The sequence below is a fragment of the Anopheles cruzii genome, chromosome 3, assembly GCF_943734635.1.
Source record: "Anopheles cruzii chromosome 3, idAnoCruzAS_RS32_06, whole genome shotgun sequence".
In the NCBI taxonomy this organism is placed as follows: Eukaryota; Metazoa; Arthropoda; class Insecta; order Diptera; family Culicidae; genus Anopheles; species Anopheles cruzii.
The window spans coordinates 87,300,376-87,372,464 of record NC_069145.1 but is presented as its reverse complement, the minus strand read 5'-3'; the positions used below and the strand labels follow the sequence as shown (position 1 = coordinate 87,372,464).

Sequence of the window (72,089 nt, the reverse complement as noted above, 5' to 3'; positions counted from 1 at the left end):
CAAGAGCATTACACAGGTACACGCATCAAAGCAAAAGTCAACTTGCCGCGTGCAAGCCATACGCGTGCACCTTGGATAGCTATTAACTGAGTAAACCTACGGGACGATAGTTGGACAAACCTCCTCGTTGTGGCCATACTGGATTTTGCTGTTCCAAATAGAAACGATATCAAACCATCATGCAAAAACAGTCAAAACTCGCAGCACCCTTGACCCAAATTGGAGCATATTTCCACAACGTATCAGCAATGAACGATTACGTCGGACAGGACAAACACATAGCCTACGTAAACATAAAATCAATTACTTATTAACGCCAGATAATTATTAACCAAAACCTTCAAAGACTGATGACCGAAAGTTTCTTTTGCTCGGCGACAGTACCTCTCATGATGCTACATTATGATTGCCACTCCAACTGCTGCCAATTTTTGCTGACACCTGCATGCCCGGGATGAAAATGGTTTTCGGAAAAAAAAATTCACGATGGGATCGTAATCATCCTCTGGATCCTCGTTTCGTGTCGTTTTGTGCATGCGAATCGTGACCAAATCGTAATGGACCCAGGATCGCTCACCGGGAGTTTGTCGGGCTAGGTCTGCTCGAATCCTTGTCCGAGATCCTTTGTTTTATTGAAAATGAAATTTTTACTACCATCCTGGCCTTCTCCAGCATGGGACAGTAACGACGGCCGAGGCGCAAATCCCAACCCTCAATAAACCGAAACGAATGACATCGAGCTTTCCCTTCAATAATGCTTATTTTGTCCATTACTGCTGTAACGCAAACAGACCCTTCAGGGCCCTTCCAGTTCCTGCGATGGGTATATGTCCGGGTGGAGGTACATCGAGGACATCAAAGTGGCACAGAATGTGCGGATGGCGGATTGCTGCTGCCACTGACTGGCGATGATGAAGCACTCGACAGCACGATGATGACAGCCGGTTCATGGCGGTCAAATATCGATGTGTCATCTGCGTGGCGACCACAGCTCGACTCGGGTCGTGTCGAAAGAACCCGTGGAGAGACAGTCAGCACTTCGCATATGACGACGAACGACGGAATAAATAAAATTTCATTTACCTCGGCGGAGTCGTTTCGGAGCGTGGTGTGGCCAGCGCGCGCCATGATTAGAGAGAAGAGCGTGTGAGCATCGTAAAGTGGAAACATAATTATGCGTCACCCCAACACCCACCACCTAACTGCGCTCGGTCTTGATGCGATCATTATTTCCCCCTTTTTTCCTCATCATCATCACCATCGTTCGGCACTGGGCGGGAAAATTCCCACCCTGCAGGTCAGTGGTCAGAAATGTTGCGCTCAATTTGAATAAATTGGAAGATTTATGTTATTATTTCGTTTCGGGTTTTATTTTGTATATGGCTCTCTCGTTAAGGATGGGCTCTCAGCGAAGGGTTAAGCCTGCTACGGGTTTAATGTAACGCCACGTGACCCCATGAAGTTCATCGGATAAATTCTGTCTCTTGTCAGCAACCAACAAATGCACCGATTTTTATTCTCTTTTCGATGGACCTTTACTAAGTTATTAGCTTTAACTGTTATTAGCTCAATCTTTAACCATTACTTACGGCTCCTGACACAACTTTTCCCCGCTCGTTGTTGGTTCTTAGCATCAATAATGTGCCAGAACCTGAGAGAGACAGATACATAGAGAGCGCCAAAATCATTAGTCCGAAGTGCCCCCATATCAAACTAGTGATCAAAGTTTACGCGATTCTTTTTCACGGATGTCGGATCTGTAGACGATGGACCACACACTGGAATTGTTCACTTCAAAGATTGTCATTTAAAGGATCGCAAGCAAACACTCTTTTCGGTTGCCTTGAAAGAGGTGTGTTGTTGTGCAAAATTAGATAATTACAACGGAGATAATTACAGAGCAATGGAGACTACTATCACTTCTGATGCTTTCACCTTTAAAGTATCCTTTTTTTTCTATAGTCCTTAAATCGGAACTCATTAAAATTCTTACTCGAACAGCTTGTTTCCCGCCAGTCTACTGTCGGCATCATGCCCCGGGCATGATTTGCGCCTTCTGGTTCAGGTTGGGTCCTTTCGAGGTCCCTCGAAATTTATAAAGTTCATTAGGCTAATCGAGTTGTTGTCGTTGAGTAACGACGTTGGAGTTTTTGTTTTTACTATTCGTACTTTTTACGCGTCGGCTCCAAACTCCTATCCAACTCTTAACGCCTCCGATCGATGGCCGGAACCCCTCCCCCGAGGGTCTGTTACGATGCAAAGTTCTGCTTCGAACGTGTCGCCGCGTGAAAAGCATGGGAAATAAAATCGAATCAGACTAAGCTTTCATTAAAGAGACTGGGTCGGACCCCGGACGGACACTCCCCAGACAGCCCCGGAAATGTAAACGGAACCGAAGCCCCTATTTTGCGAGACATTTTCTTCCCATCGTTGACCCGCCCTGGAATCGGCTTAAGTCGTCATCACCGCTGGGCGACCGAGTGTGGGAAAGGGAGAAGTGAGCAATCCGCTTGGAAGTGACAAAGACAAAGCGGCTTCAATCTGAATCCTCTCGTGGATTCAAAGGCTCCAACAACCCTTCCGTGTCGGCAGATCAAACGACAAAGATTACATGAATAATTTAAAACATGATTAAGTATGAAAAATGATAGTCGGTAAAATAGTTTGCCAGCTCGTCGGCACTGCAGTGTCCCCGCCGGTTCGCTGGACGAACCCGGGACAGTTGAAGCTCCCCTCTCATTCGCTATCAATCAGTCCTCGAGGTTCTTTGTTACTCTGCCGCCAGCCGAAGCCAAAGACATCCACAGAAATGTTACAGCTTCGGGTAGTGCGGGAGGATGTCGACGAACAATGGCTGGAAATATGTCGGAGACAAACGGAAAGCATAAAAGTGCTTATCTGGAGGCTTCACTCCTCCTGACAGTGGCATACGCTCTCATAAAGCAAGAAAATGAACGCCGACAGCTGAGTCCGATGTGCTGAATCTTTCGACTGCCCCGGGTGAAAGGACTGACCACTTTTCTGAGGGCCAAATCAGCAGGCCTGTAGTAACTTGGGGAGTATACCGTTTCTGCTACATCGGAGCAGCAGTGACCATTGACTAAGCTTCTGTTTATTCTTCCGGACCGGGCACGGTTAGTGAGGAATGGATAACATCAGATTTCGGAGCGCAATTTGGATTGCAACATGTTGTAGAAGTTACGAGAATGCCGCTGTACGTACGACATTTTCTATGCAGTTCATGAAATTAATTTTTCTCCTCAGTGATGTTTGCTATCGTCACGATTATAACTAAAATAACAAACCTTATTCTCAATAGGAAAGAACTTTGTTCATACCCCAGCAATGTAGTGCAGCTGTACGTATTTACTTCACCAACTAAACAATACTTTTCCGAAATCATAGAACAAGGCTATCGGAAACATTCGCCAGTCGTAACGATGGCTATCTTACTGCAATGACCCCGAGCGTCTGGTCAACCATTCCTATCGTCTCTTGTTGGCGACGAAAATAAACCAAGGACTGCTTTTTTGTCACCCAAATTTACTCTGTAACCCGATGGTATGGAAAACTTCCAATACCAACGCTGCGGCTAGTTAGTTGTAAGCTCCACCGGAAAAGGAACCCGCAGGCAGGCCAAAAGAGGAACTCCATTTTCTCGAGATGGCGTGATCGTTCCGTAATCGGTGAGAAATTATACGAGTGGCAAACGGACGATAACGCAGATTTTCTGTTGCGGGCGATCCAACTCAGATGTCCACAACAAGCTGTCGGTTAGCCCAAGGGAAAATGTTTGAAGTTTAGTTTCGCTATTCCTGTTCACCAGGGACGGGGAAACACGAGCAACTAATTGTGTGAACACCCTGAAGTGTAAAAAGCAGAACTTTTGAGAAAGAGTATCCTGAAGCTATTCTAGAATTGTATTGCATTATGAGTTTGTTAGCCAACATCGGATAAGCCAGTTTTCGAGCAACACCGTGTTTGCCAAACACAGTGCCAGTTCAGTTCCGGTGAAAGTTAAAAAAACCGAATAATTTTTCTTCGATTTTCATGGAAAATAAGTTTAACTTTGATAGCTATTTTAGCCAATCAATTCGTGGCATGAACCAGTGCAAGTAAAAGCGGCTATTGGCCCAAAGGGACCAAAACAAAAAGGATATGCGGGTAGGAAAATATTTCATGAAATGGTTCGTATCGAAGGTATAAAGAATTGCATGCCTCTTTTTTAGTACAATCGCCAGCTAGGCCATCTAAATCACCAGATCTAAAATTCGTGCCATCTACAATATGTTACAAATTCATCTAAAAGCTCCGCCAACGAAAGCTCGTCTTGCGCAGACATGCTTTCCCGCCGAGTATTGTGGCCACTACCAACTTCGAAGTTTGTTATGCTTTCGTTTGAATTAGCGCTTCAATTATTAGCCTTTGCTTTAAGCTGCTTTTGCTACAAAACCACTTATTTTCCATCGAATTAAATTATGGCTTCGTTTTACAATGGCAAGACTTATGTTTATGGCTCCAGCGAGTGTAAGAAACCTTAAACCTTCGGAAAATGGGAATCAACCCCATTTGGGAAATTTCTTCACAGCCTAAGTTGCAATCGGTCAATACATGCACGGTCATCGAGGCATCTAATGCTATAACATACGTTCAAAACACATGTTGTGGCTCTCATACGAGTTCTTGTTGTGGAAGAAGCTCAATGCAGGATTACATTCAGTACTACCCCGGTATTAGCGTCTCAGAATTTGACTTTCAACCGTCGGTTAACGTGCTGAATCCATTCTCCAATGCAGTTGCTCTTTCACTCTTTCTCTCTCTCTCTCTCTCTCTCTCTTTCTCTCTCTCTCTCTCCTTCTCTCTTTCACTTTGATATTTTCAGACTTTTGCGGGCCATTGACCTTTGTGTCCCGTGCTCGAGAGACAACACCGAATGGTGAAGGAATGCAAGAATGTACGGATGAAGTATCTTTGCGATTCGGCGTCGCAGTCGGCAGACGGCGTCGCGTCCTTGGCTTATTGTTTATTAAATTCCCAAGCGACATTTTTGGCCTCTGGCTTACAAGACGATTACGACTCGCCACGAGGGTCCCATAATGTTCCGGAAGGACGCCGGCGTCGGAGTGGAACTTTACTGAGATCGATTCCTAAGCCGGGTTTCAATGCCAGCGGCACAATTTTCTCCACGTTCCAGAAGGCGGAGCACAATGCACGGCGCACTCGGTCGACCCAATGCGAAAGACAGGACCGGTTTGATCGATTGATAAATAAATCTTGCCGACGTCTTGTGTCAAATAATTTAATTGAGTTTTCCTACGCCTTTGCCAGCCTGCCATAAGGACCAAATACGCTGGACTGAAGCGACGCTGGAACGACGTTGCTTGAAGACTCGTCCTGTAGAAGCTGCAACGCCTATCTAGAGCAGCAGCACGGATCTACGAATATCGCTACACTATCCTGTTCCTCGGCCTGTTCGAGCCCAGAATCTTGGAGTATCGGGAGAACGCTTCCCAGGTCTGCCAGCTCTTTTTGAATGCTCCGTTGCCAGTGTCGTTTGCTCCTGCAACGCTCCATTCAATGTACCATCAGAAGGATTTCCTACTTTCTTCTCTGCCTTTAGTTGGCAAAGCGCTCGTCATCTAAGACGTCCGTCCTTTGGCCGGGTGCCTCAAAAAAGTGGTTCAGATCCGCTTCCGTTTCCGCCTCGGTCGTTTACTATGACCCACACACTCTCACACACATGCATGCCGTCGTTCCACAAGCAGCATTCCGTATCGTTCCAGGACATTCGTCGTTATATTAAAATCTCCTGCTCGTAATGCAGCTTTCCGTTTCCGCACATGTCCGCTAGGGACAACGTCACTGCATCCGTGCGCTTTCGTGTCTCCATGCGGGGCTCCCGGCCTGGTTATGAAAAGGTTTATCCTTCACACTCCGCATCGAGCCCGCTCAAGATACGGTGGCGTGACGCGAGCTCCGGTTTCGGTGTGCGTTTCCGGTGTGAAACTATTTCCGGTGTCACAGCCACGTCATTCAATTACGGAACCGATTCCGCCTCTTTGAAGAGCCGTTTCCGATGAATATGGCAGGACTTTAACGAAGCCATCCTGTCACCAACAATTTGCCCTAAGTTCAAACTAGCCTAATGCCAGATTAATCAAACAACAATCATGCGATGAAGTTTACGAAACGGTTATGGCTTAATGCAAATTGTTCTCTCAACCCGTGAACCGATCGGAAGGAATGGAAACTCCAAAGTGGCTAAGAACACCTGCCCAACGCTACTCGCCCATAGGGAAAGAAAGGAAAACAACCCTCAAACGCAAATTGCTCGATGATTGGCCGATTTCGGTCGGCATGCCCAAAGATTTCACGTGGCTCTATCTTTGTTACGCGCCATTGACTCGCCGACGATATGACGATTCGCTTTCGTGATGTGGAACTGGTGGGGGGTTGAAGGAAAGTTTTCCGAAAGTTCGCCAAAAGTTACTCCCAGAGGATCACTTGCAACGGATCACAGGCGTAGGTGGCCGCAGCCGAAGCGGAACCGAAATCCAAAAGTGTTGCCCACTGTGATGCGTTGCTACAAACCTAGCTCCGAAGCCACGAGGCCGCTTCACACGCAATAACTGGCCTCGAGAGCGACTTGGGAACTTCTCGAGAGCCAATCCTGCTTATGGACTGGCCGAATAGTTGTTAGTGGCAACATTCCACCACAACCAGCCCCGGAGAGTGTCCCGGTAATATCCGGTGGAGGATGTCGATTCCACCTGACACACGGAGACTGCGGGAAACTTTAGTCATCACCATTTATCCGACTCGTCGGCCGCTGAGAGTTGTCCGTTGGCCACGCTCGACTTGTGGCCATTCTGTGGGTAGCCTCTATATGTGCCTGTGTTATTATTATGCCAGTCAGCACTCTCGTTGCAAGTCCTCTTAAACATCCTGTTTTTTATACTCTTTTCTCGCTTTCTTCCTCTCTCTCTTTCATTCCTTCATTTTTATTATCTCTCACTCTCTCTCTCTCTTTCTTTCTCTCTCTCTCTCTCTTTGTCTCTCTATCTCTCTTTCATCTCGATCTTCATTAACTGTCTCTCGAAAAAGAAAAACCGATTCCCAGCGTGGAAAACTTGTTCACTTGTCCTCCTCTCGGACCGTCGTGTTCGGAACAAAGTCAGCATAACCAGTCTGGGCACGTACTGGCGGGAACGAGTATAATGAAAAAATCGACTCCCGAAAAATCCGCCAAAAACGCTCGTCCGTGCAGTGGTGGGGATCTGACGCACCTTGGCTGGCGTCCATTACAACAACTTTGCCATTTCATCTGGACGTTCGCGATCGGTTAAGCGTGTAGAAACTTTTACGACCAGTTGCCAATTTCTCACCGCAAAGATGGGCAAACTGACCGCCGGCAAGCATGCGAATCGGTTCTGGTCGCGGAAGCCAAACAATAACCCGAAATCGACGAAATCTATCCGTAATTTGCTAGTTATTCAGTGGGTTCGAAAACAACGATTTGCTACCGGGTTCCAACTGGCCGACTGTTAACAAGTTTATAGCGACTGAAATTAAACCCATTTCGGTGAAAAGGTTAGTGTTTGCGATAGCATTTGTAAATCTCTTCGGGCAATCGTGTGAAAAAGCACGAGCATCGATTGAGTAAACGAAGAGAAGATTGAATGAAATCTCGATTCTCATCGTTCCAGACACGGGGCACCATTCTTCCGTAGCCGAGGAGCTTTGTGGTTTTTCCTGCTGAGCAGTTGTCACAAAATTTTATTGTCACTAATATTTTTTACGGCCACCCCTACGCCCTTAACTCCGATTGTCCGAGGCAAATTTTTTCGCCAAAATCTCTCCATCTCCTTCATTGGCCATTAAACTTAGAAGAGGCGATGGACGCATACTGTTAGAAGCGGGAGTAAAATCTCAAAGATGATCCAAGCGGGTTGGCAAACGGAATGAAACCAAATCAAAATGAAACGACCAAACACGGGTAGTTTGGGTTCCGGGTTTGAACTATTAACCCTGGGTGGTGATCGTACAACGGAACCACATAGATCACAAAATTGCTTTCGTGAAATCCCGTCCCGATTTGTGGCTATAAAACATAATGACCCTTTACTAAGAGGCTTCAATATTTACACTGTTTATCTTATTTCAGTGAAAACCCATTATTGCCTGTTTAGGAGTTTGAGCCAATTTTTCATTTACGCCACAGAAAGGAGGAGCTTTAGTTTCCAACTGAAAACAAAACTAAGATTCTGTATAAAGAAAAAGGAATGTTCAATTATGTTCTTTAAAAGCTTTTACTTTTGTAAACGGTAGATGACAAAAAGACCTATTTTCTTTACCCGACCGTTAAGCACCACTTCCAGACGCCTCCCCCTTATTTGGTTAACATTCCATTCCGTGCCCTCGTGGAAGGTGGCTGATAAGAACATTCTTCAAGATCAAATATTACCTCAGCACTGTCGATCCCAGCTGAGCAGATTCCCTTGTTCGTAGATCCGCTAGGTGAGGTTTTCTTTCTTAGCCCAACCGTTCCCGAGCGTCGAATCTACTTCCGGTCAAACTGAAGTTTTCCGGCGCTTGTTCCGTAACACGACATCGTCCATCCGACACCAGCTTCCTGCTCCGTCTTCCGGTTTTGCTGGAGCGTAATATAAATGTATGTGAACTGACAGATCATATATCACGTATTGATTGGCTGTCGAGGAGTAAAAATCCTTTCGTCGCTATCGGCGTGCGCTGCGTGCAAGCAGGCGACGACTTTCTAAGGCGCTCAAGCCGTTCCTGCCGTTTTTTGCTCAGTTGAGGTTGGCTCAGAATGAAATGGATGCTCGTCGTTGTCGTGGAGCAACATGGCACGATCCATCCATCGAGGTGTCCCCGTTTGGTGTGTTCTTTTCTTCGGTATATTTCAATATCCCGAACCGAAAGCACCACGCTGTATGCACGCGTCCGATCACATGTGTCGCGATTTCGGGCGTGAAAGAAAATTGTTCCGCTGCACGCCACGTAAATTGAACTTCACGCAGAGTTGAGGCACTATTTTTGTCTTAAATCACTGCCGAGATTCCCATATGAAAATTCACTAAAAAGCACACAGAGGGACACAGAGGCAATTTTACTAAGTAAGAATTATTCTCTGGGGAATAACTTGTCATAGACAAAAATTCCAAAATTTTCACTTTTTAAGCTCGGGACGAAACAACGTTACTCTTCAACGTCAACTTTAATATAGTTGAAATTCTTTCATTCAAGCATTTTATTAAGATGTTATTTTGTACTCGGTAGTTTGTTCATTTGTGTGACTACTCTGCACGACAGCTGTCGCTAAATCTATTGAACTATGAGCTTTTAAAACCTAATGAAAAGAATGATGGACTAGGCTATCGACAACAATTAATGCGTTTGAAGCAGGCTTTTGCCATAAAACGATCAGAATGGGATGAAAGAGATGATAAAATGATTTTTCAACATGACAACGCTCGACCACACATCGCAAAACCGGTCAGAACCCATCTCGAAAATGTCTGATGGGAACTGTTATTCCTGCCACCTTATTAAGCAGATATTGCTCTTTTGGACTACTACTTGTTCCGATGCATGAGTAACCACAGCGTATAAGTATAAGTTGTTATTTTGAATATTGTTTTGAAACTTAGTGCATCTAAAAAACTAAAACCTGTTCCTTGAAAATGATCCTCAGTTATTCCCGACTGCTTGAAAAACCTTTTCTATGTCGCTATAAACACAGCATGAGAATACGAGACAGACTGACGAAAGCGAGCGAGAACAATGTCGTTACAATCACAGTCGCTACTAACGCACCTGCACCACCATTAAGTGAAACTAGCATCGTTAGCATCCGTTAAGCTTCAAGCCACAGGGAAAATAATCGCCACTAATTACCGTCAAGCGTGGAGCTGGACGAACCGGTTGTACACCGGTTGGTTCGATGAGTTAGGATTAAGTTATATGATCACATTTTGCCACCGGCTAATAAATGTTTTAGTTTTGGCGTAAATCCCATTGAAAAGTGCTGCACTGTTCTCTACTTCGCACGAGCATAAATGGCCGCTAATATCGACAACGATGCAACTGGTGTAAGCATTCTGCGAGGCGAAAATCAGCAAATCTACTTTGCTAATTCATTGCCAGAACTTTATGTATGGTGGATTGTGTTACAACAACATACGCCAGCGCCAAATCCTATTAATGGACAATCGTAGAATGGACCAGCAGATTTTGGTGTTTAGAATCACCCGTGCAGAACTGGATAGGTCTAGAACGCCGCATAGTGCACCGTGCACTTAACGACAACTCGTAACTGACGCTCTATGTTTCACTCCCGTAGGCTTCTATTACATTTCATCGAACGACAGTTGTATCCAGGCTCTGAATTTACTAAAGATTTTTTCTCGTAATTTGCTCGAAAATTGAAAATAATGTCATCGACGACCACTGTATTTAACAAATCGAGTCCAGGGTGAATTAGTGTCGCTCGTTTCAATCACGCAAACCAATCACGATCATGACGAATCGGCAACTCATCCGTCCATTTCGATGACTGGATAATTTGTTCTTATTAAACTTATCAAACTACTAAAGTCGGTAAGGGTGTGTAGCAATCCTCAAAGAAGTTGCGAGGGACAATTCCGCCACAAATGGCCGAAACAGAGTCAAATGACTGAGTTACCTCCTCTTTCAACACCCGGTTTCCAAGGATTAAATCATGATAGGAAATTGTTCAGAGCTTCTCGAACTCAATAAATGCTCTCACATCAGTGCCATTTACTGCTATTAACGGACGTTAATAGAGGATGATGTTGTTATGCAATCTCTAATGGCGGTCACTTCGCAAGGATGACTTTATTGGTCGTTTGTGGGTACTTTAAGCCGGCATCAAACCCAGATACGGGAACAGAGAACCGTGATGGTTTCGATTGCATTCGACAACAAGCACGTTACATGCAGTGACTATGGTTTTCATCATCGTACCGAAGCAACCCCGATTTGACAATCACAGTCGATAAGCGTACAACCATCCGACTGACAGCTATTACCAAAACCTGGCGTTAGCCGACGGTTGTTTTTAACGGTTTTTCGTCAAAGGAAAAAGAAAAAAAAATCAAGCACATAAATTGAGTTGAACAAGTTGACGCAATTTTTTACCACCTTCAATTTTTCCCCCAATTGTAAATCATTCATCCTTTCACTTTCCTTCGGCATCCATTTTATACAGAGCTACAAAACGATCGATGGAAATCTTTCTTCTCTCTCTCTCGCTCTCTCTCTCTTTCTCTCTCTCTCTCTCTCTCTCTCTCTCGCGGTCTCTCTCTTTTTATATCGTTTCTTGCATCGAACCCGTGAAATCCTGACCAACGAATTTGATGTCGCTAATCTTGTCCTTCCTATGCGCCAGGAAAAATTTGCACAACGACGTTGAAGCGAACATAATAAAATAAAAGAATTTTTGACGCCAATACCTCGAAAAGAGACAGCTTCCGTACAAATCTATCCAGCACGAATCGGCCTCGGTCACGTTACGGTTGAGTACGGGAATCCGGAAAAAGTGAAATACGAAAATCGTGTTTGATTTTCTCATGTCGATTCTTCATCAAAAATGTAAAAATGCATCGGCAAACGCTAAACTATTCAAACACACAAATTTTTATTTGCACTCGTTTGAAATGCCAGTTCGTCGTGGGCCTGGTTGTGCCGGGCTTGGTTCGCGTTCATTTTGATTCGGGCATTCCGATGTCGCTTGCTCCTGCAGTTGTGGAGCAAGGGTTCCGGGTAACAGCACTCCTTCCTTTTTTGCTTGTTTCACTTTTAAATCCAAATTTGTCATCCACCGTTCGGGAGCATCCAGTCGCGCCCTGTGTTGGTCCTAATTCTGTCATTCCAAATTGACATTCAACGAACAGGGCTTTTGGTAAACCGCTCATTATATATTTCGTTCACGGCATTACACAAAAAAATTATGTAATGGTAGATAAAGCTTCCTAGTGAATAATGGGTTATAAATGTAAAAATATTTTTCAAATAAAATGATTGCTACTTTAATCCGTTAGCAGGCCAAATAAAACATTATCGGCAAAAGATCGACAGGAAATTAATTAAACTAATTAGAGATTAATATTGCGCAACATTCATCCAATTCAACTTCTGAAAAATCCAAACATGCGAACCCGTTATCCCCTGTCATTGATTGTTGCATGTTTTTGCGTTTTTAGTTTTGATACGACAATAAAGGAAGCACATCCTTACATATTTTATGATGTTATGTACATAAAACTTGCCGCTACATTAAACCCTTTTGCATACATCCCTGGGGCTCAGTTTCCGACGGTGTATTGGTATTTCAAAATCATATCATACGAATAGTTTAGGAATCGCACCTCAACCGCATCCGTGTAATACTCCAGGTGTCCGCTCTTTCTTTCTGTCTCTCTCTCTCTCTCTCTTTTTCTGTTGCTTTTCTGTCTCGCTTTTTGTCCCTCCGTCTCTCTGTATTTCGAGTTCTGTGGGGTTTACGGGTACAATTCGATTGATTCTGCCGTTGGAAACGAACCGAGAACTTCCGTTGAAACGTTGGAGGAAAGAGTATACCCGTGCACAGGATGTAACCGGTTTAACGTAAATCTTCCCAATTTCTATGCAAATCATGCAAGACCCGTTTCCGCGCTTTGCTCAACCTTTTCAACGACTCCCTGTTTGTTGGGGCCCTCTCTGCGTGCTGTTGCTGTATCGTATGTTTCACTTCCGAAATTATGTTACAACATTCGTACGAGGTACGAAAAAAGCCACAAAAAGTTCTCTCGTTCCGTGGTCGGTGGCACACATCCAATGACAAAATTGATGGAGCGGCTAAACCATGCCACGCGAAAAAACTACTCACGGACACGGAAAATCGTACAGGAATGCTATCGCGCTTGTGGTGGTGCTAAGTGCACCGTATGGCATGTGGAGGACATTCCCGTTTCGAAGTGGAAAACTGTTTGAAAACCCCTTCGGAATAAATGGTGGGCGCGACGAATGCAATGATTTCTATTGAAAAATTGTTCCTCGACTATCTGAAGACGATCGTAAAATATTTTATTCTTGAATTTGGTTAAAACTTATTGCGTAAGCGGTGAAGAAATAAACAGCCGCGTGTTTGTGCCATCTTTCAATTCCCAACCACTACACCACTATTACGGACGAGATTCCTTTTGCTCTTTATTTGTTCCATTTGGCACGTCCACGTTGCGATTTTGAACCACAGAATCAGCGAATGTTCCGTAACGCTTCCGGCTCAAAGCCGTGAACGCCGATGACAGTTTTCAAGTCGGCTTTCTGTCTTTTTCCTCACCGTTAGAGACCATCACAGCTAGTACAAAGGTACAAACAAAACAAAAAGGGATACGGGAGTACAAAAAGGGTTGCGGCTTGGAAGTGCATAAACTCCAGAACTCGGGCAGTTGGGAGAATAATAGTACGACAAAAGCAACGTCGAACCGACGACCGACAACTATTTTAAGTTATCACCTTAGTCCTCGGGACTCACCTTAGAAAGTTGTTATTTTTGACCTGCGTTCAGGAACTACGGTCAACCCACCTAAGGATAGTATCAATAAACATGAGCTATATACACCGCGTCACTTTGGCAAAATAATAAGCAAGTCGGTAAAATAAATATTTAAAATTAATTCCCCTCGAACGTCAATAAATAAATTTGCATGCATCCGCCACCATATGCTGGCGATGCGACGCCGACGGCGGCGGTGCAAAACTAGGACCTAGTAGAGTTATGATTCGTTCGTTTTGCAGTTTTATGATTTCTTTCCGATCCAGCGCTTCACCCTTAGACCCTTAGAAGAGGGAGGAGTTCCACGTGCTCGATTGAGCGAACGGAAAATGCATTATTCCAAGCCCCTGGCGTACTTCAGGCCTCGATCACGCCAGGTGGAAACGGACGATGTTCCGGAGGACGAAATTGTAGCATAAAAAACTGGACCGAACGACTAGAAACCGACCAGAGCGACTGCATCATAATTTTGCCATAAAATGTACGGACGGTCTGCATAAGCTTGCGATGCTGCCCAGGCTTTTTTCCAATAACCATCCGTCCTTGACGGCTATTATGATGCAACATTCCACGTTTTCAAATCCTGAGCAGCGTGGTAGCATTTGGTTTGAAGAATTTGATTTGCTGCCTCTTGAAGAGGTAACTAAAACGTTTTTAACCGTTCATTTTAAGGGAAGCTTCAAAAGCAGCTTTGCAGTCGTCTTTTAGAGCTTTTGGACAGGATATATACCACGAAAACTCTGATTTATACTAATTTAGGTACAAATAATTATGTTTTGTATTTTGCAGGCTATTTTGGACCTCAGGACTATAAAACTTCTAGTTACCAAAACAGGATCTTTATTAATGTTTGCATTTCAATGCTGAATAAGTAACAAAGCAAGTCTGCCATCACTATCTTAATCCAAGCATTGTAAGTAGGAATTTACGATACGTATTTTAACAAAGTTATAACACAACCGTTTGCTTTTAGTACACCATAGAATACTAACGCAACATATCACTCAATGATTAAAGCTTCGGGTATCAAAAACATATAACATAATAGGAATAACAACTTTGTTGTGTCTAAAACTGATAATCTACCAGCGAGCCGATTCATTTCGTAAATTTAGCTCACGCAATCCGTGAGCCGTGATTAAAAGCAATATCACATCCGTAGCAATCGGACAAAGAATGACGTTTCCCTTTGAGCATGAAAATGGCGATAAATCCTCAAAGTCCCAAGTCTTACGGACGGACAGTCATAACCTAGACCGAGAGATTGTTTTATCTGCGAAATTGGTGGCGGTATTGGTGGCGCTGTAAAAACTTCCAGCCTCAACTAAACACAACCCAATTTAGCGATTTATTCAAGAGCGAGCTAGCTTGGATTATGTTGAACGGACGCCTTCCTCTTGAGGAATGAGAGGGAGTTCACTGTAACGAGGGTTAACCCTGCGCCAAGCGAACCATGGCCAGCCGTGGCTTTACACGCGGTGGCCATTTTGACACGGTGTATCCGGTGCTTCGCAATATTTCACTCATTAAACGGCGAATCTCATTTGAAATTTGCATACGAAGCGACTACTGAGCGGACTGCCTGGACTGCCGTTGGGCGGTCGGCGGTCGTTCAAACGCTTCATAAGCTTCATAGCCTGATGGAAGCTGACTGCGAAATTGTTCATGCATTTAATTCATTCGCGGACCCCCGCCGCACAGGCAATATTCTACGCCCCAGCATAGAACGGCAGACACAACAGATCGTGCCAGGATGTGATACAATAAATTATCCATAAATGGAATCATTGTGAAATGTATTGTAAAATTGTTTCTTCCACCATTGCGACCCCGTGTGTTGAGCAGTGGTTGTGCAGCAGGTCAGCAGCTCGAAATGGTGGAAATGGCCCCCGTACGCTCGTAGCCAATGGCTCTCCTCGTGGCGCGTTGGTCGAGAAATCTCCACCAGCAATCGGATGGAATCGGGTGGTCCAACACCGATAGCGCCCTTCTGTGGAGTGTGGAGTGGAGTAAAATAAAAGCAGAGTCCCTTCATTCGACTCTAACAAAGACGACCCATTTGCCAAAGATCAGACTTCGCCCACATTTGCATTTGGCCACCATTTGCAGACTGTTGGGCTGGCCCGCGTACTTAATGAACTCTGCTTCATCAGATGCTGCTGTTTCGTGGAGCTTTGCAAGTTAAACCAGTTTAAAACCACTTCTTAAACACGCAGAAAACCAAATGTGTTAGTCCGTCTTCGCTCAGCATAGCAAAAGCCAAGCTCGCAAATTAGAATCAGCCCTGGATTTGAGGAGGGAATCCTATCTGCAGATGCAGTTTGCTTGAGTGCGCTCAAAATCCGCATATCCTAGAGATAATTTGTCTCTCGAACACATAACCTCCGTCGTCTTAAGAGCACCTCGACGTAGCGCTTTTGAGAAGTGATTAGTAAAATATTGATAACTGGCAAGTAATTCCATGGAATTTCGCCAAAACCTCATAACTAGCGTTGATTTCTTTTGTCACTATAATTCAAAACCAGTATGAGCAAAGAAGCGAGATTCTGAAACGGAAAAAAACCTTTAATATGCAGCTCAAATACTTCGTCAAAAATAATAGATACATTCCACGCAAGACCCTAGTTTTGCTTCTTCAGTCAAACAGCTATTTCGCAGCATAACTCGAGCACTTTCCGTACAATTTCACGATAATAATCGGAATTTGTTGATGTAATCACAGTCATACCGACCGGCCCAACACAATAAGTCGATCCGATTACAAAATACAAATAGCATAGTGTTCCGCAAACCTAACGAGCATGATTTTACATCATCATGGCGCGTTCTGTGATTATGATTTCAACCTGCTACGAGGGATAACAGAACCCAGCCACCGGCCGAAACCGAGTAAAATAACGGAAAGAGCAAAATAAATATGAAACACTACTAATCCTGGGGCCCGCAATCCCACTTACCCCGGACTTGAAATCGGGGAGCTTGGTTTTAAAACACGAGCCGCCATTGAGCCGGTCCGCTCGCTCCTTTATCCGGTCCGATTTTGGAGCACCCTCGGCGGCAGTATCTTCAAATACGTGAAAAACTTGCTGTTGATTTTCCGTTCCTTTCCGTTTCCCAACGACGAGATTCTTTCCGGGGTGCGAATCAGCGAAAACCCAAAGCAAGACACCAGATTAGACTCGAGCAGATTTTCATTGGAAAGCTTGGGGCGCTATTTTCCCGGCTGGTCCATTTGTCCTCCTCCTCCTTCTCCTCCGGTGTTTAAAAGGGGTTTGCCCACCACTCTGGAAAACGAGAGAGCGACCCAGCGGTGACGATTTTCAATTAACGCTGGATACATTTTCTGCTGATCTGTTGCATTAATTTCTTGTTTATGCCAACGATTAAATGCAAAGTCCTGTTACTTTGCCATGCTAACCCAGCCATGGATGCTAGGTGCGGTAGCTCTGGCTGTGGCAGCCGCTTTTGCGCACAATTTGGCATAATCCTTGTTTTTCTTTCGTACTTCGTGCAATAGGTCCGCTGTCCTGAACAGAAGCGAGCAAGCTAAAGGCGAGCTGCTTCTTTTTATTGTGTCCATGATTGTGGTATTTAGCGATAAGAGCGAATCCCTTCAGTTAGCGCCAGGGCTTCGTACTTCCCAGTCGAATCGAAAGAGCCCAATGAATAAGGCCAACAAGAAAGCCAAGTGCGCCTCTAGGGTCTTGGAGTGAAATGGACTGCACAAAGCAGTGAATTGAGAAGGATTCTTTTCTGCCCCCCAAAGCGTTAGATATCAAACCGACGGATTAGGGCACCGCAAGAACCAGTTTACTACCAGCTGCGAGGTCTACCGACTGAAACCCTCGCCGGTTGGTAAAATTACGCTCGCTCGATTTACCGTTTTCCACATACGAGACAGTCGAAGGCTGTGTAGAAGCATTTCTGGCAAATTAGCAAGTAAGCGTGTTAAGTACCTTTCCTTCTCCGTCATTCCTTAGCCGAGAAGTTCGAAGTGGAGACAACATTTCCGTGAACCGCTCCTGAAGGAATGCTTATTTATTCGTAAAACCATAAACCATCCGAAGTGGTCAAAGCGAAAACGATCCACTTTAAGCAAGAAGAACACAAATCTTCGTTTCACGTTAGAGGCATCCCCAAAACCGATACAAAACGGCCGTGTTTATAAATTGCACCACTTACTTCTAATGGAAGAGAAAATTTTCGTTTTCCGTTCCTCGCACTTATTTATCATCCTAGCAGGACACTTCCGGCGGCGTACAATAGAACTGGTCTCCATCCGGTGGCTGACGCGTAAGAGACCGGAAGTGGAAAAAAGGACGACTGTCATCGGACTTCCAACAAAGCGCCTTCACCACCGACCGTCACGCTGAGGAGCTGAGTCAGCGCTCTAGCCTCACATTTTTAGGGCATCCCCGGCCGTCTCGAACTCTACAAGTAGAAGAAAGAAGGAAACCTCCATTTGAGCTTTTCGATTTCGATAACTGCAGCAAAATTATTTATCTTCTTTCAGACACATAAATTTCCATTAGCCAGAAATAATCATTTATCTTCAGAAACTTTCATCCTGAATCCACAACACTTACTCACCGCACACAGGCATACTACGATGGTTCTGAACACAAATTCATCACCAGACACGGGGACTTCGGTACGCGGCTTACTTGGAAGCAGGAGAGAAAACGCAAACCATGTATGGGTGTCACGTTTATACCAGTGTTCGTTGCCTGCTGAGCCCTTTTGCAGGTCTTGCCGTTAAGTGAGGGATTTCAATGGTATTTACTCTTTTATGATCACAACGTTACCTTGAAGTTGTATGTGGTTTTCAAGGGATCGGTGCCGTTTGATGTGCATAATTCGGAATCACTAAGCCGATAGACAAATCTGATCGCGTTAAAATGTCTCGAGAAATGTTACCAGAAACTAGAACAGGAGTCGCAAACATTCTTGTCGCTCGCGTCAGTACGGTCTCTCGGGCATCACAATTAGCATCCGTTTCCTAAAACACATTGGTGGCAGAGTCATAAACTGTCGCTCACCAGCATTATGTTCAAGGTTTTCATTGATTCGTGAAGCCTTCGTATGCTTTCCGAATAGTTGCATCATCATCGGTACAGGCAACGATACAATACTGCACCACGTGCATTTTGGTTTGTGCGTAGAACGGACCTCTTTATAGGCAGTAAGCTTGCTCGGAATGAGCTGCTACACTGGAATGGCTGCTGCTACGAACAGCAGCAGCAGATTTGGAAAGTAATAATTATACATTCCACTGGAGTGGAAAATCGCTTGTCATATCTTTCAAAACAGCTTAATTGCTTTGAATATTCATTAATCCGACCGGTGGATGGGTCAGTCAGAGCGGTAGAGAAGCACCAGTTGTAATTTTGTCACAAACGATGGCAAAACCGAACGCAAATCGCCCATCGGAGCGGCAACAATGTTCCGGAGGCGTCTACAGCCATAGGTTCTGGCACCTTTCACGAAGAGGTAAATTCAATTTAGTGCAATGTTTTAAAAGAGACGAAATTCATCCACGACACCGAGTGGTAATCCTTTTGCGAAGCACCACGCAGCATAAGGGAGGCTTCCAACCCCGGAGGCCTCCAAAAGTACGGGTTCATAATCTTGACAGGAGCAGAATTTACGGACGACGATGACGACAACGGCATGGCAAAGACCGTAACTGTTCCCATAATCTTAAATCATCTGCTTCGGTTGCTTCTGGTCCGATCCGTGGACTTCCGGTTGGGGAGCCAAAGGACCTGCTCATATCCTTCATCACCACGCTGGCTCCGTGGGATAGTCGTGCGTGAGTGGCTGCATTCTGAGAAGATGGACCAGGGGACTGTCCTGTGCAGTCGTCGCTTCCATCCGAATGCATCACATTCTCGAAGAGTGGATGGGGATTAGTTAACGCAATTGCAATTGCGTCTCTTCAGATGCTCTGCCAGCTGCAGAGTTAATACGTAAACTCGCAGCTGCGTATCCTCTGGAAACGAAGGTTAAATGGCTCGGTCCGATGTTTACGAATGATTTTATCCAGCGGTCTGTGACGCATGTGGTTGAACCGAGAGAATAATGAAACTAATCTTACTACATCACTCCGGCTGTCAAGACTCGGTTGCGTCCTCCCGTCCTGGGTAGTCCACTAGAGCAACATTGAATTGCGCAACACATATAATTTATACATAAAATAAATTTGAAATAGCGAGTTATAGAAAAACGAAACACATGAAATCATTTCGCATGCTATGAATGGTGCTTTTCTATATTTCGCGGAAAAGTGACACGGAATAACGTTGCAATTATCTTGGCGAGTAATTTTAATTTTGATGGTAATAACAGAAGCGTGATGATTACTGAATTTAAAATTTTTTTAAAATGAATTTCCTCGTCGTCAATGCTCTCTGGAGGACAAAAGCGTCAAACGTCATCCTGATACATTCAAAGAAGCAGAGATTCCGAAGAGTGTTCGATTGGATTGAGGCGTGCTATCTGTCATTCATTTTAGAACACCGATTACTATCACCACTACTGAGATTTCTTCTTCCATTTGTAGCCTTTTTTTATTGTAGACTAAATCGAGTTGGTTGGTTGGTTGGTTGGCCATTCGTTAGGCACCATTTTTTCTACTATTGGAAACTCTGTCCTCGCAGGATAGTGGAAAGGATAATTCAATAAAATTTTATTTGACATTTTCTCTTGCATTTTCCCTCAACGCCGGCGGTCTTTCTGGCGTAGAGCACCGCTTGTTTCGGATCCCTAGGACATCCTATCCCGGCGCAGTAGCTGGAATCGATTTGTTAGCATTTGTCGATATTTTTTTATATTCCACTATACTCATCGAAAAATGGCCTTGGTTTGGTAAAAAATCCACGCTACCAAAGGATCGGGATCCCGGTGGTAGTCACTCTCTGTGTTCTTTCAACGCATATATACCAAGAGGAAATCCCTCTGTTTGTGCCGAAATTTCCCGCATATCCTGCGCTTACTCTCGGTTAGTTGCAGTTGAGTCTTGATGGAGATTCTTTTGTTTTAAATTCCACCTGCCACTCCGGCCTTGGTAGGTCGAATGAGTTTAGAGTCGAATGATTTGCAAACGAAACGATCGAACTTTGAACCAGTTGCAGGTTGGTCCAGGTGAACCAGCCACTGCAGCAGCAGCTGCAGCTGTGAAAATTCAATTTTTCATTCCCAAGCCATTGAAGAACAGGAACAGATGAACGGTTGAACGGTTCGCAGAGTCCGAACAAGGCGCTCCTGATTTTTATTCTTTCGAACACTTCAAAATGGGTCATACTGACTGCTAATACTTTACTTCGAAGGACGATGTGAGATTCCTGGGACTTTTCGACAATCACTCGAATTTAGTGTGTTTAATGGTTAATGATTTGGTTACTGGTTAATGTTAATTTGGCCCCCGTTGATAGAGAAAGCAAGAGAGATTAACATAGTCTCTGGTGCAGTATAAGACTGCTCAGCGGTTGTTGCCGAATAAGAAGAATGGTTAATAAATCAGCAACGCACCTCTCTCTGTATGGTGCAGAAATTCGGTGAGATGCCTGTAAAAGGGTTAATTCGTGTTTATTGTGCTAAAAGTTGAAAGTGTCCATCTGTTTTCCGCCATGGTTCGATCAACCTTTAAGTAGATTTTCTACGAGTTCGAACATGGACGTTTGGTTTTGAAAGCTTTTGAAACTACGGTCATGCTGCAATGGCGAAAGCGACGAAAAGCATCAGGCACCAAGTGTATAAATTATACCAACGTGTTTCCTTTGACTTTATGGACAATATTTCGCTTCCACGCAGATGAACATATTTCGTTCGCTGGTTCATATTTTCACGTCTTACACTACTGCCGGTCCACTGGTTTCGTGTAGCTTCGACGGCCGCGGAGTATTCGTTGTTCCGGATAAAGCGTAAGAGCGTAACACTTAGCCCTTCGCTGTCGATTCCACTGGCCAGTAGTGGTGTGATTCGGCGAAATGACACAAACCCCATGGTTGGTTGGTTCTGTTTGTTTTTGTTCCGGTATTCCTTGCTTTTTTTTCGCCTCCCACAGGGTCATAATTTTCGACCGCTTACCGCACGAAATGTTTATCGAGTTTGGCCACACCAATGGGTTCTCTTTGCGTTGTAGCGTCCAAGAGGACACTATCAGACGGTCAGCTTCGTAGCGACGCTGATTTTTGGTCGGTAAAAGTAAACATAAAGTCAATGTAATTCTCACTCTACTCCAACAGTTGGATCGGTTTGCTAGAACAGCACGATTACTTTTTATCGCATAAATCGCACAGAAAGTAACTAAGCGAACATAAGAATGCATAATCGCATCAAACAGCATGACTACTACCAGTTCTTGCAGTTCGTCTCGTCGCGTAATTGAATTACCATAAAACCGCAGCTCCAGCGCAACTCACACGTGTTGATAATATTCTTGCCAAATTTTCCACTCCAATACCCGACACACTGTGATCGTCGGCCAATTCTTGGCACAAACGGAGCGTTAAATGATCTGCTGGGTAGTCTGACTGTGCAAAGTGCACCCAACTTCCATGACGTCTATAGCAGGACCTTTTTATTGTTTATGCTCACCGAGCAGTTGCGCTAGCTATTTTATGGGCTGGAATAATTATTCTTGGAAGCCAAGAAGGACTGCCAAGACATCTTGCATCTTTTCGTCGATCTAGAGCTGCATGCAGCTTAGGTCAAATCAATTACGTCTCATCAGTGGTAATAGAGCCAAGTATGGTTTTTTACATCATGTTCATCATTTCTGAGTGAAAATAAAATGCACCCACCGTACCGTTCGATAAAAAAAGGCGACATTTAAGGGATGCCACATTTTACAGTTGCCAGGACCTGTGATGTCTTGTAACAAACATTCCAGCGCTACTGCAGCACGGAGCGTTCTTGGCCGCCGGAGATGCATTGTATGCATCACTTCATTTGAAGCTCCGGTTTTCTGCTACATTGATTCAATTAAAGGCCAGGTCATGAGTGAGAAGAAAAGTCCACTACGACACCGACAGCACTTTGACACAATGAACTCGTTCGAAGTAGTGTCCCTTGCAGCAGGCTACACTATCAAAAAGGGTGCAACTGTCGGTTCGCCTCTTCTGAGGTGGCGGTTCTGTTCTCGGTGGAAGCAATTTTTCGGAAAGTGCAAAATCATTATTTTACCAAGCGGTTGGTCGGTAATTAGCGGTCGGTGAGAAGCGGTCTACTGCTCGGAAAGCAACACAGTCCTGTTACAATGGAGTGCATGCAACAAATGATCGCTATTTGTGACTATTTATATTTGGGAAGTGCATAATATTCAGTTTAATGGTCAATTGATCTTTGGCGGGATATGATCATCATACGATAATCAAAATGAATTGTAATGGCATTTGAAGCTTCAATGCGACTGCGTCTTACGTTACAATTCATTTAATTTAAATGACAGCTCATCGAGTAGCAACATTATTGCTCCTCTGCAGTCCGGCGCAAAACCGTCCCATTATTCGACTGCAGCACATTGAATCGAATAAATAAAAATAATGAACCCATTTATAATATCCCCATCCTGGTTGATTAAAAATCCAAACTTACGAAGTGTAAAGTTTGGTTTTGCGGGGTGCCTCCTCAGAGCGACTGAAGAAATGAGTACGAAATTGAGTTGAGAAGCCAAGATAAATGTACTGTGAAAATTAAAATCGCGCCACGATTTATCGCCGCGGGGTCATGCTTGCGTTGGAACCACCCGCAATTTCCCACCAAAGCTAAAGTTCTTAGAGCAATCCACAAGAATGCGAATCCGGAACCGTTTTGCGGTGAAATACGAAAGCCCTCGGTACAAGAATTAATTACCGTTCTGTGCGAGAAAGTTGTTCATATTCGATAAATCCTAGTATAATCGCTACGTTGCCCTCACGAAGAGGAAGAGCCACAAAGCGAGTCTCCGAGGGTTGTGAAAGAACGTTCGATAAATTAGTCTGTCGTCTTCGATGTTGATGTCGAGGAACCCACTTCCCATTGATGCAATTTATTCAAATTCCAAAGATTCTTCTTCGCGCGACCAGCCACCGTGATACGGACAATGGTTCCCGTGGTAATGGTTCCCGTTTTCGGTGACGATAAATGTGTTGTTTGCTGTGGGTGGGCCAGAATTTGGCGTTCCGTGCACGATTTCACTCACCATCTGTCAGTCCACCGTCGAGGAAGATCGGAATCGGTAATTGATGGCAACGAAATATTTTTCCCCAAACAACACACAGTTCTTCGAGGCGTCGAAAGCGTTTCGTCGGTTAGCGTTTCAGTTTCTGGAAGTAGTCTGAGAAGTTGGATCGAGTTCATCCGTTTCCCGTATTCCCGATTTCCTGGCTTCACGAGCACAATCCAAGATAAATCACATTTCAACCAACGCAGCGCCCACACTGACATTAATATAAATTTCAACGATTTTGCATTTCGCCGGGAATCGGACGACATAACAATCCGAGCTGCAGCTTAGATTTCGCCCTGCCGACAGCCAACTGAAAATGGGTTTTGAAACAATTCCTTGCCAAACGTCTGGTCGCAGGAAACACTTCCTGTTTGAAGGTTCGAAAATGTGTTCACCGCCGAATAGAAGACAGCTCTATTGGCGCTTGGCGATTGTACAGCAATATGACGATGCAGAGGAAAGCAGCCAGAAGCAGCACCGAAACTGCTCAGACATTAAAATGTATGGATCTCTATAAACATTAATAAGACTCAAACCCGGCGCTTCCTTACTTTTAAGGATTATTTTGCTGCGCTCGGAATGGGCGATACGACAGAGTTGATGAAGCGCAAATTGCAGTAACGAATGGCCACATCAACCGTCTTCTGGTGCTCGAAACTTGTTTGCTGGGCCAAATGAAAATTGTTGGTTTTTAGAAGCGCCTAGTTCGTCCAAGATGAAATGTCCAAACTTCCTTTTGTTTTGGGGAACGAACTCATGTCGTGATTCTAACATGTGTAATGTCCGAAGTCAAACCGGTAGCTCCCGAAACATTGTGTCGAAAAGAGATATTGAATCATTTCGACAGAAGATGACAATCGATGGGATTCGTAAACCCTCTTACCCCTCTCTCTCTCTCTCACTTTCTCTTACTCTCTCTCCCGCTCTCTTTGCCCATATACATGATGTTGCGATTGTTTCTGCGACACACATCTTTTTATCCTCGGTTCTTGGTTTTCAAACCATGAGCTGGAAAGATTCAGCAGAAGGAACCGAGTTCAATTTTGGTAAATAACAAATAGAAAGATATTTGTTTCGGTTCTTTCCATTTCGTGAGACAATGAAGGAGCTTTTCTCATTTTCTCGTCTGCGACGGAGTTTCCTCGTCTGAGCTGCCGTGTTGCAATGTATGCCACCGCCACCGAAAATGAGTCATTTTGGATTCGGAATTGATTCGAATTGTCTACGATCCCTAGTCCCTTTTGGTCGTGTTGGCTAGGACAAGTATATCTCTTCGTGTGTGTGTGTGTGTGTATGTGTGTGTGGGTATAAGTAACTGGCTGCGTATCATTTGAGGCGTTTCATCGCATTGCCCACTGACTGGAAGAGAGACCTTGGCCGCGGCAGGAGTGAGATTTTATTGGAATTTCGAAACGATTCCTGTGGCTTTCGGGGCAGGCATGAAGAGCGAATGCCACAGAATATGGGAAATGGCACAGCTGGCAAATGCTTCCCGGTGCCTGTAAATCGTCCGCTCGCCCGGGTTCGGACCGCTGTCGGTAGTTTTCTCGAAAATTATGTGTTAATTTTCGTCCCCATTGTGATGATAGAGTGGAAGCGAACCTCGGATCGTGGCCTACGAGGGAGAAAGAAACAATAGAAAACATATGGAAGCACCCTTCTTACCCATGGGTTCGAGAACCGAAAAACCAATCGGCAACAATGGGCAACAACACGGCCCATGAACCAGTCCACCAGGATGGGCGACTCGACCACTCGGGAGCGTACAATCTGGCCGGTCTGTCCTGCAGGCATGCAGGCGAACGGCTTGAATTTATGAAACGAAATTGGACCACAACTAATAGCACGAACGGACGTAAATCGATCCGTAGCGTCGCTGCAAGACCACAACGGGCTGCCAGGAGAATGCCTTTTGGAAAGTATTTGACAGTTGAAAAATGTCACCTCGGGGCTTCATAATGGGTCTGGTTGTTTTCCGGGAAAACACATTTGCCGAGATTCGGTGGCAAATATTGGCCAACCGACAAATAATCCGACTGGCACAGTCACCATATTTTGTACCACACCACTACCTTCCCAGCACTTCTTTGCGAAAAACTACCTACAAAACCGGAATGAAAAAAAAAGAAATAAGCCTTAAACCTACGTGTAACGCAGATGTCCTAGAAAATCTGTGTTTTTGTTAAATATAACTTTGGGAGTACCAAGAAATACAAAAAGGACCATTTGTTCTACACAACATGGATCAATTAAATCATGAAATTGGTTTACGGTTCACAGGCAGCCAGTTATTATTAATTCCAGTTACATTTTGATTGGTAATGCTTCCTTATACTATCTTTTATTAATTTTTTCAAAAAGTACGGAATGAGTACCTTTTCTGTAATTTATTCATTAAATCTGTCGACCTAACTATCTTAATATCTACTTCCCCAAATGCTGTGGCATTGGTCTATTTTCGAGCACACACTTCAAAAATCGAATTGTGCTAAGGGTAGGGCACACATAAGGAAAGTGATTGCAAAAAGTCTAAACAAAAGACTAAAAGACGAATGCAAACATGAAGCACTTTTACGCGAAATTCCAAACCCATCACTGCCAGTGCATCTACCACCATAAAATGTGAAGTGATACGCGAGGGTCTTTTTCATTCGCCCTGCGTTGAGACCAGATCCTGAGTTTTGGGTTTAGTTCCCTGAGCAGATGAGCAGTAGCTGCGCATTTTTTATGAAAATTTATGCTAACAAATCCACATCCTTTCAGGACGCGGACGCTGCCGTTTGAAGAGCGACCATCTTAACGACACACACGGGCCCTGTAAAGTCCCTTAAAGACGAAGCCGAACGAAGCACACAGTTTGACATGTTGCATACAGGAAGTGGAGTGTGAAATGGCGAAGATCGTGCACAGTGTTTGAGGCTTTCAAAAGATGGATTATGTTGGGTAATGAAACGCAACAGCGCCAGCATCGCATCGGGTGGCTGAATTTCGTTTTGATGCCTCTCCGCGTGTCAATGTTTCCAAACACTGGGGAGTCTTCTGCGATGATGATAAAAATCTTAATAATTTAAGCACGTTCATCGTGGTCAAAAAGAGTGGTGCACCAAAGTGGCGCAAGGTGGCCGTATATGGTTGAGGCCTAGCTTCACGAAAGCAATTTCAGGTCGTATTTGAAAGCCGAAGAATTTGAGATAAAACATTCTGAAGGAAGCGGCACCAGACAAGTACAAAAACTCTCCCGCGGGCTGTTCGGTTGGATGGTGCTTTCGAGAATCAGTGCCAAGGTCCATTGATGTTACAGGAAGGAAAAGAGGATGGCAGAGGCTATTACAAATTGTCCGTTATTTAGAGCATTAGTTGCATCCCTTGGTCGCACTTGCAGCTGGATGAATGAACTTCCAATGACTATGTTCTATACAGACAAGAATTCATTACACACCAAAAGAATTATACGCAATTTATTTGAGCGGTATCAGTGGTTTGCTTTTGACATCCAATTTAGTGTATTTATCATATTATTATTTGTAGAAAATAATAAACAATCATACTAAAGGTTGAAGATGGAAACTGTAATCAACCAAAATTAGATTAAAAAATTAGATTAAATGCGGCTGAAAACCGAGGTAAAAGATGTTTCTAATCTATATATATAAAAGAGTACCGCGTTATTGGTCCTCTCTTTATAACTCAAGAACGGCTGAACCGATTTGGCTGAAAATTGGTGTGGAGGTAGCTTAGATCCAAGGGGGTAAAATAGGATACTTTTTATAATCCGATCGCGTCACAATGAAGCCACAATACGCACAATGTGTTTTTCTCCCCCCCCCCCCCCCTCCCCTTTCCCCATCCAAATAAGGTCGACGCGATCTCTCCCGCTGAGGCGGCATCGACAAACGATAGACAGAGAGCGAAACAGCAAGCAATTGTCTCTCTCTTGCGTATGTTTACACTCTCTCTCACGAACGCCGAATAGTTTGGCAAATTGTCAGCCAGTGAGAGAGCGCAAAAGCAAACAATTGTTTACTTCTCTTTCAAGCTTCCGCCCCGCTCTCGCGAGCAGTTCGACTATTCACATCTCATTTCATCATTCGCGTCGTAAAAAAATTATCGTGCGTGGGAATAATATTGAATACTTCATTTTAAACACTTGCTTTTTCGGGAAATAATTTTAATCGTAGGGAAGCATTCACCAGTAAGTATTTACTTAAAAATAGTGAAATTGTACCGTACCGTGTTTTGTTTGGGAAAAAATGTGAAGATTCGTGCAATCCTGATCTTCAGGTGAATAAGGAGATACCAGCTAACGATTAGGAATGCCAGCGCCAAATCGTGAACTGAATGATGTATATAATCGAGATGTTTGGCGCATGTTGCGAGATGTTTTGGAGGGGCAATGATTTTACTGTCCTGAAATTTCCGCCAAACACTGCCAGTAATTCCAAGATCAGCTGACGAAATGAAGTGCTTCTCTTCTTATTGGACAACAACCGCTGAACGGTTTTAGCCTGCACCAACCAGCGACAATGTTAATCTCTAATACTCTTTCTAAACGTTCGTTTTCACGGGCCGGGTTGTTAGTCCCGCGCCAACCCCCCTGGAACGCCGGAATCGGGAATCGAACCCATGGCCAGCTGCGATACAGGGACGAGCGTTACCGACTGCTCCTATCACCGGGGGCCCATTGCCTCTGGGGCGAAACAGAGTTCGCCGGGCCTGCTAGTATATTTATAAATAATGCGAAGGTATTATGAATGCCACGAACATGACGAATAATTTACAAATTCTTTTAATTTGGCTTATAAATATTTCAATTCTGCTCGTCAATTTTTATTTGAGCGAAGAAATTCGACCAAGTAAACATATTGTTGAAGGTTTTTTTTTTAATTCTAAAATTCAACTTTGGGTGGAACGAAGATTGGAGGGATTGGATTCGAATAGTTGAGATATAAATTTCCCCATTTACCGTGACCAGGATCAAATAGTGTTAAAAATTGGTGCTGTCATTTTGGAATTTCACGTCGTCTTCTTGCAGGCTGAAAGTTGCAGAACACGCCCTCCTAGTACATTGCGCGAAATGTTTAATTTCTGAACCATTGTTTCCGACACTGCGCTTCATTACCATTGCTCTATGATCGTCATTAAATATTTCTATGATCCGGCTGACACTAGGCGGGCACGAAAAGCGAGAGATGGTGAGAAAAATACAGCAATCCTTGTCCTTAATTGAGGGTCCACAGGAAGCGGCAACAAAAACCAGATAAAAAGAACCCTACGCGAAAATCACTCCGAGCAGCTTTTCTAGCTGGCAGCTGGAACCAGCCGAGACTTCTCATTATCATAAATATTTCTCCTTAGTTTTTACTCGAAGTTTATCGGTCGGCCATCTCTGGCAGCCGTTGGCTTGCTGGGCAAAACTTATAAAGCGCACGTTGAGGGAGTTCAGACCATCGGCGGCCATTACATTGGACGGTAGGGTAGGGAAATCATTTCCATCTCCTGGCGCTGGGTCCGATGCCGGAAATGATACTCATGCACTCGTCGCAGTCGTCGTCGTCGCGTCTACCAACAATCATCGCATTCACAGCTCAACCTTGGGATAGCAAAAAAATACGAACCTAAACTGGACAAGGGAAAAAGTTTTTCCCCTTTTCCGGTTTATTTTCCCGGTCATTTCCCATGATTCTTAGTGGTTCTATTTCGAACGATGGAACAAAATTTGTTTTGATCTTAAAGTGGGTAGCATCCAATGAAAACCCAGATGAAGCCCACCGACGCGACGATCCGCATTATGCAAAAGGAAGGAAAAGGGCGAGTGAGGGATGTTATCACTCTCGCACCGAATTGGGTTCTCTTGCCTCCGCGACAATTGATTTCGCATTTGAAACTCCGACTTCCGATGGGTCGCTTTCAAATATCCTGCCGGATTCACCTTCCGGATTTCACGGAGGAGGGCAAGCCAAACCCAGCACAGTTGATGAAAACGGGTTTTGTTATCGAATGGAATTAATTTGACGCTATTTTGTGCCATTTGGAATAGTTCTCCGGACACCAACCTCCCAAAGCTCGGTTCGATTTCTAGCCACTTGTCAACCCTTTTCCGGATAGGACTTCCGATGGACGCCAAGACACTGCTGGAAGAAGTCTAGGGCGATTTCTCCTAAATCTTTTCCGATAGCGGCGAAGCACGATTGTTTGAAGTTGGAATTTAATTAAATTTTTATTTGAGTTTTTCTTCCGGGTCATTCCGAATGACTTTCTTCCATGTGGCTTCCGGCAACTGTCAGGTATCATCAACTTCCGGAGGTATCATCAACTACCGATTGCATTGCGCCCTTAAACTGTCTGCAGTAAGAAATGTTAGTACCGGAAATTCTTCGCTCTGGAACTAAAATCCATCCTAAGGGCGTGACATCAATCTCGTGATTCCGTTAAATGTCCGATGTCTTCATTTATACAACTTTTAAAGAACGTTATTTTCTTGGTAGTGTAAAAATTATGCTCTAAGAGTCACTAGAGATAACCATGAAATTGCCTCGCTTTAATTTATTTCCCGATTCAAGCAACATATTCTTGCCAAATACTTCGTCTGTTTAGTTTTCTGCGCCCAAATCAAACATTTATCAATAAACCAACCAGCGAGAGAATCTCATCGAACCTGGGGAGGAAATGCAAGCCACGTCCTATCGTTAGGGCATTAATCGATTTGCCCGATGTACGTCCATACGTAACCTTCGTGCTCACTGTGGCAGAACGGTTACGCTGGCGTTATGCGATGGGGCATTTGCATAATCGCAAATTTCAATATCATAATGAATATTCTAATGTATTTTGGTGAGCAATTATGAATGGAAGGTACTAGGAAGAATGTTTGGGCAGTTCGGACAATCAACAGAGAGCTGAAGAGTGAACTACCACAGACTTAATCATCAAAGATTGTTGTAGAAATCGATCGACTTTGAATTGTTTTACTTTGAATCATGTTTACTAAGCAAACCATTGTCCAGGGGCCAATTCATGCAACTTCTTTGAAGAAAGCAAAGAAATTATTTACAAGTTTTTTCACCAAGAGTTTAGGGTGTTTCTTTTAGTAATAGTTACTCATCTTACTTAAATATAAAATATCCACCATGCGAATGCGGCACGTGCTCACAAGGCGTTTTTACCTCCATGTTGTGTGGTGAATTCCGAGTTTCCGAGTACACCATTCTGCGGTAGAGAATAATTTACCACAAAGGCGAGAAATGAAGCGCAGAAAGTCAAACAAAACAACCAACCGACCTCAAAATGCGTGCTGCGTGGTAGTTTGTCATTTGCATTGCTCCTTTACAAACATGCCCGTGGACGCATCGATTACAGCCGAGCTCCGGGCAGGAAAGCAGAGCCGAGAAACGTAATAATAGTTTTCACTTCCGGGGGATCTGCCGGATCAGTAAGGAGCTGGTGGTGATGCTCATTAGGATTCATTTCTATGATTTGTCACGTTTTGCAGACGATTCCCGGTACGCACGGAGTTCAGAATTAAGCTGCACTTTAGGGATTGCGTTGTTTTCGACGCGCTTCTTGTGGGACCTTTTGTTTCACTCTCACAAACTTCATATGGTTAGAATGGTTTGCAAAAGCCGATAAAAGGCTCCATTCGGTGTTTCACTCAACTTTGATACGACATTCGTCCTCCTAACAAAATTCGATCGATGATATGTGTTAAAGGCTCTTCAGCTCACTAACAAATGCAAAGTAAAATCAAAACAAGCTGTATTGGTTAGGAAAATAGCTGCTGCATGTTATCATTAAAAATGTAATCACTCATTTCCAAATATTTCAACGCCGAACCGCAACTACACTTATAGTACTTGCCCGTGGAGCAGCTTCGTGACGCTGAAAATGATACAGTGCATTATTTTCCCTCGCATGCAACTTACGGCGGCCACTAAAAGCCGAACGTGTGTGACGAATTTTCCTCACAGCAGCCAACAAGCTACTTCCATTCCAGCCACAACGATGGCATAGATCCGAATCGCCCTCGCTGGCAACAGTTCAGGTTGAAATCACAACTGCTGGTAACAATACTTTGTAATTTCGATCGATATGCTAGATACATGAAATTATCTCGTTCGTTCGTGGTTTTGTCATTCTCATTTCCATTCCGGTACCGGAACCGTCTACTGTTTGAGTCGAGTGGATGCTCCGTGAAGGATAAACTTTCATCCTCTTGCAATTCATGTTGGAATTTGTTAGCATTTAGAGACTCGTGTTTTACGGGTTCTTGTTTTTATCTCTTACATCACAATGACTTCAGCTCCGACGTAGCTACAGTATATTCTTCAGTTCGCTTGGAATATATACTAGGTCTATGCAGCGAAAACCGGACTGTTTTTAACGGACTGTGGTTGAACACACAAAAATTTTTTATAATTTTATGTTTGCAATTTTCTATTTTATTCGAAGTATGTGCCATTGCTAGTCATACATTTTTCCCATCTGTCAGGTAATTTGTTGATGCCGCGCCTATAGAATTCTTCGTTTGTTTCACAAAACCACCTAGACAGCCAATTTTGGACTTCCGCGTACGTATTGAAGTGCTTCTTAGCCAATGCGTTTGCCATCGATGTGAACAAGTGGAAGTCGGAAGGGGCCAAGTCTGGAGAATACGGCGGGTGGGGTAGCTGCTCCCAGCCAAGTACTTGGATCGTATCCTGGTAACAAAAAATTAATGATCCCCGCAAAACGCTTTTTTCGGGCACATAACTCGCCATGGTCTAACCCTTTCAACGGTCGGTCGCAAAATTACTAAATTTTTTGCGACCTGTACTCATTTACCTGTTGTCAAAACAAGGTAATGATGAATGAACCGCTAAACTGGGAAGTCCCAATCGACAGGTAGCCATTTTTTTAACAGTCCGGTTTTTTGCTGCATAGACCTAGTATATATTTTGGCACAAATGCACCACGAGGGGAAGACCATCCCTTGTGAACCCAATTGAATGTGTTTTCTTATTTTGAAATGTTGTTTCCAATTTCTGGTTGGCTAAAGGACATAGAAAAACAGCATAACCCCAAGTAGCAAATTCTTCCTCTCGGGAAAAAGGAAATTAAGCGTTTTGTGTAGATTCAAATTGGGCATGAAAGCAACTGTAAAATTGTTACCATTTACGAGCCATAATGAATGTAAAGCTGAATGTTCCATGTATCCCGCGATCCGAATTCGTGGCCACAGTCGGTGGCCCGATGAACTGATTCCAGACGCAACATTCCCTTGCATCAAATAGTTTAGTGGTCGTGCCCGCGCCCGCTCTCAATAGTGGTCGTGCCCGCGTGTGTATGATTTCCATTTCTGTCCTTCTCGAACAACTTGCCCCGAAACCTTTAGTTGATCGGCTGAGAGGAAACTATTCGAAAAGGAAACCTGATGCAAGAATTGAATGTTGTTCGAGCAGAAATGATTGGATGAAAAATTAAGTTTTGTTTTTACTTTATATTTATTTTCTTTTCCCTTCGGAACGCCTTCATTTCGGCGCAGCATCATGCGGTGCATTTCCACATGATTGACCAAATGATAATGGGGTTGCATTCATTTTTAATTTCCGTTTTATAATTAGTTTTGTGCGCTTTCAATTTGTACATCTCCAAAGCCCCCTTTCGAGTCCTAGACAGAAGCGCAGTTGGCGTATTCTGTACCAGAAAAATGTGAAGCCTCGAGAGCAAAGAGAAACTTTTAGATATTCGTTTACTGATAAGGACGCCAGCCAGCTTCTGATGCTCTCTTCAGACTGTGTTTTAGTGCGCTTGCTAGTGGAAAAATGGCCATACTAGAGTTAGCTTCCAATTTTTACTTTCAATCGAGCTACGAATTACTTTTGAAAAAAAAATTGTACGAACGTTCTCGAACTAACAGAACAGCGCTATGCGTACATCCTTGGCTTGTCACTCTGTGTGAATTACTAGAACAATACCGTTGAGTATGAAGAGTCAATCACCTTTTCAAGTATTTTTTCAATGCCATTTAAATCTTAATCGTTACGAAACTGCTATATCTCCGAAGAATGATTAAATTGACAAATCTAAAATTACATCGAGCGGAGAAGTCAAACTAGGACTGCAAAGTGGCAGGGTTACACACTGATGCATTTTCAGCGTTCAATCAATCTTAATAGGCCGTTGTGGTCATGAGATCGAACCTTGCCCACACCACACACTTGCTTTGGCTTGTCCATCTTGTTGCCTTGCATCATCCAATCATCCTTTTGCATCCACCTTCGTTCATCCTTTACAATATTAAATGCCTCCAAGCACGCTCCCTGATTGCGTTAACAACAATAACAGTAACGGTTTGATATAATGATGACTGTGCAAAAGGGAGAGAAAGAGTGAAAGTAAAATTATAAAAACCCCACGAAATTTCATTCGCCGACAGCAACGATTGAAAATTGAACGTACGCATATCGCATGGAAACCCTGCCTCATTTGTGTTGCACGTTTCATGTCGCTTCCCTTTTACTGAGAACTATACATACCTCGCAACTAGTGCGTGGCGGTTTGCTTGATCAGGCAAGTGATTCACGTAGCTCTTATTGTAATAAAGAATTTTGTGTAAAAATATTATTCTACCCTCCTGGGTTTTTCTTCTATAGACCAAGCAAATGGGTAACAAGAGCGTCCTTTTGAACTCAGCCGTCTAAAGCTTCCTGGATTTCTTGGCAGGAACATGATGTAGTGCCGCATAACCACGGTTCCGATTACTAACGTACCGTCTTTCGAATAGTCTCCACGGAAAAAAGGCTCTTGAATACAAGACCGTGTGGAATTATTTTAATGATAATTGCCTATCTTCGAGGTCGCTCTCCAATAACGCTCACCAGTTATGCTTCTTTGTAGGATTTTTTGTTCGAGTGCGACAAAATCGAATGTAACCCTTCTATTTCTAGACGAAATTACATCAGAAAGTGTGTAATTTAACTAAAATACTTTTTCTGTTTCTGTCAGAAAAGCCAAAACCAGAACTACTTCTACAGAACAACTACTAATAAAAAGGGCTATAAAACAGCACAATTGACCTTTTCTTAGTGGCTCATATTATTAATTATGTAAAGAAAACTGTGCCCGTGATGCTTTGAATGAAACAAAGTTTATTTTGGAAAGCCCCAACAAGAAATGTGTCCCCTTTTTATGGGTCTAATTTGTTGATTCATAAATTGTATAAAAACCAAAAACATGTTCCAAGAATGATGTTTTGGGAAACTTGTAGGGCATGCGAGATGAACTAGATCTCCGGTCTTTGAGTACAATGAATAAACCATCATTCCCTGGCACAGTTGCACATATTCAATTCTAGAGGATGCACCTGCGGTGGTGGAATATAATTTCACTTTGGCTTCCTAACCCTAAAGAACACAAAATGCGAGAGTTGATAATTTTGTTAAAATATTAGCTAGCATGCTGTGGCAGATAAACACAGCCGCATATTTTAGAGCATCCGGCTGGAGGTTTAATGGAAGAAAATGTTCAAGTTCATCGAAGAACGTCCAACAATACGTTCGGAAAGATCTGCCGCTGGGTGAGGGGTGTTTCTGCTGCACCAGTACACGAAGCGGAAGATAACAACATGTAAACATAATCATTTGCATGTCATGGATCAAACCAACCAACGGAAAATCCGGTCTTCTGGGCTCGGTTACCGGTTCCAAGAGGGCCGTCTGAGCTCCTTGTGACGTTTGAAACAATGGCATCCAATGCAAACACCAACACTATCAACGTTGCGAAAGTGTGAAAGGGTCGAAGTTCCCGGCCATATATTACATTTTCCGAATGCAATATGTGATTAGGCAACCGATTCGACTAGCCTGACTCAGAGTGCTGTTGAAAAGTGTAGAGTGAGAGTAAATTGTTATCCCATAAAGTCACGTTGAATCAACAGTCACCCAAACCAACCTACAAACAGGGTCAAGTGCTGGATAAGTTGATGGAAAAGCCGCGAGAAACGAGAACATACAGCACAGTTCAGAGATTTACGCAAATTTTCTAAAAATCCCATATTACTAGAAAATAATTGAAAATCATTACTTACCCGAGAAATGATTCACCGAGATTGAGAAAAAATGATGCACAAATGATGAAAAACTATTTATTAAATACGCATTCCTGAATCAAACGAAGATTACATTAAATAACGGTCCCATATGTAGCCCTGACAATTGAACGCAGGCGGTGGCAAACAGATTTAGGAACACGAACTGGGCACGCCACGTGGCATCACCTCTTCTAAGGATGGAGGAGCTTTCTGAAGTTGCATGATGATTTACGACGTGCAATTTCCGCAAGTCATACACCACACCAGCAGAATGCAAAAGAACAAATGACCATCGCATCATCTGCAGTGCATTCCTCAAGCGCTGCGTGGTGTGCACCGTTCGTTGGTTTTTTTATGTTGTGCTTCTGTTTGTTTTACGTTTTATGCTTTGTTTTATAATCACCGACGGAAGAGCAGTGCCACCGACCTACGGTTCGCTTACTATCGAACCGGCCTATCGATGAAACGCTTAACGCACCCGCTTGTTAGGGGCTGGCCTTTCGGCAAACTTTTATGTACAACTGCGTAACTTTCAATTCGATTGCAACTCTTCCGACGTCTGACGTACGACACACATTCACACACGTACACACAAGATTCACAGTCGTTTCCGGACGGAAGATTCATCTACTATTTACAGGGCATTGGGAGATAATAAAAACTAGCGTAACAAACAATACGGTGGTTCCATTGGATACCGGGTGCCAGTAGCCACAGTAAAAACACATCTCTATGGCTAGGTTAGGAGTAAGATTAAGCGTCGTAAATGGGTCTCGTTGCCGACTGTCCCTCGCTCACAGCTCCGCTAATGGGAACTGCGAAATCGAAAGTGTATAAATCGGTGTCGAAACTCAATACTCACCGGTCGTCGAACTGCTGGACGCGGATCGGGCTTCAAAGATAACAGAGCCGTGCCGGGGCCATAAAAAGAGTCTACTAACTCTAACGGGCAAGTTTCTTTATCCATTCGTTGCAACACGCAAAGCACTTGCCGCACTCGGTTAATACGTTCCGATGAGAAACTTTCGGAGCTTTTCTTTGCCATCGGCCAAAAATGTCCGACAAGAAAAAGGGCACCGTCACAGGGTGGGCACCCTCCACCGTTTCGTCCCGGTCGATGTTTGCAAGGTACTTGACGGCAACATTAGCATCCCATAAGCGTCATGCGTAGCACACCACAGTCACACGCTAGCACACATACGCACAAGAAGATTACGTAAGGTGGCTTTGCGCATGACACCTGAAGGCCCTCAGATCTCAGAGGGACTTCTTCGTTTCCAACTGCATGCTCAATCCGCCAGCGGTGGCGTAGGAGACTAGATGTCTTGCCATGATATGGCCCAGCCACTTCAGAAGGTATACTAGGACCGCTAGTATCACAAACAGGAGCAGCAGTACGGCTGCAGCAACGTCGTAGTAATGATACTGTATGAAGGACATCTTGGCCGGCTTGTAGCGATAGTGGCCGGCACCGTTGTGACGGATCACGTACTCCGTCCACCAAACCGCCTTCTCGACCGGCCGCATCGGTTGATCACGGACCAGCCTTCCGAGCCGCGCGATGTTTCGTTTATAGCTGTTCGCAGTAAATTTGGAAGTCATTAAAGTGCACCAAAAGGGTCTCAACCACTGACCGGAACCGACTTACCGCTTGTTGCCCGTGACTTCGATGATGCATTCGCGCAGCTTCTGTGCTCCATCCACACCGTTCAAGTGCTCCATCCACACCGAGCGCCCAATGCCCAGATCGAGCACCTTGTCCGCGTTCCCAAACTGGTCGAAATTGAATGGTATCACCACGAGCGGCACGTGCCGGTCGATAGCTTCTTCCATCGACTGCTGTCCACCCTGCATGACGAATGCTTTCACTTTTGGGTGAGCTGTGGCCGGAGCGCGGAAGAGGCGAAAAAGCAAACGATATTAGCCACAGGTGCCACTAGAAATGTGTAACTCAGTTTTGATGAAAAGTATAACGGTAAATAAATGTTAATTGCCATGACGTAAAAAAGCGGAAGTATTTCTAAGCAAAACATAAGTAGGATTTTAACGCAATCACCAGAGCCCGCTGATGTATATTGATTCACTGGATCTTCGTGGCAGAAAGTTTTTGGTTTTAGTATTTGAACACAACCATGATGTTTGCTCGTAACGCTTCGCTTAACAGGCAATATGAACAGTTTATGATTCGCCACGTGCCATCCTGAAATGCCATCTCATGCGAAGTTGACAAAAAGATAAAAAGCGAAACGTTACCCGCCGAGATGTACCTATATAACCCTAAATCAATAAATTTTGCGTTTCGCGTGTCCAGTTCACTGGCTGATCACGGAATCTGGTTCAATAACACATTTTTCAGCGATCTAGAGCTGAAACTTCCGGCGTGGTTCGATGCGGTTCAAGGATGCGAAACTTGCACAGCTTGATTTTCAACTTTTGTTCAAACGGAAACACGGATTACGCTTAGCATAATTTATGCGATAGAGGCTCTTCCCCAGGGTGATCTTGAAATTGGTAAAAGATCGTGGCACATCCGTGCATCTTTCGTAAATTTGAGTGTTTGCCTTCAGCACTATCCTTCCGAATACGATTTTATTAGATTGCATAATTAGCCAAGCCTTTCATTGACAATGCAGACAGCTGGAGAGGTGTGGAGCTGCTCGTGCCAGGGAGATTGCTTGTCGGTTGGTCACTCGCAGAAAGACGCCAAAAACCAGTTTGGCGAAGCAATTTGCACGGCTAAAGTGGCCTTAGGAGCCAGCGATCGTTCAGGAGCAGTGGCCATGCTTTTTTCTCTTCGAATTCACCCAGAGCACTCCCACGCCGCCTCTCTCACGCGGGTTGGTGTGAAATTGGGGGTTGTTTTGGTTCCGGAACGTTACGAAACGTCGAGCGTTCACACTTTCTTAGGCAAATTTTTGTTGATCTTTTGTTGAACCAGGTCAAGGATACAGCAAAGTTGATCGATAGCGTGTCGTCTCCATCGGTTGCATCACCAAACAGCCTCACAATGTGAAATGGTGTGCTTTTGGGCATGGTCACGTGTTTGGAATTTGGCGACGTTATCACCCAAACACACGACGAATCCGCCATTTGGTTGATTCGCCAGACGTTTTCCTTGAAGATTTGGCTAAAGCCTTGAAGATTTGGATAAAGGACAACCATCTGAATAGAGATGCGTGCAAAGACAAACTTCCCTATACGTTTTTGATTAGCCGTATCCTCAAATTTATGCCTCAAATTAGGTGCAAAAAATGTATTTGAACTAGATATATGTTCTAAAACAAATGAAAGAAACAATAGAATACACATATGGACGGGTAATTGATTTGATAAGTTAGACATGCAAAGTTCATTGATAAGTTGATCATTGCGGTGCATTTATGAATCGTAAGGTCTGTCACGACCGCAAATGGTTGACTTCCCAATGGTTGTGTAGCAACAACGATGGCGTCAAAGACTGCATCAATGCCACAGCTTTAGATACGTAAACTGGCCTCGGTACTAAGAGGAAAAAATCACTTCAAATAGAATATCATGGGTCTTCGCTTAGCATTGCTCTACAGTGTTGGCCACTCATAAATTCGCCGTTCCATTTGTTTTGTGTGCTATTTCGTGGTCCCGTTCGTTGCTCTTAAGAGCTAATTAAGCATACACATATCTGCAAACCACAGTTTAACACTTTGAATCTAGTGCTGGTTCTGGCTCGTGCTGTTCATCTTTCATCTCATGATGTATGACACAACGAGATAAATGGATCCATTAAAATGGTCGCGGTTTTTTGTTGTGCATAAAAACACGCAACAATCAAACTACTCGGTAGTCATTAGCATTTTGCCAAAAGCGTCTACTTGAAGGTGCCTGTCGCTAATATGTCGTTATAAACAATTATTTCATTGGCAGGTTTGATGTTAAATAGTACGATAGGCCTTCATCTTTTGGCTTAATTTGTAGATTGCTCTATATAAAGAACAGTCCGTAATGCAGTTGATACTCATATTCATTCTCACAGGCGGAATGTACGATTAGTTCACTCATTGTAAACCCAAACAGGAGAACGACAAGACTATCACTCTCTTTGCCTTCCATAACTTACCCAGAACGTCTTGCTGTGGAACCCATCGCATCATTCGGATGTTTGTGGTTCCGTTGAGGTCCATTTCGCCATCATGCTTCCACAGTACATCGTACTTCAATGATTTGAACACCTCTAAGAAAAGATTCAGGTTGCGTTGGTTCAAGGAATCGCTGCGGATCAATGTTCCGAGGCTGAAGTACACCACACCATGTTCCGAATCGTCTAGGTACGACTGTAAATCCATTGGCAGCGCTTTTACGGGTTCGATGTGTAGAAAGCCGAGCTGCACAGTGTTTGGCAAAGTTGGTCGTAAATACCCGAGTGCTGGCTCGGCATTCACCATCAGGAAGTCAATGCGATTCATCAGCCCCCAGGAGCGTGTCATGTTGCTTCCGAAATTCTGTTCGATTACCCGATCGTAGTTGCGGAAGTCGGCCGGCATGATATAGTAGTTGATCATCCAGTTGCATATGACTGCTTCCAGACGTTGCAGAAAGTTGAGGTTCTTCGTAAATTTGTGATTCATCTCTGGATGCGCCACAACGTTCATCACGTTGCCCAACACTTCGTGAACCATTCCCATTGCATCGATCGACGTGACACCGATCAGGGGCGCGTTAAACAGTTCGGCAAACGCGTACAGAGGTGTAAACTGGTAGTACTCGACAATCACTGCGTCGAAATATGCATCTCGACTATGGATGAGGGCCTGCACGTCCGGGTGGGACATTTGTGCCTCCAAAAACAGTCGTGTCACCTTACGTAGCTCTTGTGCAATTTGGAAAAAGTTCATGTTCCGTTGCTTCATATCAACCACATCAATATTTTCATTCACAATTTTGTACGCAAAGCTCCAGTTTATGATGGTCACGTTCGGATGGTCGGTCATGAATGGATCCGTTGTCATAACCGTCAGCTGGTGTCCACGATTGATCAGCCCTTTCATGTATGCCCGGTACACTATCTGGTGACTCCTGGCCGGCGAAGGAAAGATGGCCAAAATTCTAGCCCCCCCGACTAGGATTGGCATCCCCACGGCCAGGAGTGCCAGCACCGTGATTAACGTTGCCCGTTCACCACACCACATGCTTCCTTCGAACGCACAGGATACTATAACCTTCCTCGGACAAGGACTACACTCGGAAAACCACGCTAAACCGCACGGGCTACAGGTACCGTTGCGTACAGCGTAGCGACTATCGTGCGACTAAAAGATACGTCCAACGACTCGAGTCACTTTATACGCTGAACTTCAAAAACCAATAGCGTATACCCAGCGATCGTGCGCCTCACGCCATGCGCCCACTAAACTATAATCAACGGCCAGAGAGCGTAGAAATGAGAGAAATGGAAATAAGAAGAGGCGAAAACGCGTAATCGTCACTATCCGTCTTGTTTATCTCCCACTTGCGCCGGCGAACTCTCGCGCTCTGTGAATCACAGGACAACACGATCACGTTCGTATGCCTCTAATGCCATCTTACACGCAAGCGTCGACCTGTGCTCCTGCCATCCCCACACGAAGTTGACAGTGGCACGTGTCTAGCCAACAACTGCCAGAGGAGGGACTGAAATCGCCGGAGCGAAAATAGTAAAAGCTATAGAAAGTGGAAGTATATTCATACTCTATTTGGGAATAAATTTAGGAACTATTTTTGGCGACGCATAACTGCTGATGCACGTGCCCGTAAGCGTCGGTCCTACGGGTGTTGATGAACTACCTACAAAATGTTTTATTCAAAAAAAAACTTTTCCTTCGGTGCCTCGCTGTTGACCCTGTCACAACTCAATTACGAAAAATGTACGCTCATTAATCATCGTGTTGATTGAACTGCCAATATATGGTTTGGATAGGTTGGATGCAAATAAAAGTGACGATCAGCAATATGTTTATCAAATGGTCCGTTTGAACTTGAAACACCATGGTGTGTATTAATTGATTTCGGATACCTTTCCACTTCATCACATCTTTGTTATACTCTTGCCAAACCTTCCTTCAGGGCTAGACAGTGATGCAATCTTTTGATTACAGTTTTGTAGCTAAATGGAAGAAGTTGCCGCGGCAGCGTTTTGGCGCGGGGCGTTTTCTGTTACGTAGATCTTCTTGGAACGAGCGAAACAGTGGTTTAATTTCATCGAGGATTAGTATCCACCGAGTCGAGATTCCACCCGTGTTCGGCACGCCATGCCGGTTGTACACGAAATGTAGATGCAACCGACCTCAGTTGAAGTGTGTGTGTGTGCATCTGTAAAAATCCATAGCCCCGAATCAACCTTCAAAGTCACGAATAGTCTGGGACTTCGCTGCCATTAGTCCCGCTTTTGGTCGTTTCAAACGTTGGGAGTTCGCGAGTAAACTTCTCCGGCATCTCGATCGACAGCTGTTGCAACGCGATCGCAGTTTGAGCAATGTAGTGTTTGCTTGTTAGCAGGTGTTATCACATCGCCCGGTGGACCTATTTCGATTTACGTGAGTGTGGCGATATCCGTTAGTGTAGGGAGTTAAAGTCTTGGTATCGGAAAGTGAGGAAACTAATGGTGGCTTTTAAGCCATGCCAAATTTTCGAATCCAAGTCTTGAGCCACTTAACTTTCGCTGTCCACTCGAAACCCCGTATAAGCGACCCCAGTGCGACCACGCGTTCCGCTGTGGTAAGCGAATAGACCCAACAATGTGCCGCCTTCGTTGGGTCTTTTCAAACCGCGTGACCCCTTTTCGTTGTGCTTTCTTAGTGGATGACAATGGATGACACTTCATACGTACACTGCATTTGTCAAAGATCTGAGTTGAAGGTCGAATCCTGCAACGGCTGTACTGGGTTTGAGAAGCATGTGGGGCTGCGAGCGGTCAACGGGTGAAGAGAGCAGTATAAACATTCCGCCGCTTATGCTTGGAGCCACCAAAGCCGATCATGAGCACATACGAGTTGCGGTTGAAGAAATATTCAACTCCCCCCGAAAACGTTTGGCGTTGTTTGCATATCCACCCCGCGCATGTGTTTGAAGTGTCAAAAGATGGGCCAGGCCCCTAGAGAGTGAAAGGTCTTGTGTGCTGTCAGAGTAACGAAGAACGAGAAAGAAACTATCAGTGGGTCAAATGGCACCCATGGAGTCATGAGCTTCGTGAGAAAAAAACGTTAATGAAACATATTTTCGATTTACCGTTAAAACAAACACAGTTTGCTCAACAATTATGAGTTGGATTCCTGGGCTATGGAACCGACTGACTGTACTAAACTCCCAGAAAATGTAACTAATTTAAAAATGCCTAAACATATCAGGTGCTGAAATTTTTATAAACAGCCCGTTTAGGTGACGCTCAGCGATACGTTGTTTTAGTTTTGCATAATATGCAGATAGCTAATATAAAGCAAAGACCGTTTTGGCACGTGTTAGGTGTTTGTCGATCGATTGGTGTTTGTGTGAAGTGTGGTAGGGTTTTAAAAACTAGCTTGCCTACTACCGCATAGTTTACGTTGGTAACTCCAGAAACTCGTAAATATCTCCGAACAACCTGGCTTTAAGTTCACTTCCATCAATACCTGCCGCTATAGTTTTGATCTCGATGTGAGCTCATTATGATATCAACCGAATAGAATATGAAAAGAAGTGGCTAAAACTAAGCGAAAGCCTGAAGGGCATTTGCATACTCGTGCCGAACGGGAGGCCGTCTAAACAAACACACTTTACTGTTTAGGGTAGCATCCGGTTTCTGTTGTGTACATTTTATTTTAGAGTTCTTTAGCTAGATAAACAGGGCCTCTTCTTCGAAAAACTGTATCGATTTATTGGTATAAGTTGCGAAGAATATGTTTCATTGAAATCACTTTTACACGATCACACGGAGAGCACATATTACAGAAACAATAAATTAAAGCATTTGACAGAGACGCGATCGCCTGTTGGTGCGATATAAGCGCTCCGAGTGCCGATCAAACACTTTGTTGTTGGTTTTAGCTTGCAAACAGAAATTCAAAGCTAACGCAGAACATGTCGCAGAATCTTTTAGCGCGCTTTACGGCCTTGAGAGTGCGATCTTAATTGATTACCAGACAACAAACCTCGATCAGGTCACGGATCGCAGCTTCACCCGAAGGCGTGAAATGTGAACTTTCTCAAAAATTCAAACGTAAAGGTTGAACGCTTGGCCTCTGTACCGCGAAAGCGTTTCATGATGTATCGGTTGTTCAAGCGGTTGTTCAATCGGTTCTAAACGCCTTCATGTAGGCCACACGCGCAACAGTGAACTGGTTCAACCGATTCAACCTGAATTTTGACACTGAAAATTTCAAGTTCAGGTTACAGTACGAGACAAAAGTTTGTATGACTTTAAATAATGATAACGAACAACGATAAATGATCATCATTTAATACGAAGAAGTAAAATTATTTTATTCAATCAAAACTCAATCCACAACACAATTATTAAAAGTTAAAAAGAATTAATGAAAAAAAAATTATAAAAAGAATTAAGAATTGCAATTAACGCTAGTGGGAGTGCGTATTTAAAAAAAAACGCGGGACTTTCAGGCAAGATTTGCTCATTTGCACGATCAATAAACCGTAAACGTCAAAATGGAAAGTAGAGCAACCTTCTAGGGTATGCTAAGCTACCTCCGACCGTTGCCACAGCAGACCAACAATGCCTACTCGCCAGCTACACTACAATTTGTTCAACCGTAAGAATTAATTATCGGCTGTCGGAAGCCGGCAATGATAATCATCTCCCGAGCGTGTTTGCGCATCGAGGAACGCGGCAAAGAAGCGCGAGGATCGAAATAACGCAGATGTTACTTTAACGTGCGATGGAAAGCCCGCCGGAAGATTGGTTCCTTTCGTTTCGTTGGCAGACTTAGCAAGAGTAGCATCCGCAGCTGTGGCCTGTGGTCCTAACCAAAAGGTAAACGCAATATCTTATTTACACCCGACTTTCGATCGGTTCTGGTAGTGCGAAAAACCCACCGTCCGTTTCGGGATCAATGCATTCGGGACGAAATAGCATCGAAGTGCACAGAAAGTTATGCTCCGGAAGGTTAGGGACCGAAAGTGAATCATTCGCGTTAGGTGGGTGTTCAAGGAAACCACAGAAATTGGAGAAATTGGCTCAATGTACATGAAGAAGCCCGCCAAGGCACAATGCCTTGCATTCAAAACGGCTCAAAATCGATAGCAGATGAGGTGGTATCGAATAACAGTATTTTCAACATTTGCGAATGACGGACCATAGGGTTTAAAACAGAAAATATCCAACACCTGGAGGGGAAATATCTGCGAAAATTTTGCTTAGGATGAACAACAGTCCGTAGTCCACACGAAAAAAAGATTAAGGAACAGCATCAAGCACTGCTGCAAAATCCAGGTTAATCTCCGGCCGTAGCATGTACGCAAACATCTTCATGAGTCAGAGATACGTATCTTCGGGAAAGGATACGGGCATAAAAACCGTGAAATCATTCAACCGGCTAGGCAGGTGTTTCCTACGGGCGTTCCGTCAGAGAGCCAATGGAAAAAAATCCTTCCAAAACAAGCATATTTGTCAGATGATGTTTTCGGTGCATGAAATCGGACACCTTTAGCAAGGACGGAAGTGGAAGTGGCCACCGTGGCCCAAAGAGAAAGAGAAAAAGAATAAAACATGAACACCTACAGGTTTCACGGTGGCCAGCTTATTACACCGGGCCAGAGGCGAACCTCGTGCCCGACGACGACTACGACGAAGAATCTCCACATCTGACGGAGTGACGGAGTGTTTTAGGGCTTCCAACGGACGCAGAGAATACGCCCGAAGGTACTCGGTTGGGCTTCCCGACCCATTGTCGGGTATTTGTTTATTTCCATATTAAGAGCTTAGGCAGGCCTTTGCCTCCAGCCACGTAACGGAGAATGGATTTCTGGTTTGTTCTTGTTCCGCCTCCGGCATTAGGCCAATATTCTCCACCGCGTGTACCCGTTTGCGATTCCCAAAACTGGCACATTTTGATTCAAACGAAACGCAACAAAAACGTGCATAAAAACGGACATGAATTGCTTCAGGCACCCGCAGTAAGTCTTGCGGCGTTGGATCTGGGTGAACTTGAGCAGGGCTTAAGAAAGTATAATAATTCTAAGCAACAAAAGTTCTACAGTGGTGTTTTACTAAATTGCTTCCTTAAATCTTAAATATTCTTGTTTTCTTAGTTCTTCTTATATTTTAGGGGTTAATAAAAACTGACCAACACTTCAAACGGTAGTAGACACTCATACTTCAAGAGTCATTGCGGAATCTTCCAAACCTTTTTTATTAAATCCATTAATGCAATCATTTAGCTGCCGATAAAACCTCGGTAAATAATTGTGTCTTCTGTGTTTCCCAACAACGCGCGAACGATAATTACGCATTAAATTATTCATTTATTAGCCAAAAACTATCACTTTACTCCGGCGATGTAAACTCTTTTAGGTTACGATACGAAACCGCTCCAGCAGAGAAACAAAGTTTTCGCATTAGCTCGGAAAGAAGGCGATGCGCAAATTAGTGTCCATCTCTCCGCACCCAATTGGCGTCGGAGATAAACTTTTTCTTGATACGAATTTTACGCTCCAGCCCGGCGGCGGCGGTGCCAGTGGCGTGGGAACATCGAACGGCCTACGGTATTCGGTATGATGTATCACCAAAATTATTTTGCATTACTTCCACGGCCCCTAGAATTGAGGTACGAAGGCTCCACCGGGCACCAGGTGGTCATTCAGATTCACATTTTCATCGAGAAAATCTCTCCAAAAGGCTTAATGCGTTTTCAGGGAAGGTCCGGACCAGGTTGCGGTGCGGTCACTGCGGTGGCCGGTGGCCACTGGCGCTGGCCATTGCTTTTACTCTCATTAGGTATCATTATCAGTCTCGGCGAGTCACGGCCACGTTACCCCGGCACAATGATAGATTGTAAATACTAATTAAATTAATCATTCATCTTAATCCATCTTTCAACCCACCCCGCAGAGGCTGGCCTGCTGGGAACGGGAGCAGCCCGTACGCAAGTGCTTGTGGTTTCGGTTTCATTTTTCGACGCTTCGTTCACAGGGGACCAGAAAATCGAGAAGCACTGAGCAAAGAGAGCGAAGAAGAAGAGAAAGGAGAGATGTTGGGAAAAACTAATTTCTTCGCCAAATGAGCCACCCACCCGAAAGAAAAAGCGGGTTGAAAGCATAATTTTGTTTCCGGCTTCCGAATGGTAGCTTTCGATACGATGCTTCCGATGCTCTCAATCAGCCCGAACCGGCTCTGTCCGATCTCCGCCTCCGTCCAGTCCAGTGGCTGGCGAGGTGATGAAAAGGTCAAATAAAATTGGCGGATGTACGAGGAAGATGGAAATTGGAAAAAGCGCCCAAAAATCTGCTCCGATCCGGGAAACAACGCCTACATTAGCTACCCACTCTGGGAGTCTGGCTGGCAGGCACGGTTTCGGGCCCCACAAATGGCAGGGCTTCGGGGCCCCAAAGTCTTCTAATTAAAGCGTGCACCGGATGTAATTGAATTTAATTTGGATGCGTCTCGTTTCTGGTTGCTGGCAGGTGGGATAAACATTGCTTTCGCCACTCGAAACCGAACTGAGCCTATATACTTCACATAGTTAGTGGCGCACAGTAATTGAATTGCTAACGCCAACTGACCTCAGGAGACACTACAACGCGGTATTTTGAGCTATTTTTTCTCGTACACTGTCGACCTCTACTAGTTAAGGGACTCACTGTGTGGCACGTCAATCTGGCACAAAACTGAAATCAAATTTCGCATAACATCGGTGCGTGACGTCTCTCTAAACGCACCACCAGTCACGCTATTCCACTTTCCTGGCCAGCTTGATAGACATTCAGTATCATTAATTAGCGATGTCATATTTCGGGTGTGGAATCCAAACCAGAAAGCTAAGCCACGACCAGTATACTAAGCAAGCGATGCTTTTGGGTTGTCAAACAATTGCCGGGGCCGCTTTTTTCGTCCTCTCTCAAACACAAAAAACGCTCCGAAAATGAACATAATTGAGTCCACTGTTTGTTTCCACCGAGCGACGAATGCTTCGTAGATACATCTTTGATGGTGACCGGTAGACGATGGAGCTTTTGGCGTGATTTGACGCCACGGGAGCGCGACGTGTCAAAAGTGCAAATCGCTGCCGTCAAAGTGGGCGGTGGCGATTTATTCATCGCAGAATACGCAAAAAGGCACTAGGCGAATTTAGATCGATTCGATCGAGTGTTTTGTTGGCTGATTCGGAACACAAACATTGTTTTCGAATCGCACTGGTGGCTAGTTTTTATCGTTGTTCCATATACTTCCTCTTTCAGTTCTCTTTCCATTCGGTTGCAGCAAAGAAGTGCAAACAGACCATCGAATAAGCTACCAGATAGCTTGCAGCAGCCGTGACACGTGACAAACATTTTTAGGAACATTCAGCGCATACCGTAGAGTTCCAATTTTGCGGGACTGAAACGAGTTTCCCGAAAAAAGTATTAAAGAAGAACCTAATTGCAGCGCTGCGACTAGCAATTACTGCACTTGCACAGTGCATCGCTATCGGCTTTGTGGCTCTACCGTGCGCTTTGCAAAGGATCGTAGAGCTAATTTTCGGCGAGAACGGGATTTTGCCACCATCTCGCAAAGCAGCGTTTAGCTGAAAAATTGCATTATTTTGAATTAATCAGCTCGCAGGTGCAGCTCGTTGGGTCGATGCAGCGTACCGGAGGAAACGAAATTTATGCTGCTCCTAAGCTCCCGTCTGGCTTCCACCTCTGGCGACGCATAACAAATCTCAACGTTCGCGGCGGAGCAGGAACGTAAGAGGCAAAATGAGAGCAGCTCGGATGAACTTTTCTTGGCAGTGCCCTAGCCCTGTGTGTGCGTGTGATTTTTGTTTCCTCTTCAGCCAGTTTTATGCAAAGATTTGTTGGCTCCCAACCAGGGTCATGGTGGCCGCAGCTGGCCGCAAAATGTTGCACAGGCCAAAGAAGCCGAAAGAAAAATTGTTCTCCGTTTCCGTCCGTCCTCCGAACGCTCGCCGTCTTGAGATTGAGTTGGGAGAGTGCGAACGCAAAACAAACCCGGAGAGGCCATAATAAAATAACTACGGTTTCCGGTCAATTTATTTCAATACAGTCCGCACCGAGGTCCGGTGAACCTACCGGTAGTCTGCTGTGGGCTGGTTGGCTTGCGGCGTTATTCTTGACCGGATTCATTAGCAACTGTGCTTCCCGCCGCCTTCAAAGTGGTCCAGGAAAAACAGCCACGCAGAAAGACGTTCCGTTTTTTCTCCTGTTTGACCGATTCCCCAGCACAATGAGGGATCTCCGAAACCGCCTCCAGTGGCTGCCGGGTTGCGTTTGACGAGTGGAAGCTCAACCCCCTGACAAAGTCCGCAGGGCGTTCCGTCCAGTCGCTAATAATTAACCCAAATCCTCTCACTGTCGACCTCGTCGTCGTTAGCAGCAGCAGGCCAGTTCGAGGTGAGGGTTCGAATTTCGTTAAGATCCATGGTGTTTGATGTTTTCGCGCTCTGACCACTTCGTTCCATGATGATACACTAGCGAAATTGAATTCTTCCGGATCGTGATCCGTTGGGTGTCGGCCACGTCGACATCTGGTCGATGAATTATTGATGCGGCTGCGTCGTACGGAGCTCAAGTGAGCGCACCACGCTTACCGATCGCAGAATCGACATTCGCAATCGGATTCGCATTTTCTTCAAAACAATGATCCGGCAGTCCCCGGCGACCCGGCAGTCCCCGGCGACCCGGCCGTGAGTCGGGGCGTAACCTTTCGAAAGGGCATTCTCAAAGTTATCTGCATTTTGCGATTGAAAGCTCCAAATAATTCGGAGAAGACCTGAGAGCGCAAACAAGAGTACCAACCTCCAACTCCAACTCGTCGACACATCGTTGCTCTTATGCTTCCTTAATCCATTGGCATTCTATGTGGTCTGTTTGTTTGCCTTGTAGCTTCTGTGCTTTCTTGCACACCTTCTTTTACTCTTCTGTCTCCCGGCTTCAATTTATTTACATTTTAGTTATAGTACGTTTTTTTTTCATGCTAAAGAAGGAGTTTGATTTGGATGGTTTATTATTCTACATCGAAATTCCTCGTCAAGCTCTTCGTTTAATAAGACGGAAAACATGGAAGAAACGACAAAGCACGCATTAACGTTGCTCTTTGCTTTTTGCTCAACGACAGTTTCCGTTCTCTGTCTTCTACTGCAACCCGAAGTCCGTCTTGTCTCCACTTCTTCGATTTGTCATCTTTTTCAAGGTGAGCCACTGAAACCCACACACACACACGTCACTCACGCACATCCCGATTTAGCGACATCCTATTGAATTGATGGAGTCTTTTGCTTTGAAAATGCTCATTCCGCATGGTTCCTGATGACTAATCCGAGAGCTATTCTCGTCTACCAGCCTCTTTTTCGTTTCTTCTATCAAACTTTCTTACCGTCCTTATGGCCAAACCAGATCACCGGGGGATAAGGCAATTGAATTCTTGTTCTGTTTCTTCCAAGTTGTTCTTTCCTGTTCGCTTTCTTGTTCGCTCGACGTTTCTTCCTCTTCGCTCGACGATTGCTTAGCTGGGACCGATTGAATGTTCCGACGCTGGTCGAGATGCACTCTTGTAGCAGCACGGCCTCGGGCACGCTGCGGCTCTTTTATTATTATTTTATTAATCTCGCATTTCCTCTCGCTGACATGACTTATTTCCTTCGTTTTCGATTCGCTTTCGGTGCGCATGTAGTCCGGGGATGTCTGTTTCCGTTCCTTTCTTACATTCATTCATTTTCTTTGAGAAACAGCATATGGAAATCTTTGAAGCAGCTAGTGGCCGGAAAGATAATCCGACGTGTGTGTCAAATTCGCCTGTATACCTGGTGCACCTTTTTATGGTCAAAAGAACACTTATTTCGTGATTAGTATATTCGAGCTTTGAACTACATTCAGAAGGAAATAATGTTTTAGAAATCAGATTCTCAACCGGTTTTGCTATGGCCGAATACAATAGCCAGCAAGATGGTTACTGTCGTGTCAAAAACAGTTTAGTCGATACAGTAAATTGACTTTGTAATTAACAATACCCAACACATATAAACTACAGACAAATATGGCATTTACTTTTAATTTTTTTTTTCTTCGATAAAAAAACCGATTTTTTATGAAAAACAGTGTGGACAGTGCCGTGCTGTTCATTTCTTCAGCTTCAGGTTTTTATCTGAGAAGTAATGCAAGCGATTGAAAGAGATGATGCGGCCCTGCTGCCTTTTTGACTGAACTATTTCGGCTCATATCGCACGGAAGCACTTTTTGCCAGGTTTTTTGTTTTGTTAAAATACTTGTCAAATTTATCGAGGCAAAGTCCAGAAGGTTGATGAACCGTTTCAAGACGAACCATTCCTCCCCGTCCATGCCCTTCATTCCGACTGTTGAACTTTACCGTCTTGCTCCAGATACTCCACGAGCACAAAGGAAGCTAATCTGTTGGATCCGCTCCGCTTCGCTTGCCGAATACTTCTGGGCCCAGCGCCAAAAGTGCTGCGATGTGTATACATTAGTAATATTGCACTTATTAACGTCCCGGTACTGGTTGCACCGTTCTTCTGCTTGCATTTTGCGTTTCACTGTCTCTCGATGTCTTGGGATGCATAAACGAGGTCTGAGCCACCGAAGCACAACGGATGCAGCAAGAGACACGTTTGAGGTTGGGGAAAGCGAGCAGCCGTCTCTAGAGACTTCAATGAACCCGGTACTCCATGTAGCGCCGTGCGCTATGCCGATGACCTCCCTGGTTCTCTTGCCATCGTACAAACACAAGTTGGTACGTTTTCTATTTGCAGAGATGAGCACAGAATGATACATGAAAGACCAAATTGGGTCTTGGGCTGTTTCGCCATTAAACCTATCCTTTTACCTTGTCTCTTTTCCTCTTTCAAGGATTCTCTCTTTCCTTTTCTCTCTCGCTCAGACTGTCACAAGCCAACGAACACAAACGCGTCGATCCGAGTGAGCGAGCAACGAAAGCCTCGCCGCGAGAAGCGTCACCGAACGGTGAACTCTGCCGTCCAAGCAGTCGGAACAGTTTTGTTACAATGAACATTGTTGTTTTGTTCGCTTTCTTCCTCATCCCAAGACAGGCAGCGTTCCGTCAGCTTTCTTTTTCCTGACCACAGAAGACTAAAAGTGGCTCACGAATTGCAATCATTTAGCGCGCTAAAATACACGCCCAGTTAACATGCGCCAAGTGGCGGCAATTAAGTCACACAATCGTTCGAATGAACCGAATGCACGTTTTTATGTTCGAATACATGTGTTTATGTATGCATGTATGTATCGCGCCGTGCTTTGGCTTTGCGACCATTCATCATTTTACACGCACCTCCTTCGTGTCATTACCATTGTTTTTTTAGGATTGCTGAAGCTACTAACGAAACAAGTCCAACTCAGGCCCACGCGGTTTTGATCTTTAGGTGCGTTTTCAGCTCCGCACCGATCCCGAGGACCGGGACGCATTGAATCGATTCGCATCACCGACCACGAATGCGCTTCAACGAACTGTCCTCTCGGTCAATGTCGGTCCCCCGTTGGTCTGTGTTTGTGGTGCCGGGCCTCTCCGATCTACAATCCGATTAGATTCAAACGGTGGAACTCCGACTCCAATTCTAATTACTCTTCGACTTTCGTGGCCACCACATTCGGAAGCAACAGATCGGCCTCAAAGCGACTTCCGCCAGCGGCAACGTTGACCTGAGCGGTAACCGTGATGGATGTATAAATAACTCCCCAGTTTGCCTCCGTGGTTGTTAAAAGATGTTTTTTGTCTTCTTCTTTTTCAAATTGTCTACTCTTTTTTCACTGAAGCCGACTGCCCGGCTCCGGTGCGGTAGTGTGGGATCTTTCGGGGACTCGATTACGGACCATGACTAAACCCCTGACGGTGGTCCCATAGTACAGACTCTGGAACGAATTGGAACCAAACCGCCCAGAAGCCAGAAAACCCCGATCCCACCCGGTTTTTTTACGAAAGTGAGAGAAAACGAACCGGAAGTGGTGGAACTTTTTGTCGGCTTCGGGTTTGATGAAGATTTTGTCGTTTTTCTCTTGTTCCCTCTAGGTTGGACGTTTATGTTTCGTTTCTCATTGCACGCTCCGTAGAGTGCATTTTCTAAACGGTGAAAAAATAATGACCGCTAAACACCGCGGCGCTAAATGCGGCAATGTTTATGAAAGAATACAAACAGTGTGTTGGGTGTTTTAGAATATATTTACCGTTTTTCTTAGCCATAAATGAGAAGTCGTAGTTTCTTTTGCCCAGCTCTCACTTACTTCAACGGTGCATTCAACATTCGACAGTGCTAATTAAAAAACATGCTGGTGCTGATGAAGTAAGCTCGTCCAGTTTCAAAGCATAAGTTTTTGGCCGAATATTCGGCGTCTTGGCCACTAATCAGCACCTCCGGCAGAGCGTGAACGAAAAGCGGTTGCGTTTTCGTGAAAACGAACTTCTTTAAGGTTTCCTAATTCATTTCAATTAATCCCTTCCGACTTCCATCAATAATCATAAAGCCAACACGACGACGGGTCCCCCGAGGCCGTCTGTAGAAGCCGACGGACTGGGTTTTTGTGCTCCGTTCGAAATAGGGGAATCGAGTGACTTATAGCGTCAACTAATTTAACCACCGGCTAAGCTCATAATTCCCACGGAAATCACGACACGGCCCGTTCGCAGTGTAACCCGTGGTTAGAGTTCAGAGACACAACTCAATTTCTCAATTAACCGTCGTCGTCGGTAACGGAGATACTGCGAGTCCAACGTCGTTGACCGTTGAATCTGGAGTCCCCGGAAAGTGGTCGAGAGAGAAGATTTCACTTTAACGATGGTCCACCAATCTTGTTTCCGCGATGTCAATCTTACTTTAAAACGCGTCATTAGTTTTAATTCACTTCGATTCGAGTAGCCACGCTAAGAGCCCCGCGATTTTCGTCACTCGGTCCGGGGACGGGTACCACAGACCACAACGTAAACCGGCAGAAGCGTCCAATAGTGGCAGCACGCGTTGCAGCCGGTCGCCAGCTGCTTATCGTGCTAACGATACCCAAGGGGACTTCAGAAGGCTGCGAAGGTCCGCCTGGATATGGTTTATCCGACTTTTGCATGATTCAGCCATCAGGTCGGATCGAACCGAAAGAGTTGTGCCACTGAGGTGCAAGAGCGCCAAGGCTCGGGTTTAGCAGCTGATTGTTCATAGATTAGTTCGAGTAGAAATCAGTCAAATTAAACAATCAGCTCCGATGAAGTCGAAACGCGATTTCCGCATAATACGGCCCTCGACTCGTCTTTCATGGTTACCGGAAACACCGTGCCCGGGTCTGCTGTAATCGTTGGGCATCTTGTACTTTCAATTACTCCAGGAGATCCCGTGCCAGATCTGAGGCGGCAGTCACAATAAAATAATGAGCATGTCCGCTTCTACCTCCGGCCAGACTATTGAAGATGATGGCAGCGTTCTGCGGACGAAAGAATGAATGAAGCACGAAATTAATTTCCTTCCATTTTCATTCATCGCATAGTCCGACGTCGTCGTCGGTCCGGCAGTCCGTTCTATAGTTGACGTAGAGCCCGACCCCTATTCGTTTTTCAGCGGGAAGCGGCCTTAAGATTCTGCCAAATGTCCCTAACAAAAAGAAAAAAGCGCTCCCTGGCACACCGCCATATGGGCATCGTGGAAGGTAAAACGCATCGAAGGTAAAAGCAACAATGGGAGAAGCAAAGGAAAACGAAAAGCAACGCCTGCAACGGCCCCTGCTTCTATTGAGATTCCTTTTCGGTCCCGGGTTGCTTCACCTCCATGCGTAATGGCGTTCCGCATCCAATTTTAAAGAATGACAGAAAATGCAGCAAACGGCTAAAGCTGAAGGAGGGTTTTCGAAAAAAATTAAGAATGAATTTCCGATCCCTTTGATCGTCTCTTCGGCGGCATTTGTGACACATGGCTGACTCGGTTGGCGTTGATAGCAAGTATTGAAATAGTCACTGATTCGTACTCGAACATTTTACTTCTCGAGATCGCGCGCACGAACTGGTTACTCATAAAGGCTTAAGAAAGTACTGATTTCTATAAAAATAATTACACGAAATGAAAGAAATTCCATCCAAACACCGCTAGGTAGATTGATACTCGGCAAGAACACCGCAAAGCATTCGGAGCTTCATGCTTACGTTGAGCTTTGTTACGTCTCTTCCTGTTTAACCTGAATCCTCTTCGTCCGGGCCGTTTCAACCGAATCATCCGTCCGATCCTACGTACCGTTCTAGGGACACCGCTGAGTAAGGTGTAGAATGTTACAGCATGCGGTCGACGGGCGACGACGACGGCCACAGTTTTCTTTTTTCCGTTTTGTTTAATTTCGAATGTGTGGTGAGCTGAGCATGCTCGAGGCCCATCGTTGGCACCTCCATCACCCTTAAAGGTGCATGAATGTGCATGAATGTGCATGTTCAAACCCTGCAGCGCACCCTCCGGCGCTCCGACGGGGGAAGGTGACGATCACCGACAAAGGAAGCGGCTGATCGCTAAACACGGAACGATCATACCGGATGCAATGGAGAAGGGCCGAAGAAGCTACATCCCAAATTCGTTTCCCGATCCAGTACCTGTCGGGAGCTGGGAAAAAGAGAGAATTCCTACCGGAGTTCAAACGGTGGGCTACGCGCGAGGGACGGCGACCGTTTGTCGCCGTTTGAGGGAATGGCTTCGGGAGGTTGGAATTTGTCAGACTGCTTTTGGGAAGAAGATGTTCCGGTTCGGCAGAGCCCGGCCTCAGATCGTCAGCAAGCCGCAATTATCTTTCGACACTTCTCTACCGATGGATTTCCTCCGTGTGCGACGATGATGAAGCGGCTGCTGACGGAGCATTATTTTGGGCTCACATCATTCTTCATCAGGCTGCTTCTTACGCGATCCCGATCAGCTTTTGAAAAATGGTATGGAAAATATTTTGGGTAATTACTGCCCGCTGAGGTCTTATCACGCCAAGCTCATCATCATCACCGGCATCATTACCCGTGTTGCGTGTTTAATTCGATCGGCCGTAGGGGGAAAGAAGGGTATTGAAAAAGAGGTTATCAATACGTTGCTCAGACATTAGCCCGTCACCGTTAATTTCAATAATACTTTGTTTTTGCGGGTTGATCATGTGAGGTTTCTATTCCGTCGTCGTGTCACGTAGAATATTTATTTACTGCCTTCTTACGTGTGGAATCTTTTTTCCGAGCGGAATTGTGCTCCTAACCCCGAAAGTGAGCACCAAAAAATCAAGAAAACGCGAAGAAATTTGGCAGTCTTAAACTACAGTCTAGGATTTTGTCGAAATCGAATTCCCAATCGTTATAATGCCGACAGCAACCTAAGTCTGGCTTGAAAGCGGTTAAAAGTGGCCCAAAATACAGCAGCATGATGCAAGATCGTGTGTAAAAAAACGGTACGATACGAAAAACAGACAAAATCTTTTCACTTGAACATCGCTCTAATGTTTGGTGATAAAGCGCCATTTTTTTCGTGCATCGTAGTTTGACATAGAATGTAATCATTTAAATGCATGTGCACTACGATGCACCATCTGCCTGCCAGCGACTGAAAGATACTCGCCCACCGATTGCGTTCGCTTTGTTTAGCACAGTTCTGCCAGGAGCGGAATATTTGGCGAAGCACCAGAAGTACTGCAAGTCACTGATAAGAAGAAATGAAAACACACGAACAGAAAATGCTTTCCATTTCCAAATAAACACGTTCCATGCTGGAGATAAACATAATTAAATTTTGTCACGTCGAAAAGATTGATGGATGAACGGGTGTCCCATCTGTTACTGGGGGCAGTTACTGGGGGCTCCACGCGAAGTCTGGGCGAAGGAAGCTTTTAAATGAGGCATTGCCACGTTTTGTTTTGTACATCTTCGATTAAGCTCCGATGCTTCTCTCCACCTTTCGCCGGTTCGGTAATGTTTTGTTGCCACGGCCAATCGATGAAGCTGCAGAAGCTGTCCCTTAGCATAGCCCGAACTCCCCTGGAACGTGACGCCCGGGTTGAAGATAAAGCCGTGCCGAGCATGGTGCAAAAAATTTCAAGCAAATGCCATTAGGACGAGTCTTATGCTTTGGGTTTTTTGTTTGTGTGGGATGCTTGAAGCAAACAAACGTCCCAAAAGCCAATGGAACGCCACCACCGATGAGCCAGCGATATCGATACACTGAAACAGCCTCATTCCCTGGAGCACGTGGGACTTTTGTTCGTGGGTGGAAGATTCGGGACTTCTTATCAGGCCGAAAAGAAATTCGTAAGGAAATGAAGCAGTGGAGCGGAGAACCTGCTCCTAGCGGCACTGCTTTTGTCTCAGCAAAAATCGGCATCTCATCGTGTGTCGTGTGAAAAGAGTTCTCTAGGCCCTAGACCGGTTTTGACGGAGGGGGGACGGCGAAAGATACTACGATCTGTTTTTATTTTTCTATTGGCAACTGGCGAAGGTTGGCAAGGTCCTTGCAGCATGATTGAAGGGTCGCCGAAAGGCGCCTAAGCTCGGTGCTGTTTGCCCGAAACGATAAACTCACCCCCGTGGAAGTAATCCAGATATACTCTCACCGGCCCGTCACGTCGATAGAGTCATTAAAGATCCGTTTTCTTCGCCATCGCGCCACCCGGGCCAAAATCGAAGACTGCGGCTGTCGGATTTTCAGTCGTCGATAACGGTCCCGATAATAGTCCGACGACGACGACGACGAGGGCTGCCAGCTGCCAGCCGGCGTCGACGAGGGTTTGATTGTGCCAATATTAATCTTTTGACTTTAAATCTTTTCACCACGCTTCGCGTCCTGGTACCCATTTTACCAAATTTTTCTCGCCCTACTTCTCTTTCCGTCTCTCGGAGCAAATGCGACAAAATCGTCCGGGAAGCCATCGAAAATGCTGAACGGAAGTGGAAGTGACTCCCCGCCCAGTCACGGTGACCGAATTGTTGAGTGTTTGTTTGCCGCAAAATTTGACGCAATGTTGTCCCAACCGAAGTGACGAATCATCAACAAAGTCGCCGTAACCTTCCAACAGCCCACGGCGCTACCAAAATCAATCTCCACCCAGCAACTGCGAAAGATTAACCATTTCCTGTCACCGTCAACGTCGCGGGGAGGCTCGCATTCGGGCTCCTGCTACGGCGATGCCCTCCGGGGCTGACAGAAAAGTTGGTCTTCGCTGTCGTTTGATGCAATTAGATAAAAGCATGGCCCGCGTACGCCGTAGAAACATAGAAGACGTAATTAGGGACAGCCACTCGGTGGCAAATATTTTGCCGGCCGTGGAAGCATTTCTGGTAACCACTTGACTGACACCTTCAAACCCCGGAACGCGAGCTTTAAAGGGCCACTGGAGTTGGAGATTATTGATTGATGACGCACATAGCTACTAACTTCCTAAAAATAGCTTAAACTAAATGGGAAATATTGCCAGCAACAGCCTCGCAAAGTTTACGCTGTTTTGTTGAACGAAATTGGTTTAGAAGAATACCGGCATGATTTTCATCTTTGAAAGTATAACTCTCTTTCTGGGGTTATGATAATCTATTAAAACCAACACCAAAATGCAAAAAATCACTTTGCACTGAAGTTTATAATGCGAAGTATGCCCAAACATTGTCTGATTTACGCTCCTCAGCCTAGAGGCAGGGCTAATTAATAATGACACATAATGGTGGTCGAATTGTCGAAAGAAGGGCATACACCAACGACACTCCCCAAACTTTATACTAGCAAGCTGGCCACCAACAAACCAGGCCGACCATGTGACAGGTGCCGGTTAATAATAATGGGAGGCAAAGTTTTCGGAATGGAGCTTGCGATGAGTGCTCTGCTAGTGCCAGGAGCGTTCGGCGGGCTTAAGAAGACCACCACCAGAGAAGGTGCGAAACAGGAAGCAAAACTGGAGAAAACCTCTACCTCCAGACGCAAGATCCCGCCCAAGAGGCCACGTCTTATTACCCATTCGTTCCATTCTTTGGTGCAGGCGACTGCGAACAACATATGTTGGATACATTAACCAGAGATGCCGGTAATGAGGCGTGGGTTAGAGAGGGTTGCAGTAAATAAAAAATGAATAATTCGTCTATCGCGATTGCCAGCAGTGAACGGTATTAGTTATGGCGGAGTTACCGCGAGTGTTCCGAGTCCATGAAGCATCCACTGTTTCTCTTCTTGCCTTTCTTATGGTTAATTGCTAGAGCTAGCGTGCAAGAGATTCTGTGGACTCTAGAGCACGAAAATCGTGTGTTCGATTTCGATCTGGGACTGCAAAACTTCATGATCGATGATTGATGCACCACCACAAGGCAATTTCCGTTTGCAAACTGTGGAAAGCTTCCGAGCACATACTGTCTCTTTCTCACTCTCTCTTTGTGGGAGCGCCAGTCCGTTTAATGTCCGATCCATGTTGCTGAAATCAAACGACCTCAGTAGAACCTCCCAAACGGGCACGTGAGATTGACATTGCCCAGAGGTGACCCATTGCGGTCAGTGGCCTCGGTTGGAAAACTTAATTACAAATTACGGACACGCAAAAATGAAGCATGGCCGAAACGCGACCGCCATTACCTGGGGAGATAATTTTCGTCAACTTCCGGCCCTGTTCCCCGTTCCTTTCGGAACCCTCTCCGGGTGCTCACACCGCACGGCGTGATTTGTCATCCCTTTTTTTCGACCGTGCAACTGTTCCTCATTTCTGTGTCGTTAAACAAGTCAGACAAACAGAGCGCTGCTGTTGTTACTGTCACTGCTGCAGACGGTGTGATAATCCCAGCACAAATCCGAAGCCTCAGAACTCAGAAGCGGCGTTGCCCACGTTCGCATGACGTGGAGGGATGTATGTGTTATGAGGCACAAGGGGAGCAGGAAATACGGTGCCCCAACGGTAACGCAATTCTCCTCGCAAGTTCCTACGCCACCAACCCCTCGCCTTGGGTCTGCCGCCAGAGTACGATGATGATTTTTGAAGGCTTCTCCGGCTGTCGGGAGAGTTGAGAGCGCAGCGGACCCAGCCTTCTGGCCCTGGCAGACCGAGCAGAGCAGACAAAGGTCGGCGATTCATCGCCGCGCCCGTTTCTTTCGATGCCCTCTTCACTAGCGCCATCAAGTGTGCTCGGCCTCGGCTACAATTACCACTTTGGAACAGCCACTTCCGGTGCGCTGGAGTCAGAACGCTGAGAAAAGTTTTCCACCCCGCGGCATCATCACTGACCGGCGGGCGGTTGATTCTTCTGTGGTTCTTGTTTTTTCCTCCCAGCTTCTACGGCCTATAGCTTGTACCCAGAGCAGCGCTGAATAGCCGATTCTGCCTTCATTAGGTGCACTTTACACATTTTAGTTTTCGGATCTCTTTTCTCAGGGTCGTGTCCCGTTGCGAGCAACATTGGTGTGTTACGTGTTCATTGACTGTGTGTGGCGTTCTAACTACAACGGGCAGCCATTTTCACTGCAGCACGAATCCAGAAAGTTTAGAGCTCGAACAGTAGCTAACATCCATCATCGATGGACATTCGACAACATCGGGAAATATGCGGCATCCTACAAAAACCCTTTGTGGTTTTAATATTATTTAATCCAATTTGTGGCAATAATTACATAATACAAACACATGTACTGGAAAAAAAGCCAAACACTATGTGCAACGCAGCAATGTTCGCCTACTGCGCTGCTCTAGCTTAAAATGATTTCTATGAACTACAAACAGAAATGCAAATAAAGAAAATTTAATCTGTCTGAGACTCCGAGTTGGTCCAAGTGACCTTCTTTGGCTGTGAGTTCGTCACGTTCTGTGGAAGGGATTGCAAAAAACCGCCATTCCCCGTCTCCGGGAGGTAACTCCAACTACGGGTTGTCCGAGCGTCACTTAGCTACAGCCCGTAAATAGCATTATGTCTAATTTAATAAACGTTCATTCCAGGTGTCGACGTGAGTCTTTGGACGGCGTGGTGTAACGGTGAGTCGTGATTGCCCTAGAGTGTCGACTACTTTTCGTCGACAGACCAACCCCGATGTTGCCCGACAAGTTCCAGCCCGGCGAAGAAGTATGTATAAAAACGAATGCTTAGTTTTCTGTTAAATATTATCTTCCCATGACTTATTTTTTGTGAACATTCACCCTCGGTAAACGGGCGCCTTAGAGCTGCCGGGCAAATTGTTGACGAATTGTTCGTGATACATAACGTGGTTAACCGTTGCGTGCGAATACTGATTCCGGTTGTGAAATGGACCGACTCGGGGGAAGGTTATGGACTATTTGAAACAAACTAATTTTCCTTGCAAACGAGCCAAGAGTACTTTGGAGTGTTTAATGTGGCTCTTCAGGATGTGTTATAATGTTCCGAAGAGCCCTTGCTGATAGTATGCTTTAAAGTCATCAGATAGTTAGCTGCAGAACACAGTGTAATGTCCTGTTCGGACTATAACGACTACGACCAGTTTAATTGAAAATGTTATGCAATATGTAAATTCGATGTTTGGTCAATTTCAGGGTAGGTAGTCCAAAGATTCCGAATTCTTCAAGAGGTTACCATGCCCACCACCCGCACCGGCGCTTGTACATGCTTTATGATTTTCGCATCCGTTCCTCACCAACCCCGGCTGCATGTGCCCTTTTTTGTCGTGGCAAGCCGAAACCGACGACGATAACGACGTTGAACGTTGGACCGCAAAGGACAGATGAGTGCATATTTGCTAAACGGTCGTGCACACAACACAAGAACCGCAGCCGAACAATATTGTGTTACATCAAAAACCACAACACCGTGAGCCCGTTCTGTGCCTCCGAACCGGGAATGCCAAAATTTGTTCCTTCCCTGCAACACGGGCCACCCAAGCGCCGAGTTGTCTCCGCAAGTTCCGCTTACAACGAGTGTCCTGGCGGAGATGCAGGAGAAAGAATTCTTTTTTTAAATGAAACACCCCCAAATCCTTCACCGAAGCATGGCGTTCTGTGCAAACAGACGAAATGTTTGCGGAATGCAGATATAAATTCGAGCGTTCGGCATAAATTAAAAGCCTTTTACTGTTACGCTACTACTGCAACCAGCGCGCCGAGTGATCCCGTTGGCATAGCGGAGGCTCTCAAATCCAGCCCTCGTCCAGATTTGAGATGCTGCATTAAAACTGAAGACCACCGAGACGGGAGCGATGCATCTGACTTGTGCTGTGCGATATTAGCCGCATGCAACACGACGACGAGCGGAGCCATGAGCAGGACGAAAGTGTGTTTGAATTTCTAGCGAAAACGCCCGTCGGAATAAACACACTATTGCTGCTGCGCACGAGCCCGAGTTTGCCTGTGTCTGCGGCTGTGACACAAACATGCACGGCACTCGGGAGTAAAGTGCACAATAAAATGTGAGCACGGAACTGCATTTCCACGTGCACTTCTCGTGCAGCGGAGCGAGCTTTTGTTAGGCGAACGGTGCCTGGGCCACAGTTTTCCGTTAAGCCCAGCCCTCCCCGCGCCCCCTTAGTCGGCCGAGCATTCGAGGCCAACCGTTCCCTCGCAGTCACTGACGCTCCCGCTCCCGCCGCCATCGTCAAGATGCTGTCGGAATGCTGTTGATGCTAAATGGATGATTTTTACCTTTTCCTGCCGAAAGCAGAGGCAAAAGTTTCCCCGCGAGGCCTGAGCGAGTTGCAATGCACAATCTTTGGCCTCCTAAACGACGACGGTGACGCCGCCGCCGACTGAACTGATTAAATCTCAACAACGCCACAAAATGTTGCAAAATCAACAATCCAGCAGTGAGCAGAGGGCGAAATGGGAATCTTCTTTCCCATTTGCGCCCTTGACTGTTTCGCTACGGCGGTCGGAAAGTGGGGAGCTGCTCCCCGTGTCAGGTTGTGATGCATATTTAATAAGCGCCGAAGTGCACCGAAACGTTGCCCAGACACCCGGCTGGTTGGGGTTAAAGAAGATTTTACGATTCAACTTTTCCTGCCGGTGAGCGTAATCTGATGCTTTATTGGCATATGCTTTTAAAAGTAAATTACTACACCGTCAAAAGCAGTGGTCGGTCCGGTGCCGGCAGCCACTGCGTGCTACCTGTTCTGCGAGCCGGAAATGATTTCTTGCACCGCCAACACACGTGTTGTTTTATATTTATGCATTTACTTGCTACAAACTAGCCTTAAATTGCAATGAGTTGCATAAGGTAAGAATATTAACCTACATAAACTCGTGACCAAATCAACTCACGTTGCATGCGTTAACGAAGAAACGTGACACAATGCGTATGTAGTTTCCAGCTTCTAGACTGCCTAAGGCCACTAGGTTTTGGTTTAAATTTTGATTAAAGCTTATTCGAAGCTTATTTTCGAAATCAATCTGCGATGGCGCTGAGTCTGCCCAAACGGCTCGTCCCAAAATTTGGTTCCTATGGTTACATGGCTATGGTTCATGAGAAGATCTTTTCCGCGAGCGCTTTGCTCGCAAATTATGTTATGCCAATCAAAGTTGGTGCTGTGAGAGGTTTACTAAAATTATATTATAGGATTTCAACGATCTAAAGCATCTTCTAGAATCATGCTGACGAAAGCACGAGTCGCGTAGGAAACTTATTTAGTTTCGCAATAGTGCCGCACTATCGTGTGGAACCTGGATCCTTTCCTTGGATGGATGTATAAGTGGATGGTTATTATGGTATTATTATGGTTATTCCCTAATTCTCAGTCCCCTAACAGAGTACATCTCGGTTTTCCGTAATCTGTTCCAGAGCAAACACCACAATTACATTAAAACATTTTATGCCATCGTCAACCTAACATTAAATTGGAAATATTTCATTCAATTTGCGCAGCCATTTAGCTTCTGAAGACAGCATTAAGACGCAGCATAATTTAGTTTTGTTTTATTACTGCACGCTCCATCCATGAGAAATGATTTAGCAGTTCTATAATAAAGATATCTTGAAGGGCTCTCCTTCAGGTGTTGCCGCGTAAACCAGAAAGTCTGAAAGGAGGTAGAAGAACTCACAATTCTAGCGCGAAAGACAATGGCAAAAGCGAGAATAGCTTCACTTAATTTCTTACAATAATTTTAATCTCTACTTCATTTACCTTTTTTATTGCCGGCCGTGTGCGCTGTGTTTTTACGCAGCCCCAGAAGTGACTCACGCGCCAGCGAAGCAAAAGGGATAACGTAAAAAACGCAGACAAGTAACACAAAAAATATATCCCGTGCACACGGAGAGTGCGCATAAATTTCTCTCACTTATCCGTTAACAATAGCTTTATGTCGTGTTTTTACGGTTCCCGGTGCCGGTCGGAAGGAAGAGGAAGCCGACAGTGGACAACGGAAAGGGAAAACGAGAATGAATGAAAATTCGAAGGAACCCAGAAGGAAACACCGGTCGGTCCGGGTGGGAGAGTCAACACAAAAGGATTTGAAATTCGGAATAAGAAACCCGCCGTCTGGCTGGTCTGGCTGCGGAAGGCATAATTCTAAAGAAGGATGGAAAATGCTAGAAGTAACCAAAGTAGATGATAAAATGCTTTCTGTATTTCTCCCGATCTCTCCTTTCTCATCTCTCTCTCTCTCTCTCTCTCGTTCTGTTTGCAAGGATTTATTATGCTTTTCCACATCCCTTTTCTCAAAACGACCTGCAGCCCTAAGCTGTCAAGTCCACCTGAGCCTCGATGACAGCGGCACCGGGAAGCGGCAGATCCTCCTGTTTCCTCACGACCGAAAATCGAGAACTGGTACAGAAACTGGAATTTCCACCTTTCGGCAAGGAAACGGGAAGGATACACGTCAAGATGTCACCGGTGCACATGTGAGCGACGTGAGTCCTGGCAAGGCGGCAGACGTGCAATGGCACAATGCCGGGCAAAGCAAAACAAAACAATTCCTTCCTTTTTCCAGGCCTCTCCGACAGACCCGAGGCATACGTGTCTTCACTGGGTCTAAGCTGATTTAAGGAAAATTAATGCAAATACACAACTCTCGCCGAGCCCGCTGGTTTGCCAATCGAAGGCCTTTTCTGGCGAAAAGAAACGCAAGTGAAAGTGTCCTGTCGCCCATTCGGTTCGGTGAAACAGGACGTGCTCGTCTTTCCGATCGTCCAAGGACCTATCCTCAGAACAGCAGACAGCCGTTCGAGACGGAGCCAGGTACCGTCCATTTCCGATGCTTTGTGGTTTATTTTTCGTTTTTGTGTGTCTCGTTGCTTTTGACGAATATTTCTTGTGTTTGAATATTTAAACATAATATTTGTTTTGCCAAATGGGTTTTCCATCCATCGAGAGTCGAGTGCGCCTCTCGAGTCCTCTTTCTGCCTCGGAAGTGTCCCTCGCACAGCTCTCTCTCTTCATTACTCCGGTGACCCTACCGCGCCGACGGCGATCCTGGAGTGCCCGAAAAGTGCTTTTTATTTCACTCCTGCGCCCGCAGCATCTTCCCCGGGGCCATAATTGGGCTTATCTTCGATTTGAAGCCGTGACAGCAATAAACAAGACTTTAATCCGATCAAATGGGGATTTCCGATTTTGCCTTCGTTCTCTCTCTCGTTTGCCTCGTTTTGCCAATTTGCCTCCATACCTAGGAGTGGCAAGGATTACGGACGGTCCCCGATCGTCGGACGGCGACGGCGGGCTGTTTCGGTTTTGGGTTCTGTTCTGCGTTTTACCGCTTTCAAATCACTCTGTCACATCCCGGGCTTCCTTCGTGCAATTTCCCGAAGTATCCTACGCCCTCACGCCCACCATGAACTAGGATAAAACCATTATTGTGTCCGGTAAATTGATAATTAAAGGCTTTGTGGGTTTTGGGCGCCCCGTGGCAAGCTTTAAGTATTTTCCTTTCCCATTGCCCACGCTGGCCCCCATTAGTGTGTGTATGTGTGTGTTTGTGGCCACTGCTGGAGATGATCAGCGCGGCTCAGCGACCGATTTGGATTTGGATAAGCGCAGGGCATTATGTAGGGCGGGTTTTCTTTTTCGGCTCTCCGGCAGGTCCGGCAGGCCTCTGTCGTATTGGAAGCCATTGCTATGCTCTGCGGTGCTTTTGTTTGCCCGCCCGCCGTTCCGTATGCAAATGTGGTTCCGATAAGTGCAAGGAGCTGGAACGTATTTGCATACGCTGCTGCGGTCGCCGTTCGGGCATCGATTGGCTGATGGTTGGTGGGCGATTGGACAGATATTGGCGTTGGAGGGTGCGATGTTTAGACAATATTTGAAGCTCTGTTTCAGCAACAAGGTCTTGTATTGTTTTTCCCTAAAGCGCCTTCGGGCTTAGAGCTTATTGTATGGGTTGGGCGTCAAAGTATAAAGAGTAAAACGGAGAGAGAGAAAAAGAGAGAGAGAAAAAGAGTGAGAGAGAGAGAGATTTGCTGATAAAATTGAAGGATTATCAGGTCAAAGTACGACGGGTGGTATTGACGAGATTATCTGGAATTTAAATAACTCACTGCGGATAACAAGCGCAACGGTGGCCTCAAGCAGTTCGGATGAGTCGGTAGTTCGTAGAATATTAAAACCGTACCCGTACATATGGCCACTATTTCGGCTTAAGAGTAGTGAGGATTAGGATTACTTTACTGTTTTTGTCCATCAAAAAACGCCATACTACAAGCGGTGTCTGACCGACTTATCAATGTCCAGAACAGTCCTGATCCTTGTCACAGGAATCCTGAGTTTTGTCCCGTTAAATATGATGTTCTATCGTATTTTGCTAAGTACAAAAGGCAACTATTGTCATTAAAACGTTTGCCAATGTACATCCGCTCGATCTAGCATGGTCGACCTCATCTCCCAGGATGTCTGTCTGTCATATTATTTGAGTTGTTGTTCAACAAGTGAATACTTTTATTGTAACATTTTGAATTTTTAACCAATTCAAACGGACGTAGGATCGTTTACTTCAAAGCGGTCACCCTAGCATGTCGCAAGTCGCTTTGGTGGAACAACAAAAGTCTTCGTAAGCACCGCTGTCACCGGCCAAAAGCTTCAGGTGGTTCAGAAAATTTGCATTTGATAAAAGCCCATGTTGGGTTCCCGCACGCGCACACGCTGGAAGATTGATGGCAATCCTTCGAACGACGATGTTATTTATGTCATCTTCCCTTACATCATCGCACCTTTCTGGCGCGGTTTGTCCTCCGGCGGTCCAAGTTGGTCGGCCGGGGCGACTTTTCCTTCAATAAAACTCAGCAGGGGGGAGCCGGAATTCAATCATTCGTTCCAACGGGCTACTCCAGCAGCAGCATCGGTCGTGCGTCCGCTAGGGGCGACTAATCGTTGCAACGCGACTTTCTGCACCGAAAGGTGTTTTTTTTTGCTTGTTTGTGGGTCTACCCCGAGGGGCGCCCAACCTTGAGCGATGACTAATTGCATTCCATCAACACGGCACTCAGCTGGAGCTTCGGCCGAGTTCTGTCAACCACACGGCGCTGTAACAGATAGCGCCACCAGCAGAACCGTCGAATGATTCAGGACGACGTGTGCGTCGTTTACATTTCGATCAATGCGCCGCGAATCGGGCGAAAGACACCACGCGAAAGTTCGACCATCTGTTCCGGGACGTTCCCCGCGGGGGGACGGTAAAAACGAAAAATCTGCGTCACATCGGATTCACATCAGACAACATCCTTCGCACACGCACCGCCACTCCCATGCGCCCTTCGTCCTACGAAATCCAATCAAACTTCAGCTCACATCTGCTGGACAACCCCCACACACGCAGCCGACGATAGTAATGGAATTGATGAATGAGCGACATTTTGTGCTCCTTCGCAAAGCCCTTCATCTGGAGTTCCGGAGGCGAGGCAAAAAAACGGCCCGAACAGAAATCTCCACTAAGAGTTGTCCAACTCGCGGGGAAACAGATCCCCGCGGCCGTCCGCTTCGGTAGTCTGCCGCTTCCGGCGAACCCAGGGCAAGAAGAAACAGAAGGCACTACAGGCGTGGCCGTACCGAGAACACATCGCCCGTAAGCCGACAACGATGGCGTAGGCCGTACGCGATTTTTCCATCACGCGGAGAGCACCGACTCCGGAGGACCGGCTTTTCTTTGTCATCCGGGACGATTAAAATTCCCACTCGCCCGCAGCTTCTCCGCAGCTTCTCCGCAGCTTTCCAGGGGGCGCGGTACCGCACTCTAATTACGAGCTCGAAATCGAACGCAAATCACACCTGGCCTGGAGCGGTACCTCCGTGCTTTGCGCCGCCGAGCGGAATTCGAACGGAAAATCATAATAATCCTTCTGCATCTTGCGGCGCGATCCGGGATTTAGGTCCGCGGGGGCTGAGAACCAAAAAAACGAGAGGCAGGATTTGTTTCCATGCCATTTCCCCGGGGCCACGTCGTCCGTTGGTTGCCGTCGGGCCTGAACGGTTCGGAAGATTTTAATGATTAGAAGCGAATAATTAAAATTCTTTGCGCGCATCCCATTCCTGGCCTGGCCGGCTGATTGGGAACGGTCGCGCCGCACGACTTGGCGCAGATTTCGTCGTCCGCCCGCCTCGTCGCCGTCCGTTGATAAATGATTTTTCGCATGAAACAACGTTACAAAGTTCCCGGGCGTTCCGGGAAGGCGGGCCAACCGAAAATCCGATCGCGAACGGCTCAACGGATTGATGAAGGTTGACGAATCTGTCACCAAAGTTCGGCCGCGATCCGCTGCAGATTTTTCCGTCCGGCAATCAAATGTCGCAAAGCGGTGTGAATAAACGGCCGAGCATTCGCGGAAAGAGCTCGACCGTGGCTGGTAAACAAAGGGCACATTATTCAACGATTGCAATCGAGTTTCGATTCTGATTTGATGAGTTTCACCTTCTTATTCATTTTATAAATCCCCTATATTAATTTTCTGTAAAATCCCCCTCCTGGAAACGGGCGATCCTATTCGTTTAAATTAGACGCTTAGCTCAATTTGTTCTAAGCCCTGAGGAGATTGTTCCATAATAAAAAAAAAAAAATCAACTTTCATCTCGCCTTTCAATTGACCGCATTTGGTGGCCGGCGGCGGAGAATGTTTGATTAATCTTGGTTCGTAATCGTGACGACCCCGGCTCATTTTAAAGCCCACCAATTGGCCGAACTCTGCAACGGGTTTCGCGTGACACTTTTTATCCTAAATATCGTTCGGCTTTGTAGTCAAAAGCTGCTGATTTTTTCACGAACTGGTGACGGCATCAGTGTTTATTAGATTATGCTAACCAATCTCGGCGGACGAACCTGTGACGGTACCTAGGCGCCGACAAGGTCCACATGCGACGTTTCGGTTTACGTCCATCAACAGCGAACACCGGTGTCGGGCCCCAAAGGTTCTTTGGAGTCTTTGGGCGGGTTGGTTTTTCCGTGAAAAATCATCACCAGCACCGCCGTGAGGAAGGAACGAGAATATTATGGTGTCATCAGTTGGGTTATTGAAGGGATTCGTTAGAGCTTTCTTTCCCAAGGGCCTCGGGACTTCCCTTTTCGGGATCGGAAGTGTATGATTGAGAGGGGCCTTAGACCTTCCGTTTCATAAAGCGAACTCGGCACTAAGGAGTGATCGGTTCAAACATGGGCCATGACACCGCCATGGCACGAGCCAAGAGTGCCGATGAACGATGCCACGCGCAATTAAAAGAGTTTCCGTGCAACTCGCTTGCGCTGAACGTTCGTCGCGCGGCGAGCATTCCGGCAGGAGCAAAGCATATAGTTTCGTCCAGCTTGGTGCCCTGGCGGCCAAGCGCCGCTATTAAGAGCAAACACACGGGCGCAGTCTGCGGGCTGCATATGTTTACGTAATTTATTTATGCAGCCATCCACCGGCAGCAGCGGATGGCCCACCTGCACTAAAGGCCGCCACGGCAAGAGAAGACTCCCCATATTTTCGACGACGCGGGCGGCCGGTCCGGAGGCTGAATTTAATAAATCCTCTGCAATAATTGCTGACATGCGTTTGCCAATTTTTGGCACTCTGCAAAAATCGGGACTGGGCGTCTGAATAAAGGAAAACAGCGACAAGGGGCAGCGACTTTTTGGCAGTCGTTCGAAATATTAGTAGTGTCCCCGGTGATAGTGACAGCGATTTCATTTCAGGCCGACTTCATGCTGGCCAATCCCTGGGCAAGCGGCCCGCTACGGGTGCACACCGTGCGTTATATGCATCGGCACGAATGGAACGCGACGAGCTGATGATTGACGAGCGAATTAATCATTGCTCCTCGTCGTCGACGACAGTTTGCAACCTGGGCCGAACTAAATTAAATGGCACACGGCAAGCGGCAAAGCATACATTGACGCAATAACAAGCACAGAACGTTGCACACGATAAGCATGATGATGACACCGCCTCGGGACTGGGGCTTTTATAGGGCTGCAGCAGCACGATTCAATAACGTTTACATCACATCATTTCAACGTTCTGTCCAGTGCAAGAGCATTGATTGAAAAATATTACATCACCTCCGGACCCTCGGTTGGTGGAACAGAAACGGAACTATTGCATGGTCACGAAATGTGGGCTCGATGCAAGGTTCGAAATTAGATAACAAATTTTAGGTTGTCCGCATCGTAGTCGGAATGGAGATAAGAAGCATCAACTATAAAATGAAGTCCCCAGTCCCTGTAGTCCCCAGTCTGTTTGAGATTCACTAAGCCCATCTCGCCCATTCACGGTTTGCTGGCACATGCACTTTCTTCTCCGTCGACTGCGTGCAATGCGGATTGCAACGCGCGGCGCCGCTTTTTGGTGATTTTCTTTTTAATTTGTTCCACCAAACTCAGTGGGTTTGCTCGCGAGAAGCAGATTTATTTGCGTGGAAACTCGAAAGCTCGTCTTCGGCGTGCAACTCTCGCGTGTGGACTCGAAAGGCGTAATGCGCGAATCTCAAATAAATACGCCACGCATGTTTGCGGGGCAGAAAAGGTGGAAAAAGAAAAGCAATCACTAACTGCGGTCATTTAAACTTTCCCTCCGTGTGGCGGCCAAATGGTGGTGAACTGACGCAAGCTGGTAAAAATGGCGTCGACGCGATTAATGCTTGGCTCCGAAAGCCACGATGCCACGATGGAGCGTTTGGCACCACCTTGCACTGCAACCATCGCAGCAAGGGTGGCCGAAGAAAGCCGAAAGCGTAGGGAAAAAGGGAAAAAAAGTTAGCCAAGTTAGCCAAGCATGCAAAGCAAACACCCCACAGCATACCGCAGGGGCCATGTTCCACAGCCAGGGCCGGCCCATCTTGGACGCTAGTTTAGCATTTAATTAATTTTATGTGCACGATTATCACTGATTTTGATTGACGTTCCGTTTGAGGCTCGCGAGCCACCGACCGAAGACACGAAAGTCGTTTAGTGCACCGGCCACAAAGTTCCTCGTCAAGGTGATGTTTGGCCATTTCTCGGGCTAGCGCTCTTTCTTTTGCACCACAACCTCCTCCATTTGTTTTTATACTTTTTCTTTGGCGAATTTTGCCGGTCTGTTTGCTTAATGCTGTGGCATAAGATAATTTATCGGCTAGATTCACGTAGGGACGGCCGCCAATTTCGGTGTGAAAATTAATACCACCGCAGAAAGGAGCAAACTATCTTGGGACGGTGCACGATTCGGTTAACTTTCCATTTCGATCGGCGGATGTATCTTTTGCATGACAGGTTGCTGGCCCCTTTGGAAACCGGTGATTGGAACGTGAGGATGGAAAACTGCTAATATCCAGTCGAGGTTATTCAACGCGGATTCACTTCCATCACGAATTGGCTTATTTCTGACAACAATCAGCAAAACGTAAAGTTAAATCTGACCGTCGTCTCCAGGATTGGCAAATAATCGACGAAGAATGTTTGGTTTAAACACTTCATATCTTCCTTTGGGAGCAGATTTGGTGTCTGTGTGTGTATGTGTTCTTTCTGATCGTAAAGCTAACGTTGTTGCTATCCTTTCCAGAAAAAGGGCATTTTGGTGCTTCCCAAATAACGAGGAAACCGACATTTTGTTGGTTTTTCACCCATCAAAAACACGGTTCTTCGCCGTGGTAGATAGTGCATTATGTCGCGGATAATAGTTAAACCTGGCGTGAAGCATAAACTTTTCGTCCGTCGTAGGTTTTTCATAGTTCGTCGGAGTGTTTGCATACCATTTCGTCGTATTGTTACCGGAA

The 72,089-nt window shown here is 45.5% G+C and overlaps 1 protein-coding gene across 1 annotated transcript; it reads right to left on the bottom strand.

Annotated features, from left to right (window-relative positions):
• Positions 1-37,110: 37,110 nt before the first annotated feature.
• On the bottom strand, positions 37,111-41,015 carry LOC128271246 (UDP-glucosyltransferase 2-like). Its single transcript, XM_053008691.1, has 3 exons — positions 39,947-41,015; positions 37,502-37,733; positions 37,111-37,429 (listed from the first exon to the last, which is right to left on the bottom strand). The coding sequence occupies exons 1-3, from the start codon at positions 41,013-41,015 to the stop codon at positions 37,111-37,113; spliced, it is 1,620 nt and encodes a 539-aa protein (XP_052864651.1).
• Positions 41,016-72,089: the final 31,074 nt, after the last annotated feature.

Bases quoted from the DNA above. Each gene is read 5' to 3' on its own strand.
- LOC128271246 (XM_053008691.1), bottom strand. From the start codon at position 41,015: ATGTGGTGTGGTGAACGGGCAACGTTAATCACGGTGCTGGCACTCCTG. The intron at 37,734-39,946 runs GTAAGTTATGGA...CTCCGGCCACAG, and splicing joins TCCACAGCAAGACGTTCTGG to CTCACCCAAAAGTGAAAGCA. The intron at 37,430-37,501 runs GTAAGTCGGTTC...TACTGCGAACAG, and splicing joins GAAGTCACGGGCAACAAGCG to CTATAAACGAAACATCGCGC.